A 72,089-nucleotide genomic window follows, 5' to 3' on the forward strand; every position below is an offset into this window, starting at 1 on the left:
TATTTTTTCCAAGCATATTGTGCCTGTGAGTATGTGACACATTATCTTTCTCAAAATATTTTGACTTTTTTTTGGACTAATTTTATATGTATATATATTGCACAGACAAAACGGAACAAAAAACAGCATGTTTAAAACAGCATAAAAGCGGGTGAACAATATAATTTTTGGAAGACAAATTATTCCTGAAACATCAATGAAACCTCAATATGATTGTACTGTTTTTGACTTGTATTAGTGATCCTTACCCACCCACACATGTAGTTGTAATGTCACTGTGCCCTTGAACACCAGGTATAACCTCAATTTCCTCTAGATGCATGATAGTATGACTGGCACTGTGCTCTGATCTCTCTCGCTGTGTGTGTCTGTGCATGTCCAGGTTGAAATCCTTAGATTAGACACATCAAAACCTAATTTACGGCGAATAAATATGTGACAGTACATTGCTCAAGGTTTAAACACTCCCATTGATTAGATGATCCATCCATCGAGCCAACAGGGCATAAAATGACTGTAATGACAGGGCAGTGGAAGAGTCAATTTTCTGGAATTATAATTGTTAAATTCCTGCATCAGGTCAATCTGAGATTTGTTCAAAAAGCAGATTGTCTGTTACTAACACTTGGATTAAGGTATTATTCACAAGCCATTGCTTGTGGCCTCATTAGTAGTTCAGGTAGGTGTCGAAGCTTGCCCTTTGCTTTGAATAACAGTTCACTCCTGGGAGGCATGAACTTATTGCTCTGTGAAGTGTTGCACTCACAATAATTAAGAGAAGATCATTCAGTTTATAGAAGATACATAATGAGCACCGTTCACTGTTAGAAATATTGTCTTACCTGATTAATTGTGATCATACCACAGATTTAATCAAATGAAGCAAACAAATGTACTCTACAGTACATAGGATCAAGTCTGTAGGTTACAGCCATGTATGAGTCGACATGACCTAATTTCGTGGTTTGATTGGTGTTAATTGGTATATTTAACATGCTTGATATATTAGAATAAACACATTGATGTACATGCTTCTTGTTTACTCTTGTTTTTTTCTTTTACACAAATGTGAACATATAGGTCTGAGGTAATACAAAGAAACTTAGTGCACAGACAGCATACATTTATCTTATTTTTATATCTCAGAAATATAAATGAACATTTCTTGTTTCAAGGCTTGTGCTATGGGTACCGCTCTCTTTTGCACTTGTTACTCTGCTGTTGCTAAGCAACCATCTCCAAGAGAACTACAGTCACTAGACGTGAATCTTATTAGTGTTTATTATAGTGTTTTTTTTTTTCATTTTCTTTCTTTCTTTTCTTTTTTTTTTAAGATCAAGGTCATAAATAAGCATTTACATTTCTGCATTTTTAAAGTGCGACCAAAAGTTCTTGGCCGGAGGGTCAAAATTAAAAGTGTTTTTACTGCAGTGTTTGGAAGCCCATGTGTTGTTAAAAGGTTGATATTTTAAAGTGTGATTAAAATGAGCTCAGGTGGTTTCAAATTTATTTAGACTTGGTAATAGGGTAACACTTTGCCCCGTGATCCCTTCAATGTTATTTAATTAATTAAACGGGCCATGAAATGGAGAATCAAATTTTTACACAGAAGAGGTTATGCTACAATAAAAACATATTGCAAGCTTCAGACCTAAAAAAGTAACTGTCCAGTTTAAAATATGATACGAATGGATCTTTTCTACCCTTGTGAAATGCACAGAATTGAAATCGGAAGAATTGTGACATCAAGATTTTTTCTCGTCATTTCCTCTTAACATGCGTAATTGTCATATAATCAAGGAAGTGTGTTTTGAACAACTGGCGTCTGTCCAACAATCACAAGCAAGATATTATTATTATTTTTTTTATTTTTTTTTGTCGACACTTTTATTAACAAAAAGTACTATGATTGTAACCTCACTTCAAGAAACCTTTTAAATTAATTTAAACATTTTCAAAACCTTGAAAAAACCTCACATGGTGCAGCTGATTTTTTTTTTTTTTTTTTTTTTGTATCAGCAGCCAATGAGCTTGCTGCTCAACTTTCAAATACTTGGCTAGTGCTTGCTGTAGCAGTGCACTTCAGAAACCCTTCCCCAGCTCCACCTGTATAGATCTGCTATGGGGTGATTCATGTATGCTATGTGAGGTTTATTTCATATATGTTATATGTGCAGCAGTATTTCTTACATGCTCGCAGCACCGTGTTGTGGATTTATTAGCAGTAGCAAGTCTTGGTATCTAGATATTTTGATATTTAGTAGCAGTGTAGCAGGTCTATTCTGTCAAGACCAAACACAACATTGCCATGCACATTACCATTCCAATCCCTCCAAGAGTTGTCATTAAGATTAACAGTTTATCAGCTAATGTAGTTAACTAATGTTAAATGGAACCTTACTGTAAGGTAGTATCTGTAATACTATAACTTCCAAATGTATTGTGCATTAGTTAAGAATCTATATTCAGTAAAGTAAATGCTATGTGTGACAGACATTACCCAAGGGGTAAAGGTTTGGGTTAGTGTCAGGCTAATAGAACACCCATACTCGGCTGGCTAAATGTGTGATGTCTGATTTCTTCTGGATTTCCAGGAAATTTACTGTTTAGTAAAAAATGAAGGTGAAAGGAAAGTATTTTTGAATGATTGTCTGACATTTTGCCAACATTTGAAAGGTTTCCAGAGTGATCTCATTTTATGAGCTCTATGCTAAGTTTATTAGCTCTTGCCGGCAGCTATATCGCTCTGCAGCCCAAGACTGGTTGCCCACTGAAACTAAGCAGTACCTGGATGGGAGACCTCCTGGGAAAAGTAGGTTGCTGCTGGAAGAGTGCTCACCCTGTGGCCTGTGTGGGTCCTAACTCCCCAGTATAGTGACTACAACACTATACTATCAACAAGCACCGTTCTTCAGATGAGACATTAAACCAAGCTCCTGACTCTCTGTGGTCATTAAAAATCCCAGGATGTTTTTCGAAAAGAGTAGAGGTGTGACCTCGGCATCCTGGCCAAATTTGCCCATTGGCCTCTGACCATCATGGCCTCCTAATCATCCCCATATCTGCTGATTGGCTTCATCACTCTGTCTTCTCTCCACCAGTAAGCTGGTGTGTGGTGGGCATTCTGGCACACTATGGCTGCCGTCACATCATCCAGGTGGATGCCGCACACTGGTGAGGAGCCCCCCCATCAGAAAAAAAAGAGCTTTGAGTGCCTAGAAAAGCACTATATAAATGTAATGAATTATTATTATTATTATTATCATTATTATGTCTCCTAACACCTGTATTGGAAGTACACACCAAATGCTGAAAGCCAGTTTTATATTTGGATTACCCAAATTACTTGGGTGCTAAAAATTGGAGAGACGTGCTCCAAACAGAGCTTCGGATCGGAATAGCTGTGCTTATTTGTTTTACATATATAACTAATTTCCTAGGCATTTCTAATGTAGATTGTTGAATCATTACTTGCACGGCATTCTGTTATTTTCATGACATTTTCTGTCTCTAAACATGACACTGAACAAAGTGCCTGTAATTGGTTGCTTTACATGTCAGTCAGCTGGCCTCTTCCTAAATTGGTTGTCCTTGGTCAAATGAAGAGCAGATCTTATGTTGTCAGTTAAAGGTCTGGTCATATATATATATATATATATATATATATATATTAGGGCTGTCAAAAATAGCGCGTTAACGGCGTTAATTAGTTGGTTGTCGTTAATTACGTCAAATTTTTTAACGCATTTCATGCATGCGCAGTGTGACAAATTATTCAGGTTAGGAAAGTCTCGTCGATCTCTGAATTCTCAAGATAGTAAAGAAACAGCGGCGAGCGCCGCGACGAAAACACCGAAGAAGCTTAAGGTTTTACATTCATGCCAAGCTCGATAAACAGAGACGACTTTGGTAGTTGATACGCTGGAGCTTCTTCTTCCTGTTATAGCAGTGATCCTCAAATCTGGCTCGCGAGTTTCATGCAGAGTTTAGCGCAGACTCCAATTAAACACACCTGCCTGTGATTTACTAATGATCCTAAAGACACTGATTAGCAAACTCATGCGTGTTTGATTAGGGTTAGAGCTAAACTTCGCAGGAAAGTGGATCTCGCGAGCCAGATTTGAGGATCACTGTGTTATAGCGTCCTGTGTTTCACACTGCGCATGCGCAGAACACCTACATGCAATGCAGCGAAAATTACAGCTGTTTGGAAAAGCATATGCATTTTTACTTGGTTTTACTGGCACTTGAAGCCTTCAGAACGTGAAAATATCGATCCTAAGGTATTGTGGCAGAGCAAATGAACACCTCCCAAAAACAAGAGTGCCCAGAGTGCTGCTTATGTGATTGTGGCGCATGTTTTTTTGTTTCTGAGTTCATTCTTTCGAGTTTCTCTATGCATAATTTCATAGATATCACGTCGATAGCATGTTGAGCTGAACAGCTGGTCGAGCTGAATAGCGCAGTCTGGAACGCTGTTGCTGAGCCATGTTTCCATGAACACAAAAACACAACAGTCTCTTACTGGATACCTCCGCGCTTACCCCTCTTCTGCTTCCTCTCACACCGCTTGTGGCCGCCTCCTCTGTGGGCGAAATGCAGTAGTGGGGGTCGGTGAAGGTGTAGGCCTCCATAGCAGATCGAGATCCCGTAGTTGTTCCGAGTGCGTGTACAGGTAGACGCGATGACGACGTACAAAAACACTTCGACTCACAAGACAAAATACACGAAAACACCGTTCTGTCAGGACAGTGAGAAGCCGCTGTGTGTGGACGCGCCGGCAATTTGGATTTTTTTTTAATTTTCACTGTAGCAGAATATTTAAGTGAATGATCTGAGCTCTAAACCTGCAATCTACTAGATGAACTTCCCAGAGAGTCTGGAAGTGGGGCAGTTGGCAGACCCAAGTGACATGTTTCAACCACCCTCCCACTGTATTGTAAGTTTTTCATTTGGCTGTCAGGGCAAAGGTTGTCCATTTCCTGGGGGCAGATTCATCTTAAGAGCAATGCTAGTGGCTTCTGAAGACACTCTCTTTGAGTGCTGTGGAATTCACTTTAAAACAGCCAGGGTGCCAGTCCATCTATGGCCTGTGGTTTTTATAACGCGGCATTGAAAACAGCACATTATAAAAACCACAAAATATAATATACATGTAATTAGATTTTAATGATTCCCACTCTAGATATTTATTTGGATGCAAAACATTTTAAACCTTAAAGTGAAAAAAGCTGGGCATTCCTGCTGTGCAGTATATTTTTGTTTCCTCACATATTTAATACACCAGGTAAAATATTAAACCTATTTTAAAGAAGACATATTTAATTTGATCAAAATAACATAATAACTGCAAGTTAGCATAGGATTAAATTGTAATAACCATATAACATAAAACTATATCAATTATCTTATTAAATTGATTCAATGTGTTTAATTTCCCGTTTTCAATGATACTTTCCATCCATGAAGGGACATGGTTTTGGGGGAAAAAAATATTAGAGGGTAGGAAAAAATTCCATGACATTGCTTTTAGCCTAATTACAAAACTTTTGTGTTCTGTTGAAAAACTTTTTGTAATTTCTTGCAAAGTGTTTGCTCTTTAACCAAATGCAAAACCGGAGAAAGGAACAACATGAGATGGGAGGAAATAATGTTTCAATTCTTTCACATTCTAAATTTTTTTCTTATGTTATTTTTAGACTGCACCACCAACTACAGCAGCAACATATCTCTTAATTCAGATCACACTCTCTTGTCAAACATTGTATACTGTTCCGATGTTTGCTCTGTTTTCCAGTAGGCATAATGGATCCAGCGTTTCCTGGGCAGTAGACGTTCATTTCTGGGTGCAGAGAGCTAGTGTGTTGGGGCTGTGTTTCTCTAGAGGGGCACCAGATGAAAATGACTAGGATCAGCACATCTGGCAGGGCTGCTCCTTTCCCTCTATTTAATATGCACAGGAACCCGCATGTATTGGGTGTAAAAACTGGGATGAATAATTGATGTGGCGTGGTGCCACAAAACACTTTCTTTCAGCTAATTGGATTTAAAAAGAGAGAGGGATAAAATATTATCATTCAGCCTGTGTGCGCTGAAATGGTCGAAGAGGTAGAGAATAATAGCATCAACACCCCGCTCATTAATCCAGGTTGCCAACTTGTTAGAAGCTGAGTATTTGATGTTTTAAGGGGCACTGGCATGGTACGTTTTGGCATAGATACGAAACTCTGATGATTTCTCCCACCGCTGACCTCCTTTACATTTAGCTGCATCTAATTTGCTCAAGCTCATGACTAATGCTGCATCTTTCCCAGCGATTCGTGTCACTCTCTGCGACTGTCGATGAGCAATGATCTTCAGAACAGGAAGGAGGACAAAGCTCTCAGATGTAATGCTTGGGAATTAAGTTTGTTATCAGCCTAAAGATGAGAACATATATCTGAATAACTGCGGTTTGTGTGGACTAGTTTGGCTAGAGCAGTGCATTCTGGGTAAAATAATGAGATGTAGAAAACAGAGGGATGTAAGTGGGTGGAGAAGTGGGGGGAGGGGTGTCAGAGAAAGCCAAAATGAGAGGAGAAACTCTGAAATTCAGCCCGACGGGCATCTTGTTGCTCTATATGTCGAAGAGATAAACAGGAGAGCATACATTGTGAGCTCTGCTGGGCTGTGAAAATAAAATCCCAGTGGACAGGAGAGAACAATTTGCAGCCATGCTCTTGTGAAAGGTTTCTTCAATATACTGGCAGGCGGGAGCATTCCATCTGTTGGCTAATAAAAAAAAGTAAGGGAGAGTAAGAATAGGACAATAGAGACACACCACACTAATAACGTGGTATAACATCACAATGTGTATTTTAGTCTAGCAACTGTAAAACCAGTATAGATTGCGGCAGTCTGTCAGTGGGAGGCTCATATTCCTCAAAGATTCATTCAGGGATTTTTTTATCTTCATCTATTCATTTACAAATGTGCATAATTCAGATGCCCAGGAATTTTTTTAATGGACAGTTCACCCAAAAATGTCAATTCTGTCTTTAATTGCACAACCTCATGTCCAAGACAGACATTGAAGAGGAAAAAACTGTTGAATATAGAATACAAAAGAATATTCACAAACTATTCTTGTAGCTTCATAACATTATGGTTAAACAACTGATATCACATGGACTATTTTAAAGATGTCTTACCTGCCTTTCTAGGCCTTGAACGTGGCAGTTGTGTTGCTGTTAATGCAGCGTCAGAAAGCTCTCTCGGATTTCATCTGAAGTACCTTAATTTTTGTTCTGAAGATGAACAAAGGTCTTAATGCTTTGAAATGACATGAGGGTATGTTATTAATGACAGAATTTCCATCTGTTTAATCACCCAGAGCAGTAAATTGACCAATCATAATGGGTATTCAAATGGTGATTGGAAAAGTTGGTGATTGGAAAGATTATACCACAATATATCAGCTAGGGCTGTGCAATTAATCTCACCAGTAAAGCCGGTTCTGTGATTGGTAGTAAATCACCATAACCTGCTTTCAAATGGAGCAGCATTTAATACACAAATTCGTAGTTCATTGACAAGCAAGGCAATATCGCATTCATAATTGAATGCAATTCATAAACAATTCATTGTGATATTGTCTAGCTTGTCAGTGAACTATGACTGTAGTAAATGCCGCTCCATCTGACAGCAGGTGATGGCGATTTACTTCCAATCAAGGAATTTATTGCATAGCGTAATATCAGCCTTCCCTAGAATATTCCTTCACAGATCACCAGTGTTTTTAGGAAAGATAAAAACTGAACAAAAGGGCAGGTGCTATGAAAACAGCATTGTAAAACTGTGTTTGAACCTCCTGAACCATTAATAAGGGAAGCAAAGAAAAATGGTCATGAAGCTCTTTAGAGCCACACTATACTACCAAAAAGAAATTTTCAAGCAACATTTTTCCATATTTGTAAGAGGGAATGCATATGTGACTTTCTTGACCCTAATGCTTGTTTTCATTGGATTACAAAGCAAGGATGACTAGCAACGATTGTCTTCAGGAGAAGCTTAGCGACAACCATGAGAGAACACATTCTCTTAAAGACTGACAGATTCAAAGAGTCACCTGCTGGCACTGGGAATCACAATGAGAAGCTGGATGTCTTTTAGGAAGTGGGTGAAAATCCCATTTAAACATGTCCATTTGACTCACCATTCCCATATACATACATACTGAAAAAAAAAACTGTACTGCACTGTAAGTGTCTTTGGATAAAAGTGTCTGCTAAATGCATAAATGTAAATGTAAATATACATACACGCACACATACACACACACATACATAGTGAGACCAGCAGGAGGTGCTCACCCTGTTGTCTGTATGGGTCCTAACACGCCAGTATAGTGACGGGAACACTATACTGTAAAAAGCATTGTCTTTTGGATGAGATGTTAAACTGAGGTCCTGACTCTCTGAGGTCATTAAAAATCCCAGGATGTCCTTTGAAAAAGAGTAGGGGCGTAACCCTGGCATCCTGGCCAAATTTGCCCATTGGCCTCTGACCATCATGCCCTCCTAATCATCCCCATATCTACTGATTGGCTTCATCACTCTGTTTCCTCTCCAACAGTAAGCTGGTGTGTGGTGGGCATTCTAAAGTGAAAGTGTGATGTGACATACAGCCAAGTATGGTGACCCATACTCGGAATACGTGCTCTGCATTTATCCTATCCAAAAAGTGCACACACACAGCAGTGAACATACACACACCGAGGTATTGAGGGTGGAGAGAGCTCTGTACTTTCACTCCCCACACTACAATTCCTGCTGGCCTGAAACTCGAACTCACAACCTTTGGATTATGAGTCCAAATCTCTATCCATTCCCATGACTTCTAGCGCACTAGCTGCTGTCGAATCATAATTTAAAGTGCTTTGAGTACCTATATAAATGTAAATAATAATAATTATTATTATTATTGTTATTATTATTATTACATATATACTAAGGGAGCTCTGATTGATTGGCTACTGATCACTATCGCCCAAAAATTGCTTTGGGATGTTTGATCGGTGGTCTCTATAAAGGCTAATCTCAAAAGTCTGATCTCAAGCTGATGACGCACATGCTGTGAGAAGTTTGACATGACATGCAGTGTCACCGTCTGTTCGGCCCAGGTGAAATAATTGTAATGCAGAAAGTGAGGTACAATTCATATTTCTTCATTAAATAACGTATAAAGCAATTTGACTTTCTGTGAGACATAATTTCACAAACAGCGTGAGTGAATCACTGCATGCTCTCTTTCTCAAAATGCACAAATGGCTTCAAATCACATCTCGTCTGCACTGTAAGCGAGCTGCATGCTGCACAGTCTACACAGGAATTGCCACTTGCACAATTGAGGCAGTTTCACATCATCACTAAAGTTTATAAATTGCATTTCTTTTTAATTCTTGCCCGTGTTTAAACCATTCAGCACTTGCATTATATACAGTGCCGCCCACTAATATTGGCACCCTTATTGGTAAATATGAGCCAAGTGGCTGTGAAAATAAATCTGCATTGTTTATCCATTTGATCTTTTATTCTGAAAATTCTTACTTTTCATAGAAGTAAAACAATGGAAAGTGAGGGGAAACTCACATTATTAAATAAATGTTTTTTCTAGTTCCCATTAGCCACAGTTATTAGCACCCAATTATTGCAATTATTGTCTTTTGCCCAAGATAACAGCTCTGCGTTTTCTCCTTTAATGTCTGATGAGTCTGGACCACACCTGATAAGAGATCAAAGACCATTCCTTCATCCAGAATCTCTCCAGATTCTTCAGAACACCAGCTCCATGTTGGTGCTGCTTCTCTTCAGTTCACCCCACTCAATTCAAAATAACAATTTCTACAGGGTTCAGGCCAGGGAACTGGGACAGCCATGGCAGAAGCTTCATTTTGTGCTCGAGACACTTTTTTTTGATTTTGATGTTTGTTTTGGATAATTGTCCTGATGGATGATCCAAACATGGTCCGTTATAAGATTCATACACAGAGGCAGTCAGGTTTAATTTTTTTTTTATATCTGTTGGTATTTGATAGAATCCACAATGCCATGTTTCTGAACATGACATCCAGGACCTCCAGCAGAAATATAGGCCCACAACATTAAAGATCCAGCAGTATATTTAACCGTGGACAAGGGGTACTTTTTTTTTTATCCCTGTTTGTACTAAACCCATCTGGTGGGTTTGCTGCCAAAATGCTCTTTTTTTTTTTTTTCATCTGAACATAGAACCCATTGCCATTTGAAGTTCTTGTCATGTCTGGCAGCTGAATATGCTGGAGTTTCTTTTTAGATGAGCCAGGAGTTTTTTTTTTCTTCTTTTTTTCTTGAAACCCCCCTGAACAACATGTGGTGATGTAGGGGCTGTTTGATATATTTTTTAGGCTTTCTCACCCAAAGACCCATCTAATCTCTGCAATTCTCCAGCTGTGATCCTTGGAGAGTCTTTGGCCACTCAAACTCTCCTCCTCAGTGTGCATTAGGACGTTATAGAGACACGTCCTCTTCCAGGTGGATTTGTAACATCTTTAGCTGATTAGAACTTCTTAATTATTGTCCTGATGGTGGAAATGTGAAAATGAAACTCAACAATCTTGTTCTGTACATCAGAAAATACTGTATATTCTTGGGTTTTAATCCTTGTGATGGATGATTAAGAGAATTTTATTTTGTGTTCCTCATATTTAAAATCCTGTGGAACGGGAAGTCTTGACTGAACATTTTCATGTTTAGAATTACCCTGGTATGCAAAAAAAAATTAATATGAATAGAAATATACTTCAGAGGTATTTTATTCATAAGAATTAGTAATTCCTATTTTCAGTTGTATTTATTTATTTCTCTTTAATATATTACTATATATAAGGTATATTAATTAATAATATATTATTTATAATAAAATATCGAATCTAATATCTTATTTTATATTTTCATTCATAAAATATACGATTTGGGGGGGGGGGCAAAATCAATATACTTCTCAAAAAAATATAAATATATAATAATATTTTGAAGAATTTATTAAATTCAGTTTCTTAGTTCTCATTTCTAAAATATGACCTGGATATGTTATTTACAGATTTTGTGCAAATTATAACCTATAATAACAATCATTTCGAATTAGGACTGCTCGTTTATGGCAAAAAAAAATAAAAAAAAAATAATAATAATTAATAACGAGCACGACACGCTGCAAAAAGGGGGTGGAATGTGGTGCAATAATTGTTTTATCTTGATTACTGTATTTTCATAACCATTGGAGGCCAATATTGAACCATTTTTTTTATTAACTGCACAGCCCTGTTTTGAATGTCAATAACAACTGTCATCTTAAGAGATCTCTTTTAAGATGACAGTTGTTCTTGACATTCAAAATGAATGTTATTATTGGTTGTTATAGGTGTTTGTCCAGGAAATGCCATCTGACCACATTCACTGTCTTTTATGCCTTTGAACGTCTGGACATTTGTGTCTCCATGGACTTTTAATAAAAACTTACATCATTTCATGCAGCAGATGCTGCACTTAAATTCCCTGAGAGCCAAAGACCTTTTCATTGCCTTATTAATGTAATATCATTAATATCCTCTGAGTAGCGCCTCCTCGGATTTGAGATATTTATAGTCCTTGGCAGGAGCAGGTATCACAGGAGGAAAAGTGAGTGTGCTCCACTGAGATATACTGTATGGGAGGTGTTCGAGTCCGGGGGTGATTATTTGTCAGGAGTAAAACACAGGGAGTATTTATCTATCAAAAGGTTTAATTCTGTTTCTTCCACTGCAGGCCTGATAGAAAAATGGCCAGTATAACCATGAGAGCTTGCTGTTGAAACTTTCTGCCTCTCGTTATCTTTTTATTAGCCATCTGTGAGGTACCGAGATAACATACTAGAATCACAGGCCGTGTTTTTCCTCACACCAGGGTTAAAACAGGAGGTATGCTTCATTGATTGAGATATAATTAAACCAAAAGGTGGTGTGGGGGGATCAATGTGGCTTTCACTCGCTGTGAAGTCCACAGCAAATCAACACTGCAGTGTTTCTTGTAGCAGCTTCAGCCCAAATAAACACGCATTAGAAATCATCTCACCAACAAAAATATAATGCATTTTAAACCAGTGATGAACCAAAAATGAAAGAAATCACCTTTAAAAAGCTCTTAGGACATCCACACCAAATTCTGTGCAAAAGTATGTTTTTCTTCTTTTTTTGAGGATATTTAATGCTTATGTAAAACAAATTCATTTTACACGGGCAGCCAAAGACATTGAAAAATATTTACAAAAATTAACTTTCCAAACACATTTATTGGGCCGATAACATTTATCAAACACAGTGTATGACCATTGTAAACAATGAAACAGAAAAAAAGGCATCAGCTCTGCTCCAGAAAGTGCGCCAAGCATAAAATATTAAATTTTTTTTTCATTTATTTTTCCCTCTGATATTATTATTTTTTTAATGTTTATTTGTATCTTTACATATTCATTTTCAGCATGAATAATTTTATTTACAAGGCCAAGACACTTTTTTTTTTTTTTTTTTTTTTCACAAACATCACCCCATATCGTCTTTATGATGTTTTTTTTAGTCTTGACAATAAACCTGCAAGGCTGCCTGTCCCTTCTCTCCACAGCGTGAGCGAGAATAAAGATTGAGAATGCAGTTATGTTTCAAGGATGTCTCTGTATTGGTAGGGTGGTTCAATGTCCTGTCCTTTTTTCCCAGATTGGTAGCAAGTTGTCCATATGTACAAAGGCTAAAAACATTCAGTTCCATTTGTGAAGAGCCTATGAAATAAATGTTGTATTTTTTGTTAGTGTTCCCCCCCCCAAAAAGGTATCAAAACATTTGTGTAGTTCTAACTGTATGTCACTAGTTTTGATTGGATGTATGAAACTGGATCTCTTTGCTATGGGTGCAAAGTCTCTTCTTGCTGGGGTTTGGTTGTTTTTCTTTACAACATCATGACTGTATCTGGCAGGACATATGTCAGTCTTCATTCTGTACTGATCCATGGGCAATTCTCCTTGTTCTTTTTCATAGTGTTCTTGGGCTGGTCAGGAGTCTGGCTCTATTTCAGCAGCCATTCATTCACTGTAAGGGGAAAAAAAAATATATATATATAATGTTTATTATCATGCTTCACTGAACTTCACTGAGCACAGGTTGAAATGACCTTTTCTGAGTAATCCACCGTATTGGTTCGTGGAAAAAAAGGATTAAAATATGTACATCATGTTCTAGGACAAAAATTAGTTCATAAGTTTTTTAACTGGATAAAGAACATTCACTTATCTGAACCTTATCCCATTACCACAGTCTCTATACAGTTACTGTTCGCATAAAACTACATGAATTTTAACTCGACATTTAACGTCCAACAGGAAACATTTTAGCAAAATGTATACCCAAAATAGCACAATGTGTAGTCAGTCATTGCACACTCATTTACTGAAGTCTATGAGGTTTAGCAGAGACTCGCTTGATCTTTTCAGGTCAAGACTTAATGCAAAACCTTGTTGTTTCCTTTCTAACATTTACAGATAAGTATATAAGATTTAGAACATGTCTACATTGAGTGTTTTTCTCAGTCACTTTTGTGGTACATTTCTCAGATTCCAACTGAAACTCTCAAAACTACTTGTTCAACCTCATTTATTTATTCGTGCACATCATAAAAGCAGTTTCTCATGATTTTTAACAAATTGTCAATGCTTTGGAACATTATGTACAATTATCTGCTGTTTCCTACATTATGTTAATGAAAATATATTATATTTGTTGTCACTGACAGTGGTTCAATCAAATGGTTGAATTAGTTGTCAAACTGTCAAGCATTTGTTCTATATATTTATATTATACTTGTTTTTGCAAATGTATCATGAATTGCAGAGATGAATCTTTAATTTCACTAATGAAGGGAAATGTAAAGTGGTAGACAATTCAGTTCTCTAAAATAGCTCAGAGGCATAATGTGTGTACTGTATATTTATTAAGAAATACAGTATATATACACACACAGATTTATATATTTAAGAAAATGTGTTTTAAATATTAAATAAGTGTATACATTATATGAATAAAAATGTACACGTAAATATTTTCAAAATATATGCTTTATGTGTGTGTCGTTATATATACATAATAATTATACACAGTACACACATATATTACGTTAACCAAAACTTATTTTGGAAGCAATTAATCACAATTAATCATTTGACAGCACTTTTTTTTTTTTCAGACCACCAGTTAAAGAGTAACTCTCCAGTCTCTCACAGTAATGTGTTCATTTTTACTGTTGAAATTTCAATGCCATACAGAAAAAGAGCAGCATTGTGCATTTTCAAATCGAGAAAACCTGAGCTATGGTTCCGGAAATACTGAGTACACTGTTATTGACAACATGGTTAAGCATATGACTATCTTGTATCATGTTTGTGAACAGTGACACAGGGGCTTTGTCAATCTGATGGCACTGGTGTGTCCATTGACAAATGCTTCTGATAGATGAACCAAGAATTATGAGCAAGTTTACAGGCTTTTGCAGGTAATCGATTGTGTGGTGCCATTTGTACAAATTGTTTTGAGAAATGCACTTACTGGTTTGCAGAGGTTAAGGATGATTTGACACATGTGTAAAGCATGTTTCATCTTTAGGGCATCTTTGATTGTACAGTTCTCTCTTAAAGGGATAGTTCACCCAAAAATGAAAATTCTGTCATTAATTACTCACCCCCTTGTCGATCAAAACCAGAAAGACCTACCTCCCTTCAACCCAGTCCTCTTATTATTTTAGTTTTCTCTGTCCACAAAAAGTATTCTTGTAGCTTGATGAAATTACGGTTGAATCCCTGATGTCACATGGACTATTTCACAAATGTCCTTGCTACGTTTCTGGACCTTGATTGTGCTAGTAACCTTGCTGTCTATGGAAGGATATCTTAATCTGTGTTTCAAAGATGAACAAAGGGCTTCTGGATTTGGAACGACACAGGGGTGAGTAATTAATGATAGACTTTTCATTTTTGGGTGAACTAACCCTTTAAGACTTTTTTTTTTCTAGCTCCTGTTCTGTAAGAATCTGTAACATTGTATTCATGTTCATTGTGCAGTTTCCCAGAATAACAATTTTCTCTTGCACTCTGAATATCACCACCTCAAGCTTAAATTTAACATTCAATTAGCCTGCAGACACCGCACTGTTTTAGCAACAAAGGATGTGTCTCCCCGGTTAACATACATGACCTCAGATGCCTAACCAACGCTAATTAAACGCCTCTATCCATTCCTTCTCCAAGATATTTACATCTTTTAACAACTCGAATGTAATAAAAGGAAGGAACCTTTTCTCTTTTTGTATGGCTCATTTACCCGCTGGGGTGGTAAATCCAACCTCTCGAACAAATGCCACACGAGTCTGATTCATCACTCCACTGCTGTAGCGAGAGTACAAGCGAATTCTCCATAATTAAATTTTGCGATAAGAGCAGGCTCAACGTAAGAGCCTTCTTTTCCTTGTACATGATGCTTTAGTGCAGAAACAATTTACAACAACATCTCAGACATTCTAGTAGAAGCACAAACACATCTTAAGATGCCCGTGGACTTCTGCATTACTGAGACTCCTAAACCTCTTAGACAAGCTCAGCCAATAAATGATGCATGGTCAAGAGGAGATTACCAGGAATTATCTAAACACTTTTGACAGGATGACGGAACAACCAGCAAGTTTATTTTAAATATAAAACCACTTCTCTACACACATGACGCATTTAAGGAAAGGGGTAAAAATATTTGTTTGTTTTGAGGGTAAATATTTGCTCATAAGCTACTGCATAATTCATTTCATTCATCTAATATGTACAAAATGCTTGTTAACTTGCAATGTTCTAATGTTTTTGAGAGTTGTATAACAGCACAAAATACCTTAAATCACATTAGCTCTATTATGAAACCTAGTGAGCAATCTGGTTGCCTACTACCAACATATGAGGCATACTAACAGTAATGGATCCTCATAAATGTTTAATGAAAGTTTTGCAATTATTATAATTCTTTTAACAAACAGGCATAGCTTGTCTTTACATATCACCAAATACTTAAAAATGTGAAAAGTGACAAGAATAGAGGAAAAAGTCATTTATTACTGACACACCTTTATTCAGCTAGAAACTAATTTGTAACTTTTACTCTGTAGCTTCAGCGAACCTGTTCATTATGAGCAACAATGCGATTCTGCCTCTGAGCCTGCGTTGTTTTGGAGAAGTAAATGATGAAAGCTGTAGAAACACACTTAGTTTGTCATGAGCTGGCTTAGTCTCTAATTCAAAGCGGGCTGAGAGATCACAGGAGGTAGCTCAGAGAAACTGACCTCGGTATTGTAACTTCTGTGCCCTGTTGTTGGGGCAGTCCTTGCCCTGCATGCTGAAGTTGATGTTGGTGCGGATACAGCGGTTGTTCAGAGGCTGTACTGGGCGCACGTTGTCACTCATGCTGAGGAATATCTGCGAGGGCTGGTTCTGACTTAGCAGTCGCATGGAATGCATCTGTAAGGACGACACAGACGGGGCAGACGTTTTATATCGACTCTCTGATGGCAGGTCAGGCAATTATCGCACAGTCAATCCAATCCTAACAGACCCGCATCAAAAAGCATCCGCGGAGCTACGTGAGAGTGTCATTCAAGAACAGATTATATTACATGTCATCAAAACAGTGTATCTGCAGGGTCAGAAGTAAGGCGTTCTGCCTCTGAGAAGCATGCCGGTTAGATGAATCCATAAAAATTGATTCTCAGATCAAGTAAATAATGCTGAAAGATTTACTTCATTATTCTATTTGTTTGTTTACTTGGTATTCTGGAGTTCTGACAACTTTCAGAAACTCAACTAATGCACCTTTTCTATTATAATAATCTGTGTTTTTTAAGTCTTCAGACAGGACTGATTACATTGATTAATGCATTTTTTTTTTTTTTAGTTTAGCTTTTCACTGAAAAATGGTTTGTTGTTCAGTTTCCTTACCTACAGTACCTTCCCAGTATGAACTTGGCATGAATAATTAATATGGTTGCATTATGTGACTGTTTTCCGATTTACACTGTTGTTGTCTTAAAATGTCTGGATTACTTTGTTCCTTTACTTAAAATCATCAGTCTTGTTGTCTCTTGGGGATTTTATGTTATTTCAGTTTTTGTGTCTCGAGATTGATAGTAGTAGATTGGTAATAATATAACTAAGTTCTAAAAGTATTTTAGTACAACATTGCTAAATCTAAATAGATCATTCGATTACAGTGTAGTATTTTAAGTTCAGCCAAGAGTTTTACATAAAACTATTTTGCAAACCTATTTCCACTTGCAAGCTTTACAAATACTCAATTTATTAATTTACCTGCATCTTTGTGACGTAAATTGGCTTGTTCATTAGAATCCATGTTGCAGTCTCGTAGCATGGTGGGATTGTCATAGACCCTTCGTAAGTGATAAAACTTGCTGTCTCTGGATAAACCTCCTCAATGTTTAGCCCCGAGAGAAGGTATGCATCATCTACACATAAAAGAGTAAAATAACATGTTGTTGTATCAATTAAAACTCACCTAGATAACCAATTCACAAACATAAATTTGTAAATTCTAGTAAACAAAATTGTGCATTTTCCAGCCAAGTCTTCATCAAAAGTCAAAATTAAATAATTTAGTAACATAAGAATGTCTTGAAATGATGTCCTAACAACAAAAGCTAAACAATATTAACCAAACAATTCTTTATCTTTGCTTGTCAACAGTTATTTTCAGGATTTATGCATTGCCTTTGATTTGTTGGACAAGTGGTGATAGCATATGTTATTTTGACTTCACAATAACAGGCCGACATAAGACAGTGTTTCCCACAGACTATTGGGGCGGCATATGTGTGCAAATTCATTCTCTGCCATGAGGAGGCGCTTGTAAAGCAGGAGAAATAGAGGTTTCCACAGTAACTGCTATACAAGCTCAAAAATAACAACTTATCCACTGTATGTAATATTCCTGTTAAGAGCATGGTAAACTATTTGGGTATCAAAATCTCTAAAAATACTGATGCAATGGTCAACTCAAACTTTATACCCGTTATCGAAAAAATGCAAAAGAGGTATAATTCATGGTTGGCAAGAGATCTTTCTATTCAGGGAAGAATTTTATTAAGTAAAGCAGAAGGTCTTTCGAGAGCAGCATACCTCCTGTCTTCACTTAATGCCCCAAAGGTTATATGCTCACAAATGGATAAAATTCTCTTTAATTTCATCTGGAGAAACAAGCCTCATAAAGTTAAAAAAAAGTGTTCTTATTAATAAACTATCTGATGGTGGGTTAAATGTTCTTAATTTTACAATTTTCAACCAAATTTTAAAAATTAACTGGCTTAAAAACTTTTTAAAAAATCAGACAAGTATTTTCAACATTGTCCCATATTATTTATTTGAAAAACTTGGGGGTTTAAATTTTTTGCTGCAGTGCCCTTATATAACTGGTAAACTCCCCATTGCCTTGGCCAATTATCACAAACAAGCATTGCTTTACTGGTCACTTTTGTACAAACATAATTTTTCTCCTAGTAGGTGTTTTATTTGGAACAATGGTAATATCACTCATAGTAACAAGTCATTATATATGGAGAATTGGGTTCGGCATAACATATTAATTGTAAACCAGCTTATTGACAATAATGGGCACTTTTACACTTATCCTAATTTTATTACAAGATATGGCTTTTTTGTAAGTGAAAAAGAATTTAACAAAGTAATCAAGGCTATTCCTAATGGCATACTAATTTTAACCAAATCCTCTGATGTAAATATCAATAATACAAGCCAACAAAATCTCCAACTTTTTGTAAATGGTCTCTCTATTTTTGACAAGCGTTTTAATAATAGTTTTATAAGAAACTCCCTTAATGTTGGATCCAGTCCTCCATGTAAATCCAAATGGCTTAAACCTCACTGTATATCTTGGCGCAACATTTGGATGCTGCCATATAAATATGTAATTTCTAATAAAGTAAAAGAAGTACTTTACAAAATTATTCACAGATGTTATCCTGTAAATGCAGTTGTTAGCAGATACATTCATAGTGTTTGTGATAAGTGTACCTTTTGTAATGCATCTGTTGAGGATATTGAACATTTATTCTTCTATTGCCCTTGGTCTATTTCTTTTTGGGTTGACTTTAAAATAGACATAACAAAAAAAATAAACAAAGTCCTTAATTTAGAACCTCATGATATTTTACTTTGTTATCAAAACCCATTTATTTCTGATAAACATATGTATATTATTAATCTATTAATTATCTTAGCAAAGTTTTATATTCATAAGTCAAAAGTATTTCAAAAGAAACCATCATATATTACATTTTGTAACACTGATCTTAAAATATATTTTGAAACCCTTTCTAATATAAGATCACACAACAAGAAGCTTTTAAAAACAATACAAATTCTAAAGCTTTTCAAATTTATGTAATTGCCCTAATGCAGTTTTTATTTTTTATTTATTTAATTTGTATCTTTTTTTGTATTCTTATTTGTCTGTTTATATGTAAGTTTAAATTTAATTGTAATTGTTTGTTGTTGCCGCAGTTATTTTGCATGCTTTGAGATGTGCAATGTTTTTCTGTTCACGTTAATCATTTGTGTGATGGAACTGAATAAAAAAAAAAAAAAAAAAAAAAAAAAGTAACTGCTATACACAAAGCAGCGCTCAGCTAACAAAATGCTGCTTTATGAGACATTACATGCAAGATGAAATGAAAATGACATCCCAAGACAGTCGGACTCCTTCAGAAATACAGTGATAAAAAAAAAAAAACACTCACACCGGGTTCTCATTTCGAAATGTGCAGTGATCATGTTTATTTAACAAAGTCAAATACTTTTGGAAAATCTATTTCTGGTGGTCAGTTTTGATAATGTGGCAGGCCGCCACAAAAAAATAAAAAATAAAAAATGGATAGGAAACGCTGTGAGACAATGCGTCACTGAATTCATGAGGAATAGGAATATTGAACCCACCTTCACTGACAACAGACATGTAATAGGTTCCGACTCAAGCCAGCCGGAGAAAATAGTTAGTTATTCTCCCTCTATCCCATTGATTAACACTCTCTCTATATATCTCCCCACATTTTTTGTCATTCTATGGCGTTATCGTGCAGAACTTTGATAGCTTTGGTGGCATAAATAATTCCTTTTGGCTGTGGAGGAGGGGGATATGTTTGAAAAATAAATGCACTAGCTCCACTGCTGGTGCAGCAAGGGCTGGTAGTAGTGCGTTTCCAAAGATTCAAGCGGGAACAGAGCGGGAGACCGGAGAGGCAGGTTGGGGGGGCTCTGACAGCTGTCAAAGCCTATGCTCCTCTGCTCTCCTCCTGGCAGTGCTGTCGAGTCCTAGCCTCTGTTCATGCACCGCTGCAGCCTGGGAGACACGCACCAGCCACCAGGGGTCAGAACATTTTATCTATTCATCCTCTCATTCCCCACCCCTATTAATTCAATTATGAAGGCCTTTTTTCAAAAGTCCCTCTGGTGAGTTAAAGGATAATGCCACGGAACATTTCCACTACACTGCATGTCAGCTTCAGTCATGAAATATTCCCAAACTAGAAAGTGGTTTGAGTTCTCAAGGCTGAATACATTTGCTACTCTATTTGCAAAAGTCTTGTTCCTTCAAAATGCTGCTGTCAATCAATAATTAGCATGAAGGTTTGGTAAGAATTGCAGAACAACGCAGTCCATTAAAAACAACCTATCAGAAGAGTTTCTCTGCAGCTGAATAGAGCATAAGTAATAACACATTGTCATATCTAATGTCCAACCACTGTGAGGTTTTCTTTACGGATTAAATGTCAAATGTATTTTTGTAGGCCAACCTGGAAGTTAGCATCACCCTGGTTCACAGTTGGATCTTTCCATTGGGTTTTGGTTTATAGTAGAAAATCTTCCAAAATTACCTCAGATTTTATGAATTTTGAAATCAAAGGGCCATATTTACTAAAAAGGGCACATTAGTATTAGAGCGCAATTCAATAAAATCATTGATGGGATGGGAAAATTCTGCAAGTGATTTACTAACAGTGCGCACATTAAAGAACACAGATGCAGGCAGATAATTTCCATAATTATCAGCACAATCTACAGCACAAAGCAGCACAAATTACCGACTGTTTAAAAGTGCCCCTATTATGTGTAATAAAAGGTTAACATTTTAGTTTTGGGAGTCCCCGACAACAGGTTGACATGAATGCAAGGTCAAAAAACACTTTCATTCTCTTATAGCATGCATTTATTTTTTACCTTACTTGCTCAACGACTCCCAAACAATTCACTCGATTCATTTTTTAAACTTCTCCTGTGTATGAAGCTAATCTGCAGTGATTGGTCTCATTTTCATTTCATCATGCCTGTAAAACCTGATAAAGCAGCATTTGTGAGCGCAGTGATGATTGTGTACAGCCGTTACCAGGGAAACTGCTATCTTTCAAAATCAAGTGGCCAAAAAATAAATAATCAACTATCTTGTGAGGTTCAGTTAGAACAGTGATCCTCAAATTTGTGGAAAGTGAATCTTGCGAGCCAGATTTGAGGATCACTGAGTTAGAACAAAACTATGTTCAGACAGGCAGCAAAAGGTCATTTTTGGTGTAGCTGACTCAAATGCAAATTTGACTGCCACTACAGGAATAAATTACATTTTAAAATATAATTAAATAATTGAATCAAATTAATGCAGTCTGGTTAGCAGTTATCTTCTTTCATATATATATATATATATATATACACACACACACACACACACATACAGATTCCTCCGTCATTTATTTTCTCATGCTACTCATGATTCAGCACTGCCTTGAGATATCATAAACATAAGCAGACTCAATATCTCTAAGTTTTCCTTACTGACAGCTACCCTCAGATCTCATGGAGATGCTTACATCATTTCTCTAGCAGCTGATAAAGCTGCACCTGATATTGACTATATGGCTGAACAAACTGATATGATTTCATCACTTGCAAGATGTCAGTACAATTGAGCGCATTTGAAAACCCAATTGGATTTAGTGTCAATTGGTCAACATTATAATATTTTTCCACTTACTCTTATATGTTATTCTTGTGATGGTGTCTCTGTTCAACATCCGATTCAGAAATGAATTTGAAGTCTCGGATATCTGAAATGGAACCGATGTCACGGGAGGAAGGTCAGAGCAGTGAAAAACAGATGAGAAGGATAGAATGATAGACAGGAGAGCGGAAAAGGGGGAGAAAAAGGATCGAGGGGAAAGTAAAAAGAAGCAGATTATTAGTGACAACATTATTTCTAAAATGTTTTTACTGCACTCAAATGCATCAAGATAAACCTGAACAGTGTTCTGTAATTAAATGACACCTGATAGAATCACTTATGACACACTGACGTGTTTGCTAAGAAAAGTTCTTTAAAAATTGTTTCTGATTTTAGAGAGCATGAATGAAGCCAACGAGGCCATTAGAGAACTTTCCTTTGACTCCACTTTACTTGCTAATTTGAAACGCTTTCAGTCTGAACGTTTAAAAGAGATCACTTTGAACAGAGAAGTCTGAGGCTTAAAAGTCTTCGTCGCATCATTTCGAGACTTACGGTTATAGAACCTGTGGCTATGGCAAGCCATTATCTCTACCAAGAAATAATTAGGCTTGACTACACAGTGCATGGAAAAAAGAATAGCTTTTACTTTCCCTTGCAATCAATACACTAAGAATAACAACTTGGCTATTCATACAAGTAGCTGTTTATATCACAAACAAAATGGCCGGATTCTCTTCCGCCTCCTCCATTTTATGCTTGTCCCTCTATTGATGGTCCCTCCATTTTCTTTTTTTTGGGATCCTTTGTGTTCATACTATTTAGACTCAGATGGGAGTCCCTCCCAGAGGTGTGATGCCATAACAGGGAACACAGCATGGGGTTCTTAAGAAAATGGCTTTGGGTGACTCAAGTCACAGAGAAGAAAAGTACAGGAAAATTGGAGTGAAGTCACAATGTTCTCATTGGGATCACTGCCAGGGGAGGGCAGAGAGGGCAGTGAGAAATTAACCTGAAAATAGAATAATATTGAGACTCAAAATTGGGCTCTTAAGAAAAATGGCTCAAATATATATATTTTTATTTTGTCAAACATATCTTAATACAATTACCACAATAATCATACTTTCTGCCAAAATACCTTAGTTTAAAAAAATATATAGGAAAATATATCTCTGCCATATCCCTACTTTTGGTCAACAGCATCATAAACCATCATCCAAATGGTGAAGAACATGTATGAGAATTTTAGCAGATATTCAAAAACATGGCTATGTCCACACTTTTAGCTGTCAACCTGTCAGCCCTTCTTTAACAGATAGAGCTATTTAACAGACAACTATGGTTTGAATGTGTTCTGAAATCATTTTTGAATGCTGTATGTCAAATCCAAATATTTGACATGAAAGTACACATTTTGATGTACGGTGTTGGCACATAAAGATCCCAATATGTAAATATCATTGCTTAATTAAATGTAAATACACCAACATATCGTTAATGTAGTGTTTGATCATAGCACAGATATATAACTGTCTCTCTATAGTATACATGGAGAATGCCATATTGGGTTTAAATACACAGACTATATATTACTGAGCATAAATTAGGCATTTTCCATATGGACAGACAGCAGAGGTGACTGAACCAGACTCACGTCCAGGGCAAAGAGGTCATAGCCTGCCAGTGACACTGGATGGGTTAATTATCTTAGCCTGAACTCTTGTCCTGAGGGGATCTCTGCAGCCATGTCTACTCTCAGTCCTTTAATAAAGCGGGGGAAAGTTATCATAACCTTGTCCTTCCAGAGTGACCAGGAGATGCACACTTAGTTTGCCTGTTGTCTGCTAATTGCATGTATAAGCTAATAGTTTCAGTCTCTTCCTCTCTCCATACCCCATCCATTTATTGAATGAATGTACCAATTCAAATTGTGAAGTGAATGCGGTACTTTTCAACACACGATTCATCAAATAATTCTTAAAAATGTATCTTGTGTGTGTGTGAGTGTGTGTGTGTGTGTGTTTCAGTGAATAATTAGTCATTTATAACAAAATTAGAAACAAACATGTATGTCAGTCTGTGTTTTCACACTACTGTGTGGAGTGGATTGAACCGAGGTTATCTGAGATTATACTCGGGTTTTGTGCTTTCTCTCTCTGTTGTTGAGTGTATGATCATTACTCACCTTCATAAATATAGACACTATCACCAAGCCATTTGGACTCTTAGCAGCTTCTGTGTAGTTTGTGTACAGTTCATGGTTGTAATGTATAAGCTGCACCTGTGTAAAGACAAAATGGGCATTATGGTTTTGAAAAAATGCTTCCCTACTTCGCATTATGCTCACGATCAAGGAGAAAATAGTGTCAGCTTAAGTTCATGGCACAGGGAAACATGTACAAGTACTGTCTTTGCTCTTTATCCTACAAAAATGGTTGTTTTTATGTCAAGTAAGTGTCAGCTATGCAGGTGTTGAGATATGACGTCCAAATTTCTCTTGGAGTTTATGAAATATAAAAGCATAATTGGGAATAATTACTGATTGATAATACTTTGCATGGCAATTACAGAAAATTCAGTTTTCATAGTGCAGATTTAATCTTACAACCTGTTTTCACCTCAAGTAAATATGAAAAATAAATATGTGACAGTTTGAATGAGCTGAGAGTCCGTTTGGATAACAGCCTGAGTTTATGTCATTACAGATGGCTCTGAATCACAATCACAGGTAAACAGCTGCTTCTGTCTTTTGTTTGAACATGTCTGTCAAATTTAAATTCGAATTCATTGTGAAGCTCAGCTAATCTTCCTCCTGTGAATCGCTTGAGCGCACACTGTCCCTGTGAAAGAGCTTTAAAACTTAGGCAGTTTAGATAGGTGAAGAGGACACAATTTCTTCTCTGTACTCCTCAGAAAGAAAGCAAAGGCAAGAAATGTACAGATTACCTTGAGCAGAGAACAATTATTGTAAAATAACTTTTTCTGATGGGAAAAAGTGTCTCGTCCAAGGTCTTAACCCACCACAGAACACTGTAAGCAGTTTGTTGACTGCTGTAGAATTGCTGGGAGCGGCGTCGTACATCCATTTTTGGCTAAGATCGATTCTTTACCAAGCCCTGTTTAGCCTTGTGTGCGTGTTTTTTTTTTTTTTAAAGAAATAAATTAAAATCTGTGTGGCTGATAATAATTATGAAAAATGCAAAAGGGGATCCAGGGAGTGACACATCGTCTATAAACTTAATCAGGTGTGGAGGAACGTGATAACAGAGCGAATGTTAATTTGATTAGACTTTTTATTTTTTTGATGCGGAAAGCCATTTCCTTCCCTCAACGATTTAACCAGAGTGAGTCTGAAGTGACTACCCCAAACTTTTACACTCAACCGACTTTCTAAGAAATCATATTACATGTGCAAAAAGCTGCCTCGCTCATCTCACAGGATCCATTGGTTCTGAGAATTTTGCAGATGGTGGAAAGGTGTCGAATGGTAGCAGGAAATGTTCAGCGCATCTTTGCACACAGACGGATCTGTCAGACCGTGAGAGGAGAAGTGTCTCTGCTACGACGGGAGACAGCTTATGCCTCTGGTGGGCCCCCTGACAAGCTCTTTATTGTGTGATAGCTGGCTTAGGTCTACCATGGGCTAAATATGAAGACAGCAAGTCGATAGCAAAAGAGCGGTGGACAGCGCTAACAGGGCAAATGAAAAGCAGTTGCCTGGAACCGCCATCCAATAGTGGATGAATCAGAGCGTGTGCTCATAAAGCAAATAAACGAAAGCCCGACAGTACGGAGAACAATCCTATATGATTACGTTTAGATGTCCTGTGAAGGAGCGCGTAGCCTGTGAAAGCCATCTGGCTAACGTGACCAGTTTCCACTTACAGCATGGCATCTGATCGTAGTGCTTTTAGTTGGACGGGACATGATGGAGAGGGCTGTTACGCAATTTATAACATAATATAATTAGTTATGATAGAATTTGATGATTTCTAATTTTCTGCTGTACTTTTTAGATGGCACTTGTTTATGCTTTTATGCGTTATGTTTATGCATTTGATTTTTCTGTTTATATATATTAGGAAACTTTAAATTTTTTTGTTTCATTCAGAAACAGCATTATATCTGCACACCCACATATTTCTGTCTTTACGTCATAGATTATGGTATTATGTGGTAATAAAATGCATCACTTCATAATGAAATGTAGTTCTGATTTGGGCATTGTGATCCATGAAAACAACTTAAAGGGGTAGTCAGAATATCTTAAAGGGATAGTTCCAAACCCGTAACCTTTGTTCATCTTTGGAACACAGATTAAGATATTTTTCTAACTCTTCTAACACAGACAGCAACACAACAGACACGTTCAAGGCCCAGAAAGATAATAAGAGCATCGTTAAAATAGTCCATGTGACATCAGTGGTTCAACTATAATATTATGAAGCTATGAGAATACTTTTTGTGCTCAAAGAAAACAAAATAATAACTTTATTCAACAATTTGTTCTCTTCTTCCACTTGTGTTCACCACACACAACCCATGTGTGGATTCTCATGTTGTTGTCATAAGATGAATGAAGGTCTTATGGGTTTGGAACAACGCTATCCCTTTGCTACACCTATAAATAAATGATGGCTAAAAGCTAAACATATATTCCTGCTAAATGATTACTTGGTTTATTGAGAGACACTGAAGCATGTGAAATGGAGACATAACAGAGACAAACACAACAGACAAATCTTTGTAAAAAGCTTTCAGTTGTTTGTGCATGCTAGAAAGTTGTCTAAAATGCAGTACATTATTTATTTGCCATTATGTTCTTTCCTCCAAGGAGAAAAAAAAGATAGAGGGAAACCACCTTGGCAAGTCCGTAAAAAACACCTTGAATATTTTAGCACTCATTTCAATACAGGTTTTTCATTTTCAGCTTGTGAGTGAGACTGCTTATCTAGGATCTGGGAGAACGAGGTATGTATTAAGTCAGAGGTGCTGCAACTTCCCTCTGGGTACCGTGAGCATCAGCCAAACAATATTTTATTACTATAGAACAAATGAGACAAGAGAAAGGCACACATGTTGAATGTTACAGAGACAGACATCCAAATGAAACTTAAAAGCTCGGCTGCATTTGAATGCAAAACGGTCTCTGGTTGGGAATGTGTTTGTCATTTTAAGTTGTAATATTCTTCTTCTCTATTCTCTTTACAAGGACAGGCACAGTCCCGGCTCATTTAGTTTAATTTACTTTCTCAGATGTTTTTTATACAGAGCTATTCCTGGGCGTGAGGAAGAATGATTCTGAAAGCTATTTCATAGACATGACGTCATTTTGTTTCCGCTCTAGTGTTTTTAGTAACCTGGTAATTTTGGCTCAGGTGAGTGGCTGCAAATAACATTGAGAATTCCAATTCAATTCTTGAATTCAAATTGCAGAAAAAAAGCATGAGTCAGAACTGCAGCTTAAATGTAAATGTTAGTTGAATTAACATGAATTGAAATTCACACAACTGTAATTTTGGTAACACTTTAGGATAAAGACCTATTCTCACTATTAACTAGTTGCTTATTAGCATGCCTGTTATTAACAGATTTGCTGTTTATTAGCACTTATAAAGCACATACTCTGCATGACCATATTCTACATGCCTCATCCTACCCAATAACTAAGCTTAACAACTACCTTAATTAGTAAGCAGAAAATTAGGAGTTTGAGGCAAAAGTCAGTTAGTGGTTTGTTAACAGCGAGAATTAGACCTTAAAATAAAGTTCAAACTTAACTTCCTCTTGGGATATGGCCAGTTAAATTTATTAAATTAAATTAAAAGACTATTCCTAATTTTACACGATCACATAGACTACTATTTAAAAGTTGAAGAGAGTTTTGTAAGATTTATTTATTTATTTATTTATTTTTTTGAAAGAGGTTTCTTCTGGTCTCCACTATTACATTTGAAAACTGTTTTCTATTTTACAAATATAATTCAAATTATGACAAAGCTGAATTTTCAGAAGCCATTACTCCTCAGCTCAAATTATAACAAACAAAATCTTATGGACCCCAAAAGTTTTGAATGGTAGTGTACCTCTGTTGAGTCCTGTGCCAGCCGAACAACTGAGATGAATATGAATGCCAACAGACATCTTTCTCCAGATACAGTCAAGGCATAAATTCATTAGCTGAAGCAATAACAACTTCAGTAGAATATAGATTTAGCTACTGTTGTCTACCCTGAGAAGTAATGGTTTCAACATAGGAGTGAAAGACAGAGCTGGCCTTTTGGTGTCCAGGTCACGCTTCTCTTTACCCTGATAGACTGTTGACACTTTGTTTTATTATTGTTAGATTATCAGCTGGCTGCCACAGAGTATTGGGTGAGAAATTATAGTCATTAATTACTGAGGATTTGCCTGTCAAGCACACAATTATTTTATTGCCACACAAATCGTCAGTCTTATTATCCTCAAAGAGAAATGTCAGGACTTTACTGACTGGCGACTTTATCAAATGATGGAGGCTGCAGTACAGCGCATGCTAAATTTACACCACAAATGTAATTGAGATGCTTTTCCCCACTGTTATGGCTCTGTTAGTGGGAGACTACTTGCAATGAAGAATGAGCACACTCAGTTATCATCAGCAAAACAGTTAGGACTGTTTCAGCCCAAAATACAGCTGTTTTTTTTAGTATGCTAAAGAATATTGTTCATCAGGGTGCAAACTGTGATGCAAACCATGTTAAACATTTCATGAAATGCATGCTCTGCCGATGCATAAAAACTTCTGAATATTTTAGACCTATATACCATGGAGAGTTTTGCATTCAGTCTACAACTGACCTGTTGACCTTAGAGCACTGCTGTCTTTACACTTTGCACTTAGATGGTGACCTTAACAGATCAATAGGCTGATGATAATCAGCAGCTAATGGCGCTCTACAATCTGATCTGTAGCCCACTCATGACGTAGCTCACCTCCCCAGAAAAGGCCTGGCCGTTGAGAAGATGCTCAGAGCCCTGTCCATCCTCACTTCCAAAGTGTAACCTGATCTCCTCAAGACGATGGCTATATGTCATTGGTCCACCGGAGATGTTCACCAGGTGCTCTTTGTCGAGCCGGAGTGAGACATGGCGGCCGGTGTTGTACATCGTCCCACCAACCTACAGGAACAAAAATAAAATAAAGGTATTGTTAAAAGAGGTGGCATTTAATTAAGCCAAGAACCACTAATCAAATAGATGGAAAGAAACGGTAAAAAGACCAATGGAGCATCCAGACTTTTGACAAGTAGGACACAGGCTCATTCAAGGATGGCTTCTCTGATTTATAATGTGCTTGTCTTAGTAAATGTTATGTTCTAAATGAGTTAGAGGAGGAGCTAAGTTAAAAACAGATGGCAACCAGCTGCACAAGAACTGCTATTTGTTGTCTTTATCAAAAAAACAATTGTCATCTTGATGCTGCCTTTGGCCTGATTTAAACAAAATAAAAAAGGGTTTCTGGTTTAATGAAGGTCCAGTCTCGAATTTGGGTAATAAAAAAAAAAAAATCAATTTATGAACAGATATGATTTATCCCTGTGTTTAAAACTATGATAATCCATAAAAGAGCATGTGTGAAAATCGTTTCAAGGGAACTTCAAACTGCGTGTATTAGGTTCAGATCTGTTGGTTGTGGTTGAAAATATGCAAAAACGTCTCAGGTTACTTATGTAACCATGGTACTTATGTAACCATGACACTGTGTCCTCTAGGGGTTGCTATGGGGAATGCCTCGTTGTGACCCATGTCAGAAGCATACATTGAAAAACACCAACAATACGTTGGCCGGTGTGACTATAGTATACCTATTCGCCGAAAGGACACGTCATCCTCTTCTTCATCTTCACTGACAATTTTATTTGAAGTGTACAGTGTTTAGGAGTGCATGATTCTTACATGCTGTGGGTGTGTGTAGTGAAGAGCAAGCATGTTAAGCTCTTGAGGGAGTTGGATGCACTCTGCTGCACTCATTGTGATGCATTTGTGGGACTACTGAGGGAGATGTGAGTATTTCATAATTTACCTGAGTTTGTAGACAACATTTGCATGAGTGCGTTCGCATCTCACGAGAATAGCTATGCATTTGCAGCAGCAGTTTCGCTTGCGCTTGATTTCTGTGGTAATCTAGTGGTTGGGTGGACCGTGTTTAGCTCCCGCAGGAACTGAATGCATGTTGCGCATTGCGTCGTGGTGAGAACATAGAAAGGATCTTACAGGAAAGGCTCTGATCAGTAATTTCCTTTGGTTTATATTGGAAATGTATAGTGTGGGTCTGTCTGCAGGTTTTTGACAGATGGTTTATATCATGTTCTTCTCAGATAACCACATTATGCTGAACTCCGGCTGGAATTATTTTAAAATAAAAAATACAATCCATTCTCATCCTGCATCCACAGATTCCAGCATACTATTTATGCCAACATCGAGGGGATGTGTGAGAATGATTGAGAAGATGCCACCTGTTGAAGAGAAGCTGCCCTGCTATCTCTCCATGAGGGAGGCATCTCCTCTTAAGATGTAAGCCTTTTAGGATACATCTCACCTTTCAAATATTTCGATACCTCTGTCGAGGCGATGGTTGAGAAGTTCAGGGAGGCAAAGACATGCTCAGCGGCCTTCAAATCCTTCGTTCCACGAAGTTCCAGGTCTGAGTTCGTACAAACCCAGGGGTCCTGTACATCTCGATCTGAGGATCAGAAACGGGCACAGAAGGCTAGTGTCTTGTCTCACGCCCCTCTCCCGCCTACGGGTAGAGGTAGGAGGAATCACGGGTCAGATGGAGGTAGGCAAGATAAAAGATGTGATCCAGACGAGGCGTCAGTGCTTTCATCCGGATTAGAGTGATGAGCATCTGTTTGAGCTTGTCTATCCCATTTGGTTCAGTACCTCTAGGTATCTGTGAACAGATGCTTGGGAAGCTTTAAGTACACACGCCAAGCTCTGTATACTTTCTGAAATCCACGTGGTGGTAAGTGGGCACCCAAGACTCTGCATACTTTCTGAAATCCTGTATGGTAAGGGTTATGCATATTAGCTTTGTTCCCTTTCTCCAAGTTGGTTAGACCTTCGTACCTTGGGCTCCACTCAACCAGTGTGTCTAGTTCACAGTATGTTTATGCTTCTGATTCTAATGATCATGCTTTAGGTCAAGCCCTCTCTCTCATTGAGAGATGGGTTTATGCTCCCTCAGCTAGGTAACCTACTGCTAGCCGTTCCTGCATTGGAACATGTTGTAGGTTGAGCCCCCTCTATCATTGAGAACTGGGTGTTTGCCCCTCCCCTTATCACTGAGAACTGGGTGTTCGCTAGATATTTACTGCTGGCCTCTACAGAATTATACCATAGATCGGGTTGATGACTCTCAAAAATATTGGTTTTGGGATGTACCATTCCATCTATGAGATGCTCTTTCAGATTGCCACAAGAGACCCTTAGAATGGTATCCTAAAATCCATCTTATTGTAAGTGTGCACCTGAAGTCTTTGCACACTTTCTAAAATCCAAACTGTGTTAAGCTTGCATGCCAGTACTCTGCGTTCTTTTCTAAAATGCTATATTGTGAGGGCTTCGTGCCCTTTCTTGAGCTGGTAATCCCCATTCATCTTGGGCGCCACTCCACCTATGTATCCTCAGGAAACCCGTTTAAACAGGGTGTTGCTACTGGGGATCTGTTGAGACAGTTTCTTCAACAACTATACGCGAGAGAAAGCAGTAGCCCCTGTGTGAAAGGGCAAGACTTAGTATGATGCTAGGCTCTTGGTCATATCCATTTAAAGGAATCTATTCTTGATTCCAAGCCTTAAGCTCTACCCTGGGCCCAGGAGTCTGGCCCTAACAGGTAAGTTTGGTTATGTAGCCTAGGCCTTTGGCCGTAAGAGATAATGTAATGGACAGCCATGTAACGTCCCAGGGGCAACTCTCATGGAAAACAGAGTTGGTACTTAGTGCTTGCCATGTTTCTGGCCTACACTCCCCTCAGAATGATGGCATTGGTATACAGTTCCCCATAGTGACCACTAGAGGACACAGTTCTAAGTTCCCTTGAAAGGGGATGTCTCTGGTTACTTATGTAATTAGGCACCTAAGTTACTTATGTATTACGGAGTAGGGAAAGTCTACTCAGAATATTCACAGAATATTTTGTGAAAATATCATTTGTGAATTAAAGCTATGAAATTAGACTCAATAAGGGAAAGGAGTGTTATTAATATATATATATATATATATATATATATATATATATAATTTCCATCCCTTCAGTTTAACCACAGGATGCTAATTAAAATATGAAAAGTGTATTAAGAGTTTGTTAACAGTGCCTGTCTATAGTTGAAGAAACACCTCTACATCGAATTGTTGTTCTATAATTAAATTATAAAGTTGTCTATAATTAAATTATATTCACATTCTCAATGATACTGTAACATGTAAAAACTCAAGTGGAAAGAAAGGAGCTGGTGTGGGCCTGCCACAAAGTGTGTCCTCAGAGCCGAAGAGATTGAGAATCTGCTTGGAATCGATTTGATCTGAGATTTTAAAAAGAGAGCATGGAGATACAAGAACCATGGAAAGCAATCTTTACCAGTGTATCTGCTTATTTATTTATATTCAAGAGTTGTTCCAAAGTGAGCCATTGATATTCCAAACACGATGCCAGAAAGGCTTCCATGGTTTTATCTTGCCTTTTCTTTTTTGTCTTTCTCTCTCTCCCTCTTTCTTTCTTTCTTTCTTTCATTCTTTCTGTCTGTCCGTCTTTTTCCTTTAATGACTTTGCCTTCAAAATGATTTTCCCTCGCCAATTCCCAAGGAAAGAGGCCTGCCCCCACATTGTAAATATTTTATAGAACCTCTGAAAAATCAATGATTTGTGTAGGGTAGAGAGAATTGGTGAATAAGAGAGAGGAAAAGGATGGATGGGTGAAGAAAGAGTGAGAATGGGAGGAGCAAAGACCATCCTTGAGAGAAACAGCGAGTAAAGACGATATATCCGCACAAAGATCACCAATCTGCAAAGTTACCTCTGGGTGCTGGACTCGTCCGAGAAAAGGGCAAGACATTTGAAAAAACCCTGAAGAGGTCATTTCTCAATGACTATTCATGAACTACCGATGGCAAAGGGAGAAGAACTAAAAAAAGAGGGGAAACGGCTCATTGTGCGGTCTCACCGGAGAAAATCCCTGTATGGCATACATGAAAAACTGAGATGTTCTGTTACTGTTCGACAACAGTGGTGACTGGACCTCAGTCTCACAGAAGCGGTTTATCCATTCTGCCAGATGTTTTATTTCTACTAAAAATGTGAGCATTTTCTACTATTGATGGTGCAGTCCATGCTGAACATCTTGTGTATATACATGGGCTTTTTATTTGAGATATATGTATGGGTTTTTTTATTTTCTTCTTGTAATGTTCCCAACTGATATGAAAAATCAGAACGAAAAACAAACTGCAACACATCCCCTATAGCCAATCCCTACAGAAGTTATGAGAGGGTATAAAGATTTTCAGATGGAGGACGTTCTCTGTCTTTCTTGACTTCATGCACTGAGATTCTCACAAGCATCAGCCTGCGTATTGTTTCAGCTCTGCATTTTAATTTTCCCAAATGCACTGAGCTGTTTCACCTCATAATTTATATTAATGAATTCAAAATCATGCTAGTAAATGCCCTGCTGCACTTTAATTTGTTGATCTGACAATTCTATGGCTGTCACATCACACTGCTCTGAAAACAACTTCTAAAACACTACAAAATTTAAGACTGAACTTAAAATCGACCAATCAAATTCGAGGACTGGGACTAAAATGTGTTCATATACATTTTCACATGAAATGTATTAAACTGATTATAAGTGACAGATCTGTTACAAAAGAGCTGTTCCAGGATTCTTGTTTGATGCTGGTAATACTCTCTGGTCAGATAATCATGATTGCATGCTTTGAAATTAATACCATGAACGCTATTATAATGCTCCAGTGAGATGGCAATGAAATAAAGAAATTAGAGAAGCACATGCTCCATCAAGGGCTGTCATGCTCGGTCAATGCTCCGACTGGCATTATGAGATTCTGTAAGGATTTGAAAGGCTCAAATCAGAATGAAAAGAATGTAAACCATCTTATTCCACTCCAATGTACTGTACTGATTGGTCAGTAAAAGAGTTGTGTAATCCTCACTGTACATAATAGTTCACTGAGGAGAAAACTGGCTTCAGCAGTAGTGTAGAAATTACAGTATTAAAAGGAAGTTGTTAAAAAAATAAAAAAAGAATTTACTCTGTTCGGTAAAATTCATAGGTTATTAAAACATGTAATTGTTTAAAGAAAACCCCACTCTAAAAGTAAATTTTGTCATTAATCACTTAACACCATGTCGTTCCAAACCCATAAAAGCTTTGTTCATCTTTGGAACATAATTGAAGATATTTTGGATGAAAACCGGGAGGCTTGTGACTGTCCCATAAACTTCCAAGTAAATTACACTGTCAAGGTCCAGAAAAGTATGAAAAGGATCGTCAGAATATACCATCTGCCATCACTGGTTCAACCATAACGTTATGAAGTGATGATAATACTTTTTGTACAACAAGAAAACACAAATAACAACTTTATTCAACAATTTGTCTTCTCTGTCTCTCCCCACATCTCCATAGTGCAGGCTGCGTACAGTACACACTGTGTCAGCCACGCCACACGGATGTGCCCTATTCTACGTGTATTGATTTGAAAGAAAACAGTGCATCTTTGTGGCGCGGCTGAAACAGGAGTGTCATATATTGCATATCTAAAGTAAAAGACTAAAATAAGTGGAAGCAGTGTCAAACAATGGGGTGGCGATTACAAGTGATAAACAAAAAGCACTTTCAGTATTTGGGAGTGCTTTAAGTATCGGAGGAAGTATCTTTTTTCTCAGCATTATTTCCATTTGATTATTACTGATGAGATCATAGAAACTGGCAAGGGGCTCAAAAATAAATAAATAAATAAATAAATAGAGTACGGAGCCATTGGTTCCTATAAGAAAAGAAAAAAAACTCGGGTGCCTAATTATTTTATTAGGTGCCACAAAATATTATATACCCATTTTATTTTATTTATTTAATTATTATTTTATTTTATTGTTTAACATTTGAACATTTCATCATAGTGTCATGTGTTTATGTCTCATCTTTTCTTGACTTTATCAGCATTTTAATCCATCTTGTAGATGACCTGGGAGCTAAGGTTCACTTAAAGTCGGAACTAAAGGCCTTTTACATCTTGATTTATTTAATTTTAATTCATCAGTTATTCATGATATGTACCAATATCATGGACCATAAGCATTACTTGGCCACTGAGTGTAGTTTAGGTTACTCCTCAATGCATCCTGGAAATGCTGTCATACACTCTTTAAAATGAAGGTACTTCACGATGCCATGGTAGAAACTTTTTTGTCTACATGGTTTCATGAAGAACCTTTAACATCTGAAGAACCTTTACATTTCACAAGAGATTCTCTGTAAACCCTAGAGATGGTTGCACGTGAAAATCCCAGAAGATCAGCAGTTTCTGAAATACTCAGACCAGCCCGTCTGGCACCAAGAACCATTCCAGGTTCAAAGTCATTTAAATCCCATTTCTTCAAATTCTGATGCTCGGTTTGAACTAGATGCCTAAATGCAATGAGTTGCTGCCATGTGATTAGCAATTTGTGTTACCAAGCAATTGAACTGGGGTGCTTCTTCACAAGGTCACTGCCTGCACTGGAGTTTTGTAAACTCCCAGCAGGTCTTGTGGTTTGAGCAGAAATTAGCACATTTTAAAACCATTTCTGGCACCCCGTGAAGAGAATGAGGCAAAGATCATAATGCATTTCATTTCATAAAATGACAAGATTCTATTTTTTTCTTTTTCATTAAGGTGAAAGGCATGCCAGAGTAAAAGTGAAAAGTAAATGCATCGTCTAAATTGTCAAACTCATTTTAATAGAACCTCTTAATCAAAGCAGTGACAGTATGATGTTTAGTGACACAACATTTTCAAACCCTTTTTAACCAAGTTTAAAAATGTCAAAAAAAAAATTAAAAAATAATTAGAGTGGCTCAGTATACTCTCTAGTTTAGTGCACCTGACCATTTCTAGGACTGTCCCATTGTCAAATTAATTCCAGTGCACTTAAATGCATCATCAAAAAAAAAAAAAAAAAAAAAAAAAAAATATATATATATATATATATATATATATATATATATATATATATATATATATATATATGAGAGCAAGTACAAATGAAGACAGCCTTTTTTCAGTCTTTGATATTGTTTATCATCAGTATGCACTAAAAATAAACTCTCAGAGTTTACATCAGAGTTGTTACAAAAAGATTTATTCCTATTTATTTTTGTTTGTTAATTCACACATGTTCTGCATGTTATAGCTTATTAAAAAAAAATTATGGAAGCCATGTATGTACTTTATTCTTAATAAAAAATGCAGACAAACACATATTGCATAACAGGCTGTATTTTTAACAGCTAAAATGAAAATGTAAACACCAGCTACGTTTTAATGCACAACCACTCAATTAGCAGATTCCCAGTGATTGGTGAATCAAGGCCTTTGATATCATTCTAATTTATGTTCACACTACTAACTGACGACATAGGGAACCAGAGAGCGAAATGAGACACAAAGATATCTACCATGCTGTCTGCTGAACATGCCCTCTGTGTAATACACATCAGCACACGCGTCCAGACAGACATGCTTCCTGCTTGGTCTTCCCGATGTCTTGCCTCAGTTTAATTCAGGGATCTCTTCCTTCCTTCAAATCTGAGTGAGCTAAAAGGAGTTTGCCATTTTTGCCCATGCATCCCTACACATAAATGCAAATCGACCTCTGAGACTCGGTTCAATTTAGAATTGATCCAATTTCTCAAAATGGTCAGCAATGCCAATGCTCCTAGTTTTAATTGTTAACACACTGCTAAGTGATGGATTACACCAGCATGCAAACCTCAATGCACACTCCAAAAAATAGCAGAAAAAAATCCAGCTATCACAATAAAATTAGCTTTAAATAGATCTGTTATCTGCACTGATTCACTAGACACATGTATCCACCTATTAAGCAGTTTCCTTAATTGTCCCTAACATTTCAAGTCAGGCGTATCTGCTCTCCCATTTACTGGCTTGATTGTTCTCTTTTTTGTGATTTCTATTAGTTCAACTTCAGTTTGCTCATATGCCGACTGTCAGATATGGTTACCGTTTTCAGATTAGAACTTTTACCGGTTTCCGTCCCACTAGAAAGCAATTGAAAGTTTCTAAAATTTGAAGTTCAAATACGGTGAGTGTCTGATTATTTCCGAACACCATCAACCCTTTAAGTGTTTAGTGTCCCGAGGTGTCATTCACTATCTTCCCCCTATTAATTTATCTATTTATTATATATATATTATATATATTTATATCCCCTATTAAAGTTAGACATGAACTTTCATACTATTCTTCAATATGTACATTATAAGAAAAAAAAAATCTAATTCAACCCCTAATTCAATCCTTAGCGCTTTATCTCTGGCTGACATTCACACGTGTGTTACAGAGACAAAGACAGAGCTCGACAGTGCGGGCGCTTCAGGTTTATTTGTGACTAAAAAATAGCTGTGTGCGAACTGTAAAATGTATTTAGGAGCACGTGCAAATAAAGAAAAATCCCTTCATTTAAAGTCATTAAAAGTGTTCATCACAGTACAGGCTATTGAATCTGTGTGCATGAGACTGTCTAAATACCGACAGAATTCACATTTCAGTAGTAAAAAGAGATACATTGTGCAGAAGTATTATTTGCTGTTATGTGTGTGTGTCCCAAGCTGCAGTTGCTGTGTGACGCGCTCCCAAAAAAAAAAAAAAAAAAACAAACCTGGACGTGCTCCGAGAGAAGGCCTTTAAAATCAATTTCCTATTTTTGTTTTCGAAACTTGTGTTGGTTGATTCGTGCAATAGATTTTTGAACAAAGTGACAGTCGACACGGTCATGGTTTTAGACTAGAGGAGAGAAGGGATGGGAAAAGATCTGGGAACAGTTTTTCCAGAACTTCGTGCCAAGTTAAAGCGGTGTCGAGCTGTTTTAATAATTTTTTTTTAGATGTATTATGGTGCCTGAACTCGTATGACTTTGAACAGTGACCACAAACATTTTCTTTACTGCAGCCAAGAAATCATTACCAAGAAATCCGTGTAAACATAGATGAAGTCACCTTTTTTTTTTTTTTTTTTTTTTTTTAAAGAAAGAACGTAGCCTTCATTTGTAGAAGAAACATGCCAAGTTAACATATTTGTTTATCTGAAAAACATTGCTACAGTCAGTTATCCTCCTTTGAAAATGTACGTTCTGGGTTGGAATGTCGGCCTCTGTTTTGGTTTGTGAAACCCACCCACTGCCAGTTTACCCAATTGTATTTCGGCACACCTGGTTGCCAGCTGGAGGGAAACACAAGCATATTTCATGTCCGTCATGGAAGCTGGCAAACAAAAGGGGTCAGAGCGGGAAATATAACTTTCTGCCCAACCTAAAAGGCCTCGACATCCATCTAAAAACTTTATGATCAACAACAGTATAATACAGTGTAAGGCTCAATGCTTTCCATTGTCAGGTGCCCTCGTTCCTGTTAGTGTCATCGATCTGCGTGTGTCAATGGACCAGGTGAAAAAAAAAAAAAAAAAAAAAACCTCTGCAATATTTTGAATTTGGACCGCAATACCTAGTTCAACCACTTGTCAATCCTAAATACAACTATCCTACATACATACAAGGTGGCGCTGTTGTGCGAGCGCTTCAGACTGCTTTAAGGGGATTCTCACTCAATGAATAGTGCACATTTATGCTAAGTGATTGTTTATAAACTTCATAAATTAGGACAGTGTTTACTCTATGACGTTTAAATAATGTTTTAGACGTTTGTAAGAGTGCAGATTTTATCTCTCAGCTGAAGGATCAGCACGCAACAGTTTATATTTTCAAAATAAGAGTCCCAGTCTTGTTTTTAATTAAGTCATACGTTAAGTCGTTTTACGTTTTTCTGGGCATTATTGGTATTTTGGTTACACAATAAATTGTATTTGATTTAATTTCCATTAATTCACAGTAAACTATTGTAGTTTCTGTGTGAGATGCTTCCCACAGGAAGAAAAATACATTTGTGTTTCAAAAATTATTTGAAATATTTTTCAGTATATATTATGGTAATATCAGTAAAATCTGTGTCCCATTCACACTGAGAGAGACACTTTATGACAAAGCAAGGAGAACTATGCTTACATTTTATTTATTTGCAATGCATAATAATGCATAATATGAGTAATTAAATGTAATAGTATCCTACTGTATGTAATTACAATGAATTTCAATAAATACAAATATTGTTACAAATCACACATTATTTGTCACATGTAGTAGAAGACCATTTTTGTGCCATGGGTAATAGGAGGATTTAAATATACTTCAAACCTTTGGAAAGCACCGAAAAGATGGCCTCGTCCTTTGAGCGAAATGTGATTGAGGACACTGGCTCAGCCTCAGTCGTGTTGGTGATACACATATTATAAGCGTCTACTTATTATTATTATTTATTTAGGAAGTGAATAAAGTGGGAGGTTGCAAGTTAGGGACAGTGATATCTTCTTATTATTTCCATAACTCAAGATTTGGACTCATTGCGGTTTATTTATTTTTAAATTGTTTTGTTTGTTTTTCAGTACCTGGCAATGCCGGCATTTAAACGGAAAGTAATCAAAAATGACCAGGTTAAAAACAGCGCGGGCAGGTTATTCCTGACAGGATGCAATTTGGTAACACAAACGTAATGATCATCATGATTTATTACCTGTAAGACAGATGCACTGAAGACAGGCACAAAGAGGAGAGAAAAGTTGCACAAGCAGAGCAAATACTGCATTTTCATCAGAATCAGAAAGAGCTTTATTGCCAAAGGAGAAAGGAGAATGTATGTGTGTGTGTATGTGTGAGAGAGAGTGTAGCAATGCATGTACTCTATGTGAAAGGAGAATGTAAGTGTGTGGGAGAAAGTAGAAATGTATGTATGTGAAAGGAGAACGTGAGAGTTTCAGAATGAATTATGGCTTGTACGGCCCTTAGTACTTAAATACATACACACACACACAAAGCAAGCAATGGATAGCTCAACTTTCCAGAATACAAGCTACACATGAATGGCAAATGGTCATGCTGTCCTTTTAAATCTATTGTTACAAGTCTATACTAGCTATATACTAGGAATTGTTTTCCAGTATGCTGCTTTTGTTCGCTTTTCCACATTTATAAAAATGAGTAAAAGCACGTACACAAATTTCCCTACTATTGCTTTTGCCTCTGCAATAACTGCTTCTTTTGTTCCAGAGTTGGTTCAAAGAGTTTAATAATGAGACCCTTCAGAGAAGGAAGAGGAGATAATGGCTCTGAAGGTCTAGTGGCTGATCTGAAGCTGCTGACTCAATAAATGACTCAAAGCCAGGTGTCCCAGATTCAAGGTTCGGTTTCCTTACCATTATCATGCCAGTATGATTTACCATAGAAATACAACAGCAGGGAGGAAAAACATGGAACATGCACATAAACAGCACATTTGTGCACTGTGTATACATGTACCTGGAGTACATTTATTATGTATTATTGTGTTAACTTCTGTTCATGGGGAGGATGCGTGATGCAGAGGCGGGCTTTGGCAATTAGGCAGTCATATATTGCGGCATAACACAAGGAATCTCCCTGAGGATGAAATCTTAAGTTCTTAGATCAGTTTAGATTATAATGGCAAACTAGATCAAGACATCCATATTAAACACAAATAGAGAAATGAAAGCCTTCAAAGTTGGTGTTACATCCCCAAAAGTGCAGTTACAAGGAATACAATAGGCTAAGTAAAAACTATGCTGGGAAAAATCACTGCGGGCTTGAGTACTGTTATCTAGGGAGGTAGATGGGTGCTACAGTATGTGAACTGTCTTAGGGTCTGATCATTTTTTGTGGAACCCTATATGAGAATCATCTCTTACTTCTTACTTACTTACTTTTTTTAAGGTGTACCTAAACTCCCCTTAATCAAAAAAATTTATAAATAAATGCAGCAATACATTTATTGAATACATTTTATTTTAAATATATTTAAATTCATTCATTTGAATAATTTGAATAAACAATTCAATTGCAAAGTAATAAAGTTCAGTAGGCCCTTTTCACAACTACTTTTTGAATACAAACAGTAAATTCCTATGAAACTATTTAAACTATGACTTGTTGACAAATCTACTTTTTCTTTCAGAATTTGTTACAAAATGAGGTTACCCAAGAATTAAAATGTTTTTATCCTTACACACATAAAAACATACAGCTTTTATTATTTTAACAACACGATTAAATAAAATCTGTATTAGATACATGTAGTAAACTGTTTAAAAATATTAATGCAAACGCTAGTGTAAATTAGTACACAAAATCCACATTAGGCAAATGCAACTTCAAGAGTTGTCCTCAGACAGCCACAATGGCAGTATTTATGCACATGTTTAAGAAGCCACATCTGAACTCCATCTGTTCCTGCTGTGTGCCCGTCGCACCAATGCCAACACAGCCAACTGGACGCCACCCCACCGCCGTTGACAAATTAACACTTAAACACACCCTTGGCTCGCTGACAGCCGAAGAGAGCCAGAGGGGGAGGAGAAGGGGCGGAAGATTCAATTAAAGAGCAGAGGAGCACTTCAGACGAGTCGACACTAGAATCTTGGCCCGGATCAGTGAAGCCGCCTCATTAAGATGCAGGAGCAGAGGTGAGCTGTAAAACCGATGTCTTGCTACATATCATGGTGAGCCGGGACGGCAGGAACAAATTTTCACCAGGACGTTTACAGTTATAAGTTATTGTGTGCGGCTGGGAGGGGAGCAAGGGATGGGATAAGGATGTAGCCTGAAGCTTTTGCTGTTCTGGTAAACCGGTGCTCTGCTTTCCCTTGTGAGTTTGCTGTCATCGCATGAATAAACAACGTACAGGTAACACTTCAGGGGACGTCAATGGGTAAATAACCAATGCTAAGTGGCACAATCGCTGACTGCGCTTTCATATAGAGGTTGAACAGCTGCCATTTCCCAAAAATACACACAGTTTGAGGGGTGGACAGGTGTGGTTAGATTTAAAGTGTGTTTTTTCACAGCCATGTTTCTTAGAAAAAGACTCCGTCAAAACTCTTACTGCACTCTGAATCACAAAGAACAGATGTTTGGAATAGATTCAATAATAATAAAAAAAAAAAATCTGAAAATCACTAGGATTTGTATTCTGCATACAACACATTTGTCACTGTGAAATTAGAAACTGTGAAGACGGTTTCTGCAGCACCCTAGACTTTGTCTGCATTTTTTAACATTTGATTTATTTATTTGTCTTGCTGTTCAGATGAGTTCATTCTTCAAGGAACTGCCAATCTTGGCCCGAGGGTTTTTTTTGAGGCAGCACTATGTATCGGGGGCTGTTTTGAGTGGGAGAGAGGAGCGGATCTGGAGGGAATTCTACAGAGAAACACACACAAAAAAAACACTGCTCTTTGAGCCACAACATTTCCTATATTTTCCAAGCTTGCAAAAACAATCGAACCACATGTTTAAACTGCCAGATGATACATCTAATGGGATGAATTAAAATATACATAAATATTCATTTTTAAGTAAAAAAAAGGCTGGTAACTCAACAAAAAAGTTTAGCAGTCATGCCTTCCTTCCCTGTATTGATGTATTTCCTATTAAAACAGGGAGTCTGTGATCCATCCAAAGGTTTTTTTCCTTTGCAAAGCCAATATCTTAGCTGACGTCACAGTTAGAAAATAGTGAAAATACCGTATTTTCCGGACTATAAGTCGCACTTTTTTTTTCATAGTTTGGCTGGTCCTGCGACTTATAGTCAGGTGCGACTTATTTATCAAAATTAATTTAACATGAACCGAGAGAAATTAACCAAGAGAAAACATTACCGTCTACAGCCGCGCTATATATAGACGGTAATGTTTTCTCTTAGTTCTTGGCTCTAAATAAATGCGACTTATAGTCCGGTGCGACTTAAATATGTTTTTTCCTCGTCATGACGTATTTTTGGACTGATGCGACTTATAAAACCACAAAACTGCTAGTCTGATTGGATGAAGTTTTATATGTTGCATTCTTACTTCTTTATGAAACAATATCAATATTAGATAACTTCCAGCTAGGTTGTTCACATTTAATAAACTCAAAAAGGTTCACGAGTTCAGGCCTAATGAATAATGAAGCAAACAACGCATACCACAACTGCTTGCGAGTCATTATCTGATTCTTCGATGGGCTTTAGAGACTGTTCTTTTACCCAGAGTGCCGTACTGCTAGCTGCGTTAGGAGCACCTGCGTGATAAGAGAGTGAACTCGGGGTCTCTCTCTTTGTTGTGAGTGTGTGACTCACAAGCCTCTACATTATCTCTCGGAGATAAAGCATCTTTTAATGGGTAGAATGTGCAGCACTTATAATTTTCCAAACCCAGGTGATGTGAATAATATAAAGCAGAAGCTGGAATGAATAAATGTAATATAATGGGAGGACACTGAGACTCACTGTCCTGAGAGAGCAAGAACAGTCAATATGCTTTACATCAATGCACTGTCTGCTGCTTTCATTATTGAAATTAATCACTAAATGTCTAATTGAAAGAGGCTAATGGTAGCATTACCTGAGATCGATGGATGATCAATAGTGGGGAATTATGGGTGTAATCATGTTGGAGCGGTGCTCAGGGGTAATCTGGGTCAATAGATGTTCATGTGACATATGAATTGGAATTTGGGCTTTGGACTGATGAATGTTACATGGCTCACACTGACAATGAATCTCATCTTGATCAATAATCCTGCAATGTGCTGCCGCAGCCATAAAGCAACTGCCGAGAACACATAAGAGCTCTTTGATGACAGGTTTATTTTTAGCCAACAGCTAAGTAATTTCCTTAGCAATACACACATGTTTTACTTCAAGAATCTTGCTTTTCCCCTCTCACAATGACAGTTTAGTGAAAATGGGTACCAAAAAAAGGACAAAAATGTCCATATGAATCGCCTGCTATTTCAAGTTCTCTGAAAACCAAACAGTAACTTTGTGATGAAAATACTACGTTGTCTCATTATACACAAATATTTTTCCTTTCCAGTACATCACACAAGTTAAAGTGTATGTTGCCTGCAGTCGCCAGTTGAGACATCAACAATAACAAACATTGTTTTTTATGCGTCTCGTAACCAGAATCAGCTGCACAAAAGATGCCATGTCACAGTGAAGATGACTTTAGTTTTAGTCACATTTCAATATAATAATAGAAAAACCAAATGAATTTCAATACCATTGTATAAAAAAAAAAAAAAAAAAAAAAAAAAAGCATACTTAATTGCATTGAATGTGCACTTGCACTGAAGTTCAAACTTGGAAGTATAGTTTTATTTTAGTTATCATTTGTCATTCAAAATATATAAACTAATATTTAAATACATTACATCAGTTCCAAATTAAAATTATATTAAGTATCTATTATTACTTTACTATAAAGCAGTACTGTTGCATTTTAACTATATTTCAAAGAATAATAAAATAGTAATTATAAAATTACATGTAAAGATGTACTTCAGTGGGTCAAAAATACACTCCAAAATGTACTATAAATATAAACTACAAAAAAAATTCATTTTAATTCAGTGTATGAAAACAATAACATTCAGTGAGTAGTTTTTTTTTTAAGTATATAATTTCTCATAATAAGTACTCTTTTTTTTCAAGTATGATAAAGTGTACTTTTTATAAGGGTACGCAAATACAGTAACAGTTGAATGGGTTATTTTCAAACTTACATTTCTTCAAAAAATATAAAGCTTACAAAAATTACAACTAGATAACAGCACAGCAGTTATGTATGCTTTCTGTGAATTATTTTGTGCGTCACTATACTGTAATTCATGCAAGTGCACTATTGTGATGCTGTCCATCATTATAAGTGCATATCGATATTCTAGTAAGAAATAAAACCCAAGACTGAAATGATCGACAAAACAAAGCTTGAACAGAGCCAAATTAATTGTAGAAAATGAATACTTCAGAACAAATCTCAAATCATAATGTTTGAGAAATATCAATAGAGCACTGTCTTGCAAGCACTGTAATAAAAGAGGAATATCAATATGAAACTCGCCTCACAAGCAGTGTAATAACACTCTAAATTGGCCTATTTTAGCAAAAACCTTCTTGTCATACCTTCCACTGCCTGCAGAATAGACTTTGAGCTCTAGTTTAATTCTTTGTGAAATAAAACATCAATGCAGTCCTTTTGGGTGGGAGTGCACATGGGGTTATGGGTGTTTGAACTGATAAAACAGTCTTGTGAATTAGTCAAGATCAAGAATCAATCCGCCCACAGCCCCCATCCGTAAACCAATCCCCTGCCATATGTATCGACCATAACGGCACTAAACAAGTTAAGACACGTTCAGCCACAGCCGACAATTGTGAAAAAAACTCATTAAACTGCACACTGGAGCAGGTTGTTGAGTTCAGGACCCTGAGAATTACTTGCATACATCACACTTTTGTTACCTAAAGAAAAAAAAAAGTCAGAAGTGGGTCACGGGATGTCATCCAAGCTGCCCTCTGGGAAATCTTCTCGCCTTTCTTTGAGATGATGCTGCTTGGCAATGTTTCTTCCACCCTCACACTCGTGGACGACATATGGCGCAAAGGGGGACGGACCACATATCATGTAGGTACATTGGGTTATGGGCCTCCATTCTTTTCCAGAGAAGGTGAAAGATTAACTATCTGCTTCTCTTCTAGCACTCTGTGTCGCACTCCTGGGAGATAGCGACCTGCTGTTTTAGATGGATAAGCTATAGTTTATTCAATCTCAAATGCCAAGGGTAGACTGAACCTTTGAAATGCCTGACTGAACTCGCTCCCCGGCATGACAACAGGGTGTCTGGCTCTGTGGGAGAGCAGGGTTTTTAAAAGAGGTTGGGAATGTCAAGGAACAGCCTTCTTTGCATCGTGCCTCCTTTTCCACTTTGTTGAATGAAGAGCTACAGTAACACACCATACAGTAGCTGGCCTTATGCGATGGCAGACGGCAATCAATAGAATGTATGTGATCAGCCTGCAATATCAAACTGTACATATGTCTCAGAGCACACCGTACTGAACATCTGAGTGGCGGTGATACTTTGGAGGCAGATTGGAATGCTGGCAAAAAGCCATATTAAATGTATAGGCAGCTTTGGCTCCCAGTCGTGGAGGTTTCATGAGCACAAGCCAGCTGTTTCTGTCAGCCCCCAATCTAGCCCAGATGCACACAACCACAGTGCCTTCCACATGGCATTCTCCAGAGACTCAGAGCTGTCACAAACTGCATATACTGCGCCTCTGTGTCTGACACTGCTTAAACCCCTATTATAGAGACCAAATGCTCCTGAGATCTTTTGTTGGAGGAGGGATGTTTGTCTGCAATATGGTCAAAAAAGGATGTAGGTTGATTGTCCAGAAAATCAACACTATCTCTCTGAAGAATAATTTAATATTAAAAAATTGTTTTTTTTTTTACTTAATTAACAGTTGTTATCTATCAGTCAATATTTGGTGGGTCTTTAAATAATAGTTTCTAACAATGGCTTTCACAGATTATTTATTTTTGAATCAATCTATTTGTTTTAATTTATTAATTTATTTGACTATTACACAGTGCATATAATTATCTTAATGAATCTATCTAAAAAGGTACAATAAATAAATATATACAAGTATGAAGTACGAGTATAAATAGATATGATGTGTAACGTGTGTAAGTTATTCAGGTGACATGTCAGAACGCATCATCAGTATAATCATTCAACTTTTTCATGTTCCAAATGAACTCTTGCATTTTCAGCGCTAATACGAGATCAAGATGACAAAAGTAATTTTGGTGAATAGATGAGCATTTATGTTAGCAGTCTGCCACCCCCTACAGTGCACTAAGACCTAACCACTGGAACTGAAGAATTAACAGTTATTCTGTTCAGCAGTAGAAAATGAGACCAGAGGACATTATCAGAGACTTCACAGCTTGGAACTGTCGTAAAAACTGAAACAAGAGTCACTGCCAATAATTAGCCAGACTGCATGCATGTGATTTTAAAGCTCGATAACTTACTCCCACATTGTGCTCTGAGCTGTGGATATTTTTAGTCATGATCACGGTTTCATTGGATCAAGTCTGAAACACTTGGTAAACATTACTATAAAATAATTTCTTACCTTGCCACAACAAAAATAAAATTAAAACAGTAACTGATTTTTTTTCTTGTCTAAATGTGCTTTATAGAACATGAGCATCTTAATGAGGAGACAGAAAATTATTCAATTCTTGGTTATTTTCCTACAGAAGATTATCAAAGGAGAAGAAAAGCAGTTTCTGTGCGGTCAGAAACATGGGTGCATTAATGATTAAGCATTACCAGTGCATTTTGATATTGCATAAGCATTGGGGATATTTCCACAAAACAAAGTACAGTATGCTAATTTGGTGTTTTCATTTTAAGGTGCCAATGTAAATCTTTCATTCCTGTTTTTATGGGGAAATGTTTGAAGGCAAGAAACATTCTGTTTTCAGTTTTATAATTCATTTTCCAATTTCCGGATGTGAGCTAAGTATCTGGCCCTGTGAGTTAGGTTGGAAGGCACAAGTTTTAAAATTAACAATATTAAACACACGTGCACACACACACACACACGCAGAGAGAACGGTTGTGATGTTGATAACAACGTGAAGTGAAAAAACATTAATGTTACCTGTACCCAAAGAATTGTTTTCTTCACCTTGAATTTCTGCGTGCTTCTACATAATTCTCCTCTCATGAAGTAAGGCATAACATCAGAGGCAAAAATTATAATTTTATGAACATAAAATCTCTCAAAGGAGGAAAATACTCCGCAATCTGCCATACTGGGGTTCCATAACATCCCTGTGTTGCCGTAATGTCTGTGCACTACCTGGGCTACAGTTTACGAGGGGTGTTCGACCCTCATCAGTAGTATGCTTGGCCCCGTGTGTCCTTGTGATTGATTTTCGATGAAGTAGAGATTTCCAGCTGGACAGGAGGAGTGATCATCATTGTGTTGATTGCAAAAACACATTACATTACAGCACATCTTCTATTATTGTCGGGTTCACCCTGGAGTTTTACCACATGGAAATGTGGAGGAATGAAACAGGAAATGAAAACATCATCAATAAAAAAAAAAAAAAAAAAAAAAAAAAAAAAACTTAATTCAGAATTGCAGCCCTGGAGGTCTATCGTTTCAGAAAACAAGGTTGTCTTACCAAGCGGTCTGGTGAGAGCAGAATGAGAAAGGAAAAGACAGAGTGGAGAGGAACTGGAAGATGTTTTGGCATGAGAGTAATCTGTGTGCATCAGAAAATAAATAATGTAAACTGATTTTACATAAAGGGCTCTGATATGGCTATTTGCACTGAAAAAATAAGAATAAAAATGCTAAATTCTTGGCATTAACTCGTGTTATTCCAAACATTTTCAGGCGAACACAAAATTATACATTTTGAAGAATCTTCATGCGTCTATTTATTGTACTAGTCAGTGATAAGCGATATGATCCAAAATGAGCGGGTGCCTGTGGTCACCCGCGGTCACGAGTCATCCAAAAATATTTTTAATGATATTTGGGTCATGGTCGGTCAGGTTGTTTGAAATAAAGATGCCAATTAAACCTTTGTAATTTATATAGTACTAGACACAATTTTGAAATACATAGCTCTACACTTTATTGGCTGAATAACTGGCGCAATTATAGAGTGACCACCTGTCCCACTTTACTTTGTACTGTACAGACATTTTACCCTTTGTCCCGCCTCACGCAAATTGAGCATCTGTCCCACTTTTCCATTCGATCCTGCCTAATAAATGCACAGATACATCCATAGGTGTAGTGTTAACTTATGTCCAATAGTTCAGAGGAGAGAAATAAAAGCGTTAGTCGATAGGCTGAGTCGTACAGCAATCAAACTGTTGACTGGTGCATGGACCCCTCCTCAACATTTGTCAACAATCTCAAATTGGAAAGCGCGCTCGCTGTTCGGTCAAGGTTAAGCAGCCGTGGCCACGAAAAAGAGAAGATGCACTTTTAAAAGTGGATGGACAACATACTCTTGGTTAAGACCTGTAGATGGCGAAGCAGAGAGAGCAGTTTTTCTGTGGGACATGGTGGAGAATAAGACATGAAGCGGCATTGGGGCATGTGAATACCATAGAAAAAAACACATCATCAAGAAACATGCAAATCAGTGCAATCGTTTTTCAATAAACCAAATGACCCACAGGCTGACAAAGTTTCGGCAGCAGAAGTGACGTGCATTTATCATGCCATACATCACGCACATATCGCTCTACCGACTGCAGTAACAAGTTAGCCCCAGTCATTTTTGCAGATTCTGAAATAGCTAAGAAAAAAGCTGTAGAAACCTTGGTTGATATTTTGGGTCAGGTACTGTCTTAATCTTTTCGGTGGGCAATATTTTACAAGAAAACTTGAAATGTCTACTTTTAAATGAAAATATTCAAATCAAAATAAATAGTCTACTCTCTGATTATGTAATCTGATTATGTATTCCATATGAAATGTGTATTTCTCTCTGGCGTTCATGGCGAGTCCACATCGTCAACTTCATCTTAGCAGCGACATAGAAAACACCTGTTTATTACTAAACAATTAAATGTCTCCTTGCTAATTTAAACACATTCATAATCATTACTTTAACCGGTTCTTTGTGGCAAGCTTTATGTATGAGGTCATAACGCTTATTATGCTGTAGGCTATAGTCTATTTAAGTAATTAAATTAATATAAAGGGGCGACGCATTTACTAATAATAATTAATAATAATACTTTTAATTCATTTATGAACTGGTTGGTCCATTTCACAAATAAGAATAAACAATTATAAGAGGAGTTCAACTCAATAACTCAAACAAACCAGTTGTAGCATTTCTTGAATTAACATTTTATTAGTGAATAATGACTTAAATTTCAGCATTTTCCTTCAATAAAGTTGTCATGTGGCTACAGGAGAATTAGAAAATAACAAATATATTCTTAATAGCCATTTTCACTATGAAATTCACATTACTTTACACTTTATTTTAAGGTCCGATTCTCCCTATAAACAAACCATTATCTATGAGTTTTGCTTCAATAAACTCGTCCCAACCACACAAAGCTGCAACACATTACCCAAGAAAAAAAGAAAAGAAAAAGAAAATACAACCTGTATGCAAGGTATCATAATCAGTAATGGAATTTGCTTCTGTACAAATAAAGAGTAGATAAGCCAGAATGTCATGTCATCACAAACAGGTTGCAGTGTGACACTGACCATCACATGTACTGTAAATCCACAGAAAAGCCATATTGAATCCCTGTGGTAATAAAACACACACAGAGATTTGCCACAGCTCTGAACTCCCAGCCAGGAGATCCCACATGTTTGGGTTTTGACATTTCGTCAGCACAGGTCAAACTAGTCAGTGTGGATGACATTGACAGGCCGTGAAATTTAAATGTAAAGAGAGGTATTGGAACTCGGAGGGGTGGCCTCCGAACAAATTAGCATATTCATGAGATGGGACTAAGCAGTCCACGATGGCACACCACAATCCTGTGCAGTCTTATGTCTCAGAGACATGTGCATTGGCATAGAGCAACCCTGCTTAAAGCCGTAGACGTCTAATTAGCTATCTGGCGATTTCAAAGCCTCTTTTCCTCTACTTATCCAGCCATATTTTATTCTGTTATATTAAAAAGCCTTCAATAAACCCTGAAAAATGGATATTTGAGGATATGTCATTAAGGGCCAAGCAGATTGTCAATTAACAGAAAAAAAAATCTTATTTCATCTCTAGTTTCAGGACGGATAATTATTATGCTCTTCTCTTCTCTTTACTATGAAAGGAATGACTAGTGTTCATATAATTCCACATTTCTTTGTTACTATAACAACAAACTGATGAGAATGTAACAAATTTGCTAAATTAAATGTTCTGAAATAACAGACATAATTTCCTGATAGCAGTTTACAGATAGGTTGATTGTATATTATGTGTTCGATTTGCATTAACTCAGTGAAGGGAGCAGGAGAGTGCAATGGTTGTTTTTGGCCTTGTCCCCACTAATATGTTTTCATTTGAAAATGCATCTTATTCTCTCCGTTTTGGCCTCCCATCCACACTGAGAGGGCGTTTTTAATCAAGGAAAACTGAGCTTTTTGAAAACGCTCTCCAAAGTAGATAAATTTGTTGTAGTGTGGACTGTGAAAATTGAGGCTTTTGAAAATGATGACGCAAGTTTAGTAATGTGACGCATATTATACCAATAGATATCCGTGTTTATACTGGTATTGTGTACGTTTTGTGCTATGCACTTTCACACTATTGCTATAGATGTGTTACTTTGTACACTCTTCATATCACAGTGCTGCAAAAATGAAATGAAATTGACTTGTGATTAGGGGTAATACCAGTATTGATGATAACCGTGATATTCAAAGCAACGATTATTGATATCGTGTTAATTTAGAGTGTGACATTATACCGGTATTAGCGATAACCGCGATATTTAAAATGAACAGTTCTCTTATGATAACACCACATTTAAATACTCCAGCGCCAGTACCTGGTTGAGCTCCCAGGTGGCAGTATTGTGCATTAACGCTGACACCTGGCACACACAAAGAAGACGCAACACTCACAGCTACTCTGAGGAGAGCCGGGTTCATCAGAGTAAGTTGCCATTAATTTACTAGTCATAGAATAAGAAACGTTATATTAACCTGATAACAGCAGTTTTCTTTGTTCATATAAGTAAAGGGTGATTATTTTAATAAGTAACGCTTTTTCTTTACTCATCTTGTTTTTGTATTTGCAATCAATACGGCCTGTGCGTAGTAATACTATTTATTTTTTTCAAATCTATTAATAGTTACACAATTAAAACTGATCTTGAAAAACTGAGCGACCACATTGCTACATTAAACTGTAAAAAGTTAAGTTGCTCGCAGTGCCATGCACTTAATGCCTCATCTGCGGCCAATCTTTAATAAGGTTAATTAGTTCATTACATTAGTTAACATATATATAAATAACAAATAATAATGAACAATATTTCCACAGCATTTATTAATCTTAGTTAATGTTAATTTCAGCATTTACGTATGCATTATTAAAATCATTAAAAGTAGTGTTTGTAAACATTAATGAACTGTGAACTAACATGAACAATGAACGACTATTTTTATTAACATTAACAAAGATTAATAAATTGTGTAATGTATTGTTTATTCATGTTGGTTAATACATTAATGTTAACCATTAATATTTACTCAAAATACGAGTGACACACTCACTCATATCGTGAGTGTGTGCGACCTGGATGCGTCAGTGAATGGAGAGTTATTTTCATAAATAAAATAATCCTTTCAGAAAAACTGCATAAAACCGTCTCATGTATGTTCCCTGTGTATCATCTGCAGTGAGCTTTTTGAGCGTTTTCTGGTGTTTCAGTCTGGATGAGCTTGAAAGCGCTAGTGTGGACAGAGAGCGTTTTAAAATTAAAACACTGTTTTCAAATGAATCCGGATTAATGTAGATTTAGTCTCTGATTCCTTGTTCAGTCTCGGTAATGATGCTGCCAGGCATGCTGCATTGTTGACTGAACTGAAGGGCACTCTGGAGAGGGATGAGGAATCAGAGCCAGCAGAAGCTATAGCAAAAATCACACAAGAAACTTAATGACACACCATGACACTGGCAATGGTGTGTGCAATGTCAAAAGAGAGCGGAGACAGTTAATTCAGATCTGTGTGACTACATTTGGAGGTGTTGGCAGGCACATACAGAGCTGAAATACACCAGCAGGCCTTCTGAGGACAGGATGAACTCATTAAAAGAGAATCTTCAAATCAAGTAGGGCTCAGGGCTCAACAATAAAGACCTTTTTTTCTGCTGGCCTTGTTAGAATAATAGTGGCAGATTTTTACTGTGGGTGCCAACATTTTTGCTGGCTCAACAACATTTTTTTTTTTTTTTTTTTTGCTACACTTGATGTGAAAATATCATGCTTATATTATTAATTTACTGTGAAGTCTAATGCAGTTCACAAAATAAATAACTAAAATAACAAATGTAAAACTATGTTTTAAAAACAAATAGCAATAGTAGTTTCTACATACATTTAATCACTAGATTCACAGATGGATCCTTTGCAGTGAATGGGTGCCGTAGTCTGGAAGGGTTAGAGTAAGTTGACTTACTGGCAAAGTTACTTAATAGTCAGCATTATGTCTGTTGGTACACCATCACAATAAACAGTTTGCCGATATTAAGCAGGGTCTACTAACACTCTAATGAGAGTTAGCTGAAATGTAGGTGCAAGAGGAACCATTGGTGAGCAATTGTGTAATGCTGCATTTCTCCAAATCTGTTCTCATTAATAAACAAACTCATCTACATCTAGAATGTGCCGAGGGTTAGTATGTTTTCGACAAATTTTCATTTTTGGATGAACTATTCCTTTAAGGAAGAAAACATTATAAAACACTAAGCACACAGAGTTCACTTGATACTGAACTGTAGTTTGTGACATGCATTTGGCATTCGCTCAAGTCTTTGCAAGGTAAAAAAAAAAAATGTTAGTGACCTACTTCTCATATCGCTTTAAGTATGTAACTGATGCAGCTTATGTGTTGCAAAATTTAGACGCAGTCAATTTTAACACTCCAAAAACTTGAGGAAGTAAAAAGTATTTACATATTTACTTCTCCGCCATGAAAAAATAAATAAAAAAATGCAGTGCCAAGCTTTCCAAAGAAAACCGCTTGTGGGAGAGGTCGAAAAAAGTTAAAATGCAATATAAACACAAAACAAATATATGCAGTACGCCAGATCCTATTCTCTCACAATATCTTTTCACCCAGAGTTATATTTTTCCTTTCTTTCTTCATTATGTTGCATCTATATTTAAAAGCATCATCTCGCAACTAAGCTGTTTATGAAACATTCTGACACAGCTATTATACAGGTCTCTTTGCCTCTCCCTCCACATTAGGGTCATTCCCAAAGCGCCGTAACATGAACAACAAACACAGCAACTCCTAATAACACACAAACAACTCAAAGCGAGAAATCATCATCATCATCAAAAAAAAAAAAAAAAAAAAAAAAAAAAAAAAAAAAAAAAGTAACAATGTCAACTGGGAATAAAGCCACTGTTCTACTTGATGGCTGTGAAATGAAATTCTCTCCATTTTGAAAGGGCCCACAAAGGAGATCACTAAGTAAGCCATTGACAAAAATAATTGTCTGTGAAATGTTGGGATTTCCAACACCTGTTTGGATTCATTTGACATCTTTGTTTGCCTTAAAGTTCAAAAATGGAGGAAACCGAATCAGCAGTGATCATGCCAAACGCAGACGGCTGTGAAGTAGCCGAGACGTCGGCTTTCATCACATCTTTTGCTATTTTGCTGAACTTTTGCTGACATTTGCAGGTGGATTTGACACTAATCTGTCATTTTGATGTCTATGCAAATGGTAAAGTGTGCGCGTTCCTTGAAACATATTTATTATGAGCTCCATTCAGGATGTGAACAAAGATGGGTAACCCCCAGGGGGAGTGAGTAAGCATGTGGCTGCGGGCTGAATGCTTTAAAAACAACATACTGGGGCAAAGGTCACCTTCTGTTCGACATGTATCCTCTGGATCTTTCTAAGCTGCGACATCATTCGGAAACAAAACAAAACTGCTGTAACATCTGAGAAACTCCCTCCTAGGATCTGATAAATGATCATGTTAAAATTATGTTTAAGTACCGAGCAGAGGAAAGGGATTGTGGGAGATTTTTACCCTTGACCACCCCCCCCCCCCTCCTCCTGCCTTAGATTTTAATTCTGCTTGTTATTCCCTGGTGGGATCTTCTTTTGCTGTGGTTGCACATAGAGAGAGAGAGAGAGAAAAAAGAGAGTTCTTTCTGTCGCCAGAACAGAGAAAAGGAGAAAAATAGCCTGAAGTAGATCTTGTGAAGGTTCTCAAGGGCAGCATTTGCTGTAGTGTATGAAGGCATAAGATAAGGACATTGAGGGACTAATGAAGGCCCGAGTAACTTTGAAATGAGTTTTTAAAAGGAAAAAGCTGCGCTGATCCATGTGTAGCAAGTAAATATGGTCACATGAAAGAACGAATACATTTTTAGACCAAACGTTGTGTGAAGAATTTAGGACAAATCCCACCCAAGAGGCAAAAAATAGGACAATACTAAGAGGAATTGAGATGGTGACAGAAAACCATCAACTTAATTAATACTTAAGGCCACTATTGAAAATAATGATCTAAAACATGGTTATGTACCAAATGTGCACAGAAAACGGCACTCTTGATTGACCTCATGTGAAAACTTTTTGTGTTAATCTGATCTGTTCAAGGGCTTTACATTTCACACTCTAAAATAATAGTGTTCATTACACTGTCACAGATGTGTCGCTCTTGTACTTACAAGTCAGCCAAACAGACCCTCCCTGGATTTACACACCGTGAAATGTGATGACACTATTTGCTGTCATCATATCTGTGAAAATGAGTAGCAGATAGGGTCTTGCAGATTGATTTTGCTTGTCCATTCTTCCTCACCGTCCCCCTGCAGCTGCATACGAATAACAGATGGGATAAATTAGCCGGGAAATTGACAGCCAGTCAGATTTCCCGATAACATGAACTAGCCCTGTATTACGGTGCGCTTGTCAGTTTACCTGGGGGGGTAAAATGTATCGCTCCACAGAAAACAAATGCTGACACATTAGCCTATTGCCAGCCAATGGCCTGCTTCATTAGCCATATTTAGCTAATTAAAGTGATTACATCTGAAAGGTATGTGCATATAGCCGGCAACAAATCTTTACCTGAGCAATGAGAAGAATATCCTTGAATTTGGCAAATGCTTGCTTCTGTAACTCACCTCTAAAAGGAGTGTAGCATCTGCCAAGTGTCACATAATGCGTTGTACATGATGATTTTACTCACTTGTGGATGTGTTGCCAGACAAGGGCTGTTCCATCAGACACCGAGACATTTGAAGCTTGTAAAAGCATCAGAGAGGAATTTACGGTAGCCATCAGCAGAGGCTGGATTTAGGACCAGTACTAGGGATGTGCAAAGCTATATAGTTTTTAAAATCCATTAGGCTCTAAGCCCTGTATAATTAGGTTAGGTTTTCAGACAAGTTTCTTATAGGGCCTTTAAAAAAGACACATTGTTGCATTAAAAACTGTGAAATGGAGCGTAAAAGAAAAGAACGGGACGCACTGGTCTTGAGACATGCTTTGAAAAAGCAAAACCATTATTTCACTTGACAATACAACGGTCGTGAGTCGTGACACAACAGCCTAAGACATCTGTCTGCATGTTTACGGCTGTAAAAGTGGTATTTATTTTTTTATTATTTGGCCTTATTTTATGGATACACGAAATAGAAGACATGAAAACAAGGTGAGAAAGTGAGAGCAATAGAATGGGAACAAGATCTGGGACAGACTCACACTGATGCTATAACTTCTCAGTAAGGATTTTGACAGACCGCACAGATAAATCACAGCACACAATTAATTATATATACATGCATACAATTAAATAAATAACTACACAATTTTGTACGGAGTAATATTAATTAACAAAACATATAGGGTTTGGTCTATATATGAATAGAAAATGCTCTCATGACAACAGAATGAGAATAGCGAGGTTGGCTAGTAGACAATGTAAAAGTTTTAACTTTACGAAAGGGTTAGTGAGGCTCCTAATCCAGTTTAATGTTACTCCATGGCCTGCTGAGAAGGTTGGAAAGCTATCCACGTTCCTCCAGCATAAACCCTGGTCATGAGCTGACCCCAGCAAGTACCATTCCTGAATCACAACACACCTTGTGTTTAGCCTGTCCAGGGCATCTCGTCACCCCTAGAGGGCCAGAGGCAAAATCCCAAACAAGACTTGCTGCTTACTTGCTTAGTTTCCTTCAGAAGAAAGACAGCCTACAGCTTGTTTTCCCCATCTGGATGACAGTGACTACTGTAAAAAGACAAGGGCCCTTTGTCAAGGACAAGTTCAAGAACATTCCAGAGCATGCTGCGTGACTCTAAAAGGAAAAGTAGACTTTTTTCTTTTGTGATGTATCACATAATCTAATGCTACACTGAGTAAGTGGTCAGGGTGGAGACTTATGGGGCAATTGAGCATGGTGGTCTAATAGCACTGGGAGGTTTCTTCAATCACTCTTAGCCTAGAGAGCTGAGAGGCAAAGGACTTCTGCCAAGGAACTGTGAGAAGAACAGACAAACTACCCCTGAGAGGTGAGAGCCAGGTACACGGAGGAACAGTTCGTCTGAGCGTGTCAGTTAGTACAGCACACCGACTATATTGGCTTTCCAGCAAAATCTGATGACCGCTGTCTATGGTGCTGAAAATCACTGCCCTACATTTGAGCTAAGAGGGTGGTGCTCTCCAAGGTGCTGAACTGGGCAGACGACTGCATTAGCTTGATCATTAATCTATCTTTAATTACCTGCACCACAGAACTGCAGATTTTTTAATTAATCTAAAAGAGTTTCATTTGAATAAAATGCTACTTTGCTATGCAATTGCCCTTTATTTTTTGCAACAGACAAGGTTTGGTGTTGTTAGCATCACTCAAGTGCAACACACTGCCATATAAGCAGTTCTTAAATGCTATTAAACTGGGGCTGACTGGCAAATTACAGAGTGGATGTGGAGGCGGCAAAAAGGATGAAACAAACCAATTCTTGCAGCCCCTAGGAAGCAGCTGCTTTGCCTCATTTAAAGCGCTCTCTTTCACAAGACCCCTTGTTTTGTCTGAGGTCTCGTCAAGGCACTATCAGCATTTATCTACCTGCTGTTTAGTCCATCTGTCTGCTCTTTAAGGCAGCATGGTGCGAGGGATGCCACGGCAGAGTGGGGAGAAAGAATTATAGAAAAGTAGCGCTGTAAAAACAACTTGACAAGAGTGTGAAGGACTTTCAACTCATCATCCTCCTCCGTTTTCGCAGATACCACCAGGGGAGGAAGTGCAGCTGCCTGTGAGCTCACACCTGGGAACTTCAAAAAGACACCCAGATGCTCATGTCTGCACAGAGCAGGCCTGCAATGACAGACTATCAGAGGCAGCGTGAGATAGCCAGAGTTAAGCAGTGAATTAATTTAGCGAAGAATAAAGTAAGTGCTAACTTATCTCTCGATAAAATAAATTAAGTTTACTTCACAGGACACAACAGGATAGGAAAACAATGGTTAGTGGCATACACCATCCCTCATATAAAGTGTCTCTGAGAGTCCGTAAATCTATCTGATACTAACAGTCAGCACAGGGAGCACTTGACCCCTCATTTTAATGACTCTATTAGAGTCTGACTGAGAATACACCATAAACCCGTTGGAAATGCTGATTCACCTATCATTAGTGCCTCATTTCAGGTCTTTCCTTACCAGTCAGGCACAGCGTGCTTGCCCCCAGGTCCCTCACACATACATTTGCTTACTGAGCCCCCCATCTTTCTTCCTTTATTTCCCCCTGAACAGCCAGCAGAGGGAGCATGCAGACTAATAACTAAAAAGAAAGACGACCTTGATCAAGCTGGCAGGAATAACAAAAAGCAGGGCCAAAATTCCTCAGAAAAGCACACAGACTGAACAGGCAGGTCCTATTTAAATGTTCTGATCTGTGAAATAATAGCAGCCTAGCCCCCGATCTTTTCTTACCCTGGGCAAATACAAGTTATTTCTGTTTTTTTCCTGTTCCTCCCCTTCCCTCACTGCCATCTGGAGAAGCTGGCTGTTCACACAAGGACTTGGCTTCTTATCGAAGCTCATGTGTTTCTGTGGAATGAGATGGGAAAACAACAAGCGGAAGGTGTGGCAAAGTGTTTCTGGCAACTGTCTTATGTGGCAGTCACCTATTTTTTATGAGGGCAGAAGAGAAGGGAAGGTTGAATGGGGCCGTTGAGGGGAGGGCTTAGTGAGGGAGTGGCTGGTTGGATAATTTGACATCAATTTTACATGAAGCTGTCGATAGGAAACAGCGTCACTGCTTTTTTTTTGCACCTCCTGGGAAGCCTCTAGCATCTACTATGGTAATTTCTCTACACTGTAAAAATGATATGATCAGTCATGGCAACCTATGTTTTTGCCTTACTTGAACTCATGAAAATAAGTTGAGCAATTTCAACTTTTAAAAAAGTCATCGGAAATTCAACTTGATTTTTTAATTAGTTTGATGTCATTTGAATATAAGTCGAAATGGCTTGTACAACCAAGTTGAGTATAAGAAATAATTATTTGCGGGAGAAATAATAGTTTAAATAACATTAATAATACTTTACCTTTTTAAAACACTTCTTGCAAAAGGAGAAGTTTTAGTCTTAACTATTTCTTAAAGAAAACTGATTTTTCATTTATTATTATAATTCTTTATCAAATGATACTGACAAAAAGTATGTATTGACATATCAGATGTCTCTTAGATGTTGCAGCACAACTGTTTTCACAAAAATTCACAAAAAGAAATGTCTCAGAATCATTCGTTTGGTAGAAATGATTACACTGTTTGCATGGTATGTGCTTGATTCACTAAAAAGAACAAATTCATCAACATCACTTGTGAGGTCTATAGTGTCTATATATATATATATATATATATATATATATATATATATATATATATATATATATATATATATATATATATATATATATATATATATATATATATATATATGGAGTGTTCAGATGCAAAAGCCTCTAAATGCCATCTGAAATTTTCATCTAAAATTAGGATTTTTATCAATCTCCTATGCTTAGGTTGAGTCATTTTATTTTAATAGCAATGTGCAAGTCCTTTTCCATGCTATTAAAGTGAAATAACGGAGCATAATTATAGGAACCTGATAAAAATCCTAATTTTAGATTAAAATTTCAGATGGCATTTAGAGGCTTTTGCATCTGAACTCTTCATATATATATAGTGTATATAGAGTATATAGTGTCTATAGAGTCTATAGCGGTTGCGATGTATTTGTCATTTGTTTGTACACTGATTGCATTGTATGTGTGTGATCACTATGATCACATCATGTAATTATTGCTTTTAATATGTTCATAGTTTCTAATTAAATTAAAATGTGACGTTAACTAACTGCATGATATATAAAATCTTAGAACCAAATTTCGTGTCAATTGGACACTTGCCTCTGATAACAGATCACTCTCAATTAACATTTGCTTTCTATAAAGCTGCTTTGAAACTATATAAATTGTTGAGGAGCACTGTGCCAATAAATGTGAATTGAATTACTAAAAAGAATCAACTAATAACAATCATTCATGGGGAATTGGCCAACACTGATCGTGCTCTATGTGTTTAACTCCTTACAATGAACTACTGATAATAATCATTCATGTGGGAATCGAACTACATTGTTGCGCTGTATATTCCTGATTCTAAAGAATGGCTTGTAAGAGTCATGATGTCTGTTTTGTGCTGTAAACTCTTTATCATTGTTGTGGTGCTACTACAAAATTGTAAGAAACAATATTTTATCTGTATCAGCACAATAATACATGTGCAGGAACCATTAACAGAACTGAATAACATTCAATGAAAATTATATATATTGTCTTCTCTGGAGGACAGCTCCGTCCCTACTGGTAGCTTTTCCAGGCTTTCCCAATCAGTGCAACTTTGTTCAATAAATCCCTCTAATTTGGGCAAAGCAGAAATAAAAGGCCAGAGCTGAGGATATATAGCACTGACAAACATGAGGCACATGGGTGTGACTCGAGTGTTTATGACCTCTCTTTAACAGGCAGTACTTTGCGGATTTAATCCCACTGCCAGGCTCCAGTACTTCTTTCCATCGACAGATTTGTGGTGTCTCCCTTCTATTGATTTCTCTCCTCTCTTTATCACTCAGTGTTTACTGTAAGTGAGTTGTGTAGCTCTTTGTGTCTCAAGCTTTGTTGCTCTAAGCTGGACATCTTAAACAGAACAGAGAGATAGAGAGAGGCCAATCTGGCTCGTGTTATGTAACATGTTTGAGAAAAAGTCTTTAGCGGGGAAGGAAGTGAACATTAAACATGTCTCTCTTCAGGTTTACATTATGAGCACATTTTCAACTTTTAATGGCTTCTGCACTGCACACAGAATGGAATGCTGTTGGCGGCATTGAGATACGTCTGTTTCAAGGGATTACAGCTATCAGCACTCAGAGGCAATTTGTCTGGGAAATGCATCTTTCAGCGGGATAGAAATACACATTGGATGGGTCTGCTTTCCATAACTTTGACAAATTACCTCATTACCTCACCTAGCTAAGGATGAAAATCCCATACCAACTATAGAGGCCAACATGAGGCCGTTTAGCAGTACAAAAACACTGTCTGACCACATAATCCACCAATGATGATATCTCAGTGTTCATAAACTCTGATATGATTATCGTTGGTAACCATACAGATAAAATAAATAGCCCCTAGGGGTTCAAATTTCTAATAGTTTAGTTTGTATTACTGTTTAGTGGTCATTTTAAATGAATGGTAGGTTTTTTTTTGGGGGGGGGGGTGGGGGTGGGGGGGGGGTCATTCATTGAGCTTAATGTATAATGTATTGTCTGTGTTGCTCTATATATTTTATATATACACAATGGATTTAAAAAGTATTCAGACCCTTCCATTTTTTTTACAAGGTATGTAATGTTAATCCTTATGCTAAAATGCTTTACAAAAATATCAAAGCATAAAACCCCATAATGACAAAGTATGTACTTTAAACTTGTTGAAAATAAAGAAAAAATATATATATATACATACATACACACCCGCACACACACACACACACGGACACACACACACACACACACACACACACACTAGCTCCACAAAACTTCTCCAGTGATATTTCATTAATGCTTGATGTGTTTCCCATTTAGGTTAAGCAACTTAAACCAATAATAATTATCATTTATAAGAGGCTGGTTCATTTATTGCAGGATATTTCTGCTGTTATTGCAACAAAGCAATTATTTGTTGAGAGCAGTGCTTCTGTATTGTGGGTCTGACAAGTGCTGTCACTGTTACTATCAAAGCACATGACTGCATCAATTACACATAGATTTAAATTTGAGTCTTTGTACATCTGTTTGCAGCTTGACCTATACAGCCAAGCACGGGAAAGACTCTTGAAAATGAACAGCTTACAATTCCAACACATTTTTCAAATGTATATTTTCAGAGGCATCCTTGGACATGGAAATGAACCGTGGCACAAATGCATACATAGGCGTGGGTGGTGAACCATGCAGTTCCAATTTTTTATGGGAACAGTTTCAGCCCTAATAGCCAGACATGCTGAAACATTTACAAAGCCAATTCTCAAGCCTCTTTACACATTTCTTTATGTGGGCTTACAAGACTGAGGTTTGTTTTGTGGGCGGACAGACTAATGGGATCCAAAGGGGGAGCAGACTGTTCAACAGACTTTAGTACATGCTGAGAGCCTCCGTAAAAAACATTATTGTTTTATTATTCTCCCCTTCACCAGAGGTACAAGCAGAGCCATTCTTCTTAATTTCAGGATACCTCGGCCACTCAACCTAACCCACAGTCTCTGAAGATCTAGATGGCTTTCTTCCATAAATCAGACAAAGAAGGCTGTTAACATAGTCTAACCCACCGTTCACATAAGTTCTTCCTAACTCCTCATCTCTCCCGGGCTGGTCCGAGTGTCAGTTTACACTGGCCGCTTGACATCTCCATCAGTACTAAAACTGTGTTTGAACTGGCTTTGCTCAGCTGTCATTCAAAATGTGAGGTTGAAGCAACGAGACTGACGAGAGGACAGAAACGCACCTCCAAAGTAAACACAATGGAACAAGATGGCTTCACATCTCCTCTGACACAGCGGTTTCATCAGCCGACCCCGTGCGCTTCCTTTGATGTGAACAGTTATATATACTGAAGAGTAGAACAAACTGAACTGGAATATTCTTTCTGCAAATATAGTCAAGCATTAGAGGTGCTCCGATCACGATCGGCCGATCGTTAATGCGCATCTTGTCAGTAAAGCCGGTTTTCTAATCAGCGGTTAATTCCATCAGGATGCGCATTAACGAGATGCGCATTAACGATCGGCCGATCGTGATCGGAGCACCCCTATCAAGCATCAAACCTGGGACAACCTCATATCCTTCAGCTTGCTGTTTAAGGTTGCATGCGCCATATACAGTACAAGGAGCCAATCAGATAGGAGCATTCCCATTGGCTCTCTAATGGCAATGACCATTATGAGACTCAACTTTATAATCTTAGCAGCAGCTGCTTTTTTGTGTGCTTTCATTTTTGTTGTAATGGCTGGGTTCACAGTGAGTACTTGGTGTTCACGACCTTGGACTCAGGGCTGCAAACAAAGCCGTGTGTGGGTTCCTCGGAGTACAACCATGCTAGAGAGATCTACTTCATTCTCTAGTTGGTTTAAGAGAGCACTTGCCACATTAATTACTGTCCATTCAGAAATAACTGTTCCTCTGAATCCTCCCCTCTACAAAGCATGTAAGAGGAAATACAAATAGAAAAATCTAAAGATTTTTTTTCTCTCTATTTTCTTTCACAAATATACAGATGTACATGCAACAAAAAATACATTTTTATATCATTATTAAAATGTGTGTGTGTATGATTATGTGTGCATGTTCATGTGGTTTTACGAGGACACATTTGTATAATGAAATGGGTATGACAAAGGTATTATGGTGTTTCTGTAATTCAAAAGGCTTATGAAAAATCTGATTTTTTTTTTTTTATCTAAAAATGCAGTTTTCTGTAAGGGGTAGGTTTATGTGTAGGGTGATAAAAAATAAAGTTTGTACATTATACAAACCATTATGCCTATGGAGAGTCCCCATAAACCATAAAAATCAATGTGTGTATATACAGTATATACACAAACATTTCAGTAATTATGATTGGAGCTATTGTCAGAAATATTAGCTAGGGCTCTTTATCTACACCATTAAACATGAAGTGAATCAGTCAGCTAATAGCCCGTTCCTCTTTACAATTTTCAACATTTTCTCCAGTAATAAATAGCTTCACATCTTTAATAAAAACAATATTTTTTTAATGAATAAGACAGTTATTTGCTACTGGCTTGTAAAAAGTGGAGTCATTCAAGTAAATTTTTCCATTTGATTTACTCCACTATTATTAATTTAACACAATGCAGTAATTTGACTATTAGTGGATACTAAAATGGGGAAAGAAAGAAAGAAAGAAAGAAAGAAAGAAAGAAAGAAAGAAAGAAAGAAAGAAAGAAAGAAAGAAAGAAAAATAAATATTTGGAACTGATTTGCATTAAAAGCATTGAAACTGTCAAGCACAAGTAAACAACAGAAACTGAATTGAGCTTACTGTGGGATTCTGGAATAAATGTTTATTGTTTGTGACAGCATTTTCTTTACCAGCTGTGTTGTGGGAATTCTAAAAGACAGTAAACACTGCCCCATAAACAAGACAGCTTTAATAGCATTGCGGGTTCATCTGCATCACAAGTTCCCGTTTCAACCTTTAGCAAGATTTAATGGCAGAGAAGGGTCACCGTACAGACATACAGTACAACAGCGGTGCTATTTCTGGGACACTCCTGGCATGATTGCAACCTATCAGCGGTGTCAACAGATCAGTCTGCCAATGAAGGCTCAAAGGTCAAAGCTTTTAGTCGAACAAAAGGCCAATTTACTACCAATTCAATCTTTCTCTCTTTCTCAATTGCCTGTCTTTCATTCATGTATCCTCAATCTATCAGCCTCAATCCCTCTATCCACAGGTGCATAAAAGGTGACTGCCTTAGGAAATTTATTGCAGAACTAAAGAACTATTTCACTAAGGAGACAGGCAAATAAATAATGATTAAAATTGATTTTATGAGCAAGTGTCAAACTGTGTATATGTATAATATTAATAAAAAAGTTTCGTCCACCAAAATCAAAGTCATGTGGTCTGGACATGGATCCATAGATATAAAGACATGAGTCATTATTATTTTCCCCACCCTAAAAACATGCGAAGAAGAATTTTCTAATTACTTAGAAAATATTTTTGTAATCCAATATTCTGACCCTTACTGTGATCAACAATTGTACAATCTAGAATGATAAATTCATTATATGTCTTATATCAGTAGATCAATCTTTTCTCAGGAAATTCAGAAATGAATCAACCTTTTTTCTCGTCCCTAATTCTATCAGACGTCCCCCGGTCTCAATTCAAAATGTCCATGTCTGGCTTGATCGCTGAGCACTTAGTCCAAACTGAGATAAAAGCCATCAAGAATGCACTTTGAGGCTCGTATTGCTGCAATTCGTCAAGCCACAACATCTGTGGCGAGTGGCCTGAAAAGGTTTACATTACAGTTTTGCGGAGGAGAGCCACTTAACCAGCAAAGATACTGTATACCAAACAACAGCTTCAAGAGCAGCCAATATCGGCCATCACATCACACGCTCTCTTGTTTCAAAGATTATCTGATGGAATGTGAGTGGGACGCATAACATACTTAGCAGATAACAAGAGAAGAAACACAAATCTATTATTCATATTTCAACCATAAATGGCTAGTAAAGAATAGAAGGAGGGCCTGCCGCTATCTTTTGTTTGTCAAGGTCATGCGTATTAGAGATTACATGAGACATTGAAAGTATGTGTGCAATAATAAACTTTCTCTGCTCACAAACACACTCTCTAAAGTGCTCCAGGATCATGTATTACCAGACTCCATCAGGGGAAGGTGTAAGAGGTATATGTTTCCAGGTAATGGGAGCTGGCAATTCCATTTAGATGCTGGAGTGTTTATGTCTAAACTTAACCCTGTTTTCTTCAGCATACCAATGAAGGCAAATCTGAGCGAGAGACACGCAAGTTCAGTAAGCGCAGGAATACAAAGTGGTGGAAAACAAAGATAACACTCAATACGCCGACACAATTTTACACATTTAAACAACTAAAAGCATTATTTTTTCCACTAAAGGAAGGAAGTCCGTCGCACTCTGTTACTTTCTAGAAACTTTTCGAAGGGCCCGCATGTGCATCAGCACTGTAGTTAGCATTTGATGAGACACTTAGACAGAATTTGTTAAACAGCAGCACTTTAGCACAAAGTATTTCAGCTCAAAATCCTGTCATATGCGCTTTCAAGTGCACTTCAAGTTGGACAGCTGTTATTATGAATTGCCATGCATTCAAGATGAAAATAAATTATGCAGGTAGCCAAACCGTAACAAAAAAAAAAAACAAAAAAACAAAACAAAAAAACAAAAACAAAATATGAATCACAGCAAAAGCTGTGCCTGCATAATCATGTATTGGTTTATGTGTGTGTGTGTGTGTGTGTGTGTGTTTGTATTAATTTGCTCCGTTAAAAACCTTGCTAACAGTAAAAAAAAAAATTATTATTATTTAAATGTTTATACATCATATATTAATATAATAATGAGTATATATCTAATAATAAATAAGAAATAATATCCATATTATATTTTTATATTTCTTTTTTACTTGAGTTAAGTTAATGTTAACATAATATATTAAATATATATAAACAGAATGATGATTATTATTATTACACATTTAAAATTTATCATTCTGCTTTCTAAAGACTGTTGAGCAATCATGATTAATTTTATTTTATTCTATTAATGTCCATAGTAAGGTTTGACAGTAAGGTATTATTATTACTATTAATAGTATTATTAATATTTTAAAAGGATAACACATCTTGCATTAATATAATAAATAGATAAAGATTTATTATACGGTCAACATACAAAGTGAACAATCTCCATACATTTTATTAATAAAAGCCAGTTATTGAGGAAACAACATGATGACATCTTTACAATATCATGTTTTTCATATATATATATATATATATATATATATATATATATATATATATATATATATGCACACAGATCATATATATATATATATATATATATATATATATATATAATTATTATATATATATTAGTGGTGGGCATAGATTAATTTTTTAAATCTAGATGAATCTCACTGTGATCTTGAAATTAAAATGGCTCATTCGAATTCTGAGGCATTCAGAAAGGCAAAAGGCATTCAGAATATGTGTGTTACCCAAATAAAATTGACAAACAGTAAGTCTTTGAGATTATATCTGGTGTCTGAATAATTTTTGGTTTGACTGTTAAAACTATTTCAGTCAAGAGCAGTGAGTGATCAGCCAGTAGCTAAATTAGGCGCGGTCACTTTAAGAGACGATGAACGAATCAAATATAATACACATCCCATTTTTCCCCTCAACTGTTTACTTTCACTTAAGAAATAACTGTGTTTTTCGAGCATAATTTCCAAGGTGGATATTTTGACGTATTTTGTATGTATTTGTCGGCACAAGAGCAAAAATAAGCAAATTCGATGAACAAGTGTTTTGAGACGCCTTTCTCTTCGCAGAAGAGAGCTTGGTTCAGTGTCGCTGACCATGATGCACGGCTCTCTCTCTCTCTCTCTCTTTCTCTCTCTTGTGCGCACCGAACACCAGTAACCAGCCACTCTTTTCAGCTTTTCCGCGTCTTGTTTTTGGATGCTTTAATGTTTAAATCGACAAGCGGTAAGGCTTAAAAACATGTGAAAAAGATAAGCTTTCGTGACAATGCGCAGCAGTGGCCCGTCAACTGTCCTGAGCATCTTTTTAGGCTGCTCTCAGCCAGTCGGTTATATAAAATATCAAGGTGAAAGTCATCATAGCTCGCCTAGATCCAGCTCCCAACCCAATTTTGAGAATAGATTAACGGCGATATTTTTTTTATCGTCCGATAAGAGTCTCGCGTTAACGCAGCATGTTAACGCCGATAACGGCCCACCACTAATATATATATATATATATATATATATATATATATATATATATATATATATAAACACTTCACAAATCTATTCAGTACCTCCCACCAGTAAAAAGTACTTTCACCAGGTCATTTTATTTTAATATAAATTATAATTATGATAAGTCTGACTACATGAAAGGAGTATTATTCATTTCCTACTTACAGTTTAATTTGACTGTAATACTGTACACGCTGCCTTCAAAAGAGATGCTTGTGTACATTTTCTATGGATCAGTCATTCATCAAAAATGATCATATGATGAACAAAAGCTTTCTAATGGAACATAAATCCAAATGCTGGTGTAGTTCCATAAACACTCTGCATCTGCTCCATCCTCCACAACTCAGAACCGGTCTGTAAGATGGGAAACAGAGTTGTGGAAATTGCATTCAGCGCAGGTTTTTTGGCAGCGTCTGTGCTGTTACCTGATTTGCATAACTCCTGTAGTGAATCAGGTGCTTAGACAGAACCTGCTATACATTCTAAATGCATTACCCCTTATGTTCTTCCAGTGCTTTATTTTGGGGTAAACTTGGACTGGGTTATAACAAAGATTACACTGATTTAGCCAGATGTTTGTTTCTTGATACAGTACACCGCTTTAGGTCAATACTAACACATGAAAGATCTTCTGGAAAAAAAATATAGTTTTACCAAACATCATTATTACTGTCACTAAGGACAAAGTTTGGAGTGGTAGAAGATCAAAGCGTACACTAACAGTGGCCTCTGGCGCTCTCTGCACTGACTTGAAGAGGTGAAGGACACTTTCGCTGCAAGACCCGAGCTTTGTTCAGCTGTGCTTTGATGCAAACTTCATGTCCTAATTTCACTTGTCACACTTGGTTTCTCAGACCGCTGTTGCATTTCTCCTCCATCTAAATCCAAGTGTGTGGGTTCGTGCGTGCGACCGTGTGTGCGCAATTTTTCCTTTTCTCTCAGTGTATGAAGGAAATTTATGAGAGCTCCATTCATATTTCCTCTCAAGGCACTCTCTGTAAAGGCTGCCCAGGAGGAACCGAACTATGGACGTAAACACTTGAGTGTTCTCCTGCAGCCTGTGCCACACGCTGCTCTTATTGCGCATGCTCTGATACAGTGAGACAGAGGGAAGGGAAGAATACGTGCATCCATCAGAATACATAAGTAATTCTCAGTCAACAGAAAAAGATGCGTTATGCAGTTTAGATGGCATAGTTGTGTCACTCACCAGAAGGTGTGAACTGAGTCATGTTAACCAGCTAAAAGACCATTGCGATATTATCAAAAGTAGGTTGTATCAAATGTTATTATTTTATTTATGCCACAGTGTAGTATAAAAAAACAGTCAGTTGTAAATTCATTAGCCTGTTAATCATATAAGTATAAAAACAAATCTGTAATTTATTGAAAATCTCACTTTATCAATAACTACAAAACAACTCTTGGTCCAAAACTTGCTCCTAAAGACAAATGCAATTAATTTACACCAAAGTTACTTTTATTTAATCAGTTAAATCAAAAATACTGTGCAAATAGTAATATTGTGAAATATACAAATGATACACCAATACAACATGTTAAAATATGTTGCCTAAATAGAATTTTTTGTGGCATCAGATGTTCTGTTGTGCTTTGCTTAAAAGTATTTTGATAATTGGCGTTTAGCCAACTGTGTTTAGCAATGCCAAATGACAATTTGCGTCGGCGGGAGATGGACCTCAGCTTGCACCCTGAAAGTTCCCTACAGAAACTCCTTTGAAACAATCAACCCCCTAAAAGTAACAATATACTGTACCACAAACACTGGGTTTGATCAAACCCACAATACAATGTGTCAAACAACCACCAGATGCCAATTAGAGAGAAAGAGACAAAGAGAGAGAGAAAAGGAGAGGCACAGCTGAAAAAAGAAGAGATAAATAATAGTAAAAGATAACAAGGCATATAGAGCGTGAGGAAGACGCAGACATTAGCAAAAGGAGAAAAAGAGAAATCTAGGCAGAGTAGAAGAGCCCCGCTGTCAATTCTCAGCACAATCGATTCCTGACAGAGAGGCTTGTGGCAAGAAAGGAATTAATAGCCCTCAAGCGGAGTCCAAACAGTGCTGGCTCACTGACTCCAGAGAGCTTTCCTCTGACCCTACACAGGGAGATTAGTGAGCTGTGACTAGCATCCCCTGATCCTGAATCAGTTTAAGCACGTAGATAATCCAAGCCTGGGGATTTTGAGTCTCCCAACAATGCACAGGGGTCCTGCTGGGTGTGCTCGCTGCCTCTGATTTCAGTCACTGGAGAGGTCTGAAGGGCGTTAGGACAATACACCAGCACTAAAAGACAACATGGAACCCAACGCATTCCACTTCAGTAATGCTCATTTCTGAGTGAAACTAAAATATTCAGCAAAAAATAGTGTTGAGTGGAACTTTATTCAGAATTAAACTGAATCATGAAATGTGGACTATGGTATTATTGGTTAAAATATTTGCTAACTTTTTACTATAGGAACATTTCTCAATATTAAGTAGTTGCTTATATTTGCATGCTTGTTTCACATTTTCAGCATGATCATATTCTAGTACATTCATAATCCTACCCAAAGACTAAACTTTACTACCTTAACTACCTTACTAACTAATAATATACAGCAAATTGGTCGTTTACTGAGGCAAAATACATAGTTAATGGTTTGTTAATAGGACCTTTAATAAAGTGTGAATATTTTTCTTCAGGCCTAAACAGTACATCTTTGGTTCCCGAAAAAAGAGAGTAGAAATTAAAAATGCTTTAATAAATAATTTTTGTGTCCTCCAGGAATAATCTGTACTGATAAATCTAGCAAATAAGGTCATTAAATTAAACATTAATTAAAAAAGGTAAACTGGCTGAGTTTGTCAATGTTGTCATAAGGCCTGGGGGATTTATGCTTATATCACTAAGAAACTTACAGATATAGTTTTGTCAATATGATTATGGCTAATGTCATCTAGTTGCAGAATTAATAAAACTTGTCTGTTTTTGTAAAACTTTGGATTTCTTTTATGACAAAAGTCAAAAAGTTCAGAGATATACAGATTGCTTTAAGATAAACAGCACCAGATTTCATCACATTTTGAGAACATATGGGTGATGTACATCTACTGTATGTATGTTCTCTGTTGCATCCCTCCAAAAAAAGTGCTTCAGATATTTCAGAGCAGGCAGCCATATGGAGTGAGAGACCTGGGAAAATGGAGCATGATCGAAAGTTTGTTTGATGTAACATGTTTTGGCAGATAGAGATGCAGCTTTATGAAGACTGGTGAAAACATCTAGAAAACTCAATCGCCCAAACACACCCTCCTGTATCTTAGTACACGTACAAACTGAAACTAACTAACTAAAAATATGACCTAGACCTCTTCTGATTCAATCTGGCAACACTATCATGCAATATGTCAGCAATAATACTGTTACTGTAAAAATAGATATTTTGAAAGATACTTACAGTTCTTCAGACTGCGAACCCCCTGTTTAGAACATGAAGGTGCAAAGAATGTCCTATTGTGTACTACAATGTTTTGTCATTTCTTAAATGCCTCCATTCATTTTTTTTTCAAAGAACTAAACTCTCTGAAAAGGTTTCTAGAGGTCTTACCAAGGGTTACAGAAAATCTGTCTAGAAATCAATATGCAAGCCTCAAACATTGATACCCTGACACTTCACTTACCCATTAACATAACAGTCTTTCGACGTAACCTACGCACACTTTCATCCTCCCGGCTTTCTGCAATGCGTTTCATCTTCACTTCC

General features: G+C 37.1%; 1 protein-coding gene across 1 annotated transcript; it reads right to left on the reverse strand.

Moving 5' to 3' along the window:
• Nucleotides 1–12,317: 12,317 nt before the first annotated feature.
• Nucleotides 12,318–39,777, reverse strand: LOC113112177 (carbonic anhydrase-related protein 10-like). The gene is made up of 8 exons (XM_026277620.1): nucleotides 39,687–39,777; nucleotides 30,754–30,878; nucleotides 29,126–29,311; nucleotides 24,336–24,431; nucleotides 22,181–22,253; nucleotides 17,437–17,591; nucleotides 16,416–16,590; nucleotides 12,318–13,135 (listed from the first exon to the last, which is right to left on the reverse strand). Exons 1-8 carry the CDS (start codon nucleotides 39,775–39,777, stop codon nucleotides 13,113–13,115), a joined length of 924 nt encoding a protein of 307 aa, XP_026133405.1. The 3' UTR covers nucleotides 12,318–13,112.
• Between the last annotated feature and the right edge of the window lie 32,312 nt (nucleotides 39,778–72,089).

Source organism: Carassius auratus, chromosome 12 (genome assembly GCF_003368295.1).
Source record: "Carassius auratus strain Wakin chromosome 12, ASM336829v1, whole genome shotgun sequence".
Taxonomy (NCBI): domain Eukaryota; kingdom Metazoa; phylum Chordata; class Actinopteri; order Cypriniformes; family Cyprinidae; genus Carassius; species Carassius auratus.

Coding starts and splice junctions, on each gene's coding strand:
- LOC113112177 (XM_026277620.1), bottom strand. CDS start 39,777: ATGTGTATCACCAACACGACTGAGGCTGAGCCAGTGTCCTCAATCACA. Junction 29,312..30,753: donor CAACCATCGCCTCGACAGAG/GTATCGAAATAT, acceptor TTGTTCCTGTAG/GTTGGTGGGACGATGTACAA. Junction 16,591..17,436: donor TTTACGTCACAAAGATGCAG/GTAAATTAATAA, acceptor TCGTCCTTACAG/ATGCATTCCATGCGACTGCT.